The following is a 72,089-nucleotide window of genomic DNA, read 5'->3' on the forward strand; positions in this document are numbered from 1 at the left end:
TTTTGGAAACCGTGAAGTGTTATGTGAAAGTACAGTATTTTGTCAAGACAAAATAAAATCCGTTTTTAGTTTTATTAAAAAAAAGTGGCAGTAAACTATTTTTTTTCTATTGCAAAAATATATTTTTGTAATAAAACATTAATATTTATGTAATTTGTAAATGGGTTATTTTCTTGCTTGATGTGTGCGTTGCGTGACCACGTGCTCACATTGAACATTCCATGAAAAAACTTGAGATTACAAGCATTCTGAATATATCAGAGGTTTTTATATCCTTAATAGTTTTTTTTTTTTACATGGGCATCACCACTTATCAAGGCCCAGAGACCACTCGAGGATAAGGGTTAAGAGTGTACAGTAGTCAATTGGACAATATAGTAATCGTTAGTAATGGAAATTCGGTAAATTTGTTGACTTAAGTGGAACGGCTCATCAAGAACTTGTTTACGTTGGACTTGAAGACAATCAGATCGTAGTCAGCTGGAAAGCAGGAAAAGGGAAGACAGTTCCACAAGCGTGCACTTCTAAGAAAGAAGCTTTGTTCATGGAATCTACGTTTAGGTTTAGGCACAGATAAAGAGTGGGGGAAATTTTTGATAGTGTTTTCAGCTAGACGAGTGTTTCTTGTCAAAGTTTGGCGAGGGGGGAACATAGATTGAAGCTCAGTCGAGCACTTGCCATGAAAATAACAATAAAGCAGAGACAAACTTGCAGCATCTCTTCCGTGAGATAGAGGTTGCAGGGAAAAGAAGAGGACATCTCCTACGAGGCTACGAAGTCTATTTTGAACTCTATCAAGGCAGGACAAGTTCTTTCTAGCAGCTCCTGCCTTGGACGTACCTGGCTCTTATATAAATAGAGAATTGCATCAACAGTGAGATATCTACTGGATCGATAGAAGGATCCCACCATTTTTCCAGCGGCTTTAGTTCTCAAGATATTCAATGTCAAAATGTGCCCAAGACTTTTGGAATACATTTTATATTGAATTTGGATAAAAAGATTCTAGGTATATATCAATAACATTTATTAATATATTTACAACTCAAAGTTGTTATTTTTATAATGAGAATATCAATTGAAGCCACTGTGACGCACGTCCATTGAAATCTTTTTCCAAATGGATGCAAGGGACGTAACTCTCCTCGAAATATCTTTGCGACAATTTCATTTCTATATTTTTATAAAAATGTCTTTCATATTTATTTTTCTAAGTAAATCTGATTCCATCGCATATGAAAAAATTTCCCAAGGAAATAGTATCTTTACATTATGCAACAATTAAATAGAGTTTTAAGTATAAGAATTAGTTCCAGCAGTAGATACTTAAGCATAAGAATTGGAATATTATCCAAACTAGTTGCTTTGCTGAGATCAAGTTTTGATATATTTGACATCTTGGACAGATATATTGATATCATTTAAATAATAGATTATTTTCAGTTGTTGGGGAAAATTTTGAAATAGGTAGCATTAATCACAAAGGATGGAACTTGAAGTAATGTTCTTTGTTAAAATTTTAGCTTTGTCAGATGCTGAGGAAATCACCTCTGGTCCATTAATGGTTAGAATAAGTCTTACTTCTGTTTAGCAACATTTGTTATTATGGCAAACTCCGGAAAACTAAGCTTCAGCTAAGCAATTCTGTAGATTTAGCAGATTGGATCACTGCATTTCCTCAGTTTTAAAGATGGTTTTGATTTCAAGGTATCTATTCCATTGATAGTTGAAATAGTGCTTTCTGTGAGTAATGGAGGCAACAGACTCAAGAATTATCAGTACTAGCTGTTTGGTCTATTGATTGTTTTATACAATATAGATATGAATTTTTAAGAATTAAACCATTAGTATTTTATTCACTGAAGTTTTTAATTAAGAAATTTTTAATAAAATTAAAAAAAAAAAAAAAAAAAAAAGCATGCACAAGTAGAACTAAACACATTTGTCATAGAAATAATTATATAATTTCAAAAATAATAAAAGCGTGAAAAAACAAGTGAAGCATGCATGGTGCCCCATGAGTGCACAGTGAACGAGGCATAAAAAAAATTTACCAAGTTCAGCATTTGCCCCACCCCCATTTAACCCAAAATGTCCCCAGGGGACATCAAATCCTGGTGAAAATGAACAAATGGTGCAGTTTTAGGCCTTAACATATGTAAATTTGGGTTCTGCACCATGCAAAAAAAGATTAAGTCCTTCATTTGCCCCCTTCCCCACTTAGCCCCAAAAGTCCCCAAGACCTCAACATATTTAAATTTTGAGTTCAGCACCATGCAAAACTGCTAAATAGACATAAACAGAAAATTTTGGACAAATATGGTAAAATAATCTCAAAAATGGAGTGTTTTTATTAGCCCTAAAACAGCCCTTGATTTTTGGGTAAGACATATCAACTCTTGTTATAGATTTTTAAAAACTACAACCAGTTCAGTTCTCATACAACGGACCAAGAACTAATAGAATCAAACAGAAAAGTTGACTGAAAAAAAAAATCACTGAATACTTATGAAAATGGAGTAATTCCATACCCTCTATTTGACAATTGCATAATGTGGGAAATATCAACATATTAAGATAAGAAATAAAGCCAACCAGTAAACTGAGCATTTATTTACTTAATATCATAGTATAAGCATGCCTATAAAAAAAAAGAAGAAAAAGGCAAAGAGAGAATGTTCAACTGCCAACTGTATTTTACAAACGATGAACCTTACTTCATAGCAGAAGATAAATTTGAAAATTCACAGTCGCCATCACTGTTTGGGTAACTCTGAGTCTTTCTTCTGCTCCATTGACCTCACCCTTGAGACCCTGCCCACCTTTTTTTGTTGTTTTCTCTTCCTCGTCTTTTTGAAATCACTGCAGATATTCAGCTGAGGTCAGGCTCTCTCCATACTGCCTTTTGATGGCCTTTTATCTGTTGGTATCATTTTTTCCTTCAGACCTAGCCAGCATCCTTTATAGTCTTCTTCATTGGACTTGGAGTCATTGTAGATGTTTGAAGAAGCGAGGGTGAGTCATTTGTTGATCTGGAAGGTACAGGTTCTGATGAGGAAGGCACAAAATATAGAATAATGGCAAATTCACTAGTAAGAAATGGCGGGAGAGGCTGAAATATGTAGGAGGAAGCTTATTTCATGTTAAACACCTATTAGTTTATGTGCTGGAATCCTGTAAGAAATTCCATAACCCAGAGGTATGGAATTTCCAAAAGCACATGTTCATCTGACAAAGCATAAATTCCATATCAGAGCACTCCTAGACTCTTTTTAGTTTTCTTTCTTGTTTTTCATATAAAAGTCAAAGTAAATAACAAACTTAGAACAGTAGAGAGTACATAAGTATAAGGATGACTGAAAAGTGGAATTGTTGTGCTTTCCTCAGGATAGCTCTGGATTGTGTCGCTGAATGATCACTATAGATAGCAGAAGCAAGCCGAGTGGGCATGGAATTACCCCAGGTTACCCTATAGACAAACAAAATTATATAGAAATCAGTTAGTTACAACTTTTCAGAAAGTTTTATAAAGATCCAAGGCATCAATTTTTTTTTAATAAGCACAAAAGTGTCAATTTTAGCGACTTTAACCCGAAAGGCACCTCTTGGGGGAGGGGGGGGAGGGAGGAGGAGGCAACCAGAGTTTCCCAGAAAATCTGTTCTGTTACTTTTTTTATTCAAATCGGGTTTAATGTTTGTGCAAAATTTCAAAAGAATTCCAAGGCATAGTTATTCAGAAAAGTGCGGATAGATGCATGGACGAACAGACAAAGGTGATTAGAGGTTCACCCTTCTTTTGTCAGAGGGACCAATAAATCATTGTAGGATAAAAAGATGTTATCATTAGAAAGAGGAAAGATTATATTTACTTTATATACTAATTTCATAGATATAATTTGAAAAATAGCCAAGATATAAGTTTAATCTATGAAAATATCACTTTTTAAACCTATTTTTCCTGTCATAAACATGGCCTGTTTATGTTTGGCATTGCTTATAAAACTATATTTTTTAAAGAACATAATTAGAGTAGACCCCTCTCCTAAATAAAAAAAACTTTAGAGGTAAATTAACAAGCTCTTAAAGGGATTTATGAATGTCTTATTTAAATGATAAAATCAGAAACCAAAAAACTTGTCAAACATTTTATTGTAATTCAAGTCACATAATCTAGATGATAACAGTTACAATGGACATTAAAAAAAAGAAAATAAAGATAAAAATTATGAGAAAAAGACAACTGTCTATTTTCATGTCATTCAGATCTGAAGACTTTTAGACTTTTGTAAAAGTATTTTCACTTTTGTAAAAATAATAAAATAATAATAAAATGAATCATTTTTTGTTTTGTGAAGAAACTTTCTTCTGATTTGATGATTTTTTGGAGTTAGATTGCTTCTCGTTCGTTTTCTTCTTCTGTGCATGCTGCAACATGAGAGCAGCTTTTGGTTTTGTCATTGAATGGGGGCGGTTACTAATGCCCTTTCCTAGAGTTCTTGCTCTAAATGGTGGCATTTGAGAACCAGACCTTTCCATCCTGTTTCTTGCACTAGCAATGTTTGACAACTTTCGGGCATTTGCAAGAATGCTTTTCACATTTGCATGAAGAGCAGTATAAGCAATTTTTTTGGTGAGAAACCGAAGGGCATTTATTTGATTTTTTTGAACATCTTGATTTATGCCCATCCTGTTTTGTTGTATCATCATATTTCCTTGGGGTTGTCCAGGATTATTTGGAGGAAACATTCCAGAATTGTTAGCCATTCTGCGATCATCGTTTCTTGAATTCTGCATATTATTCCAGGGTCCATTATTTGGCATTCTGTTTGTATCCATCATATTGTTTGGATTCATCATATTGTTTGGATTCATCATATTGTTTTGATTCATCGGATTATTTGGATTCATCGGATTATTTGGGCGATCCATGGAAGAGAGTTGTGGTTCATTATTGAATTGCAATCTCCTATCATCATAATTTGGGCCTTGCGAATAAAATCTATTGCTATCAACACCGGAGACATCGTCATAATTCCTTCTGTTTGGGCCCATTTGATTATAGTTTTTATTATCTCGTTCACGTGTCGGTTCATCAAGATTGTCATCATAAGTACGATGCATTTGTCGCCTATCTCCATCATTAGTACGGAACTGTGAATTAAATTCCCTATCCTGGTCATTTGACATACGGTTAAAATTTTGCCCAGTGTAGTCCTGCCGTCTTTCATTGTGACCAAGTCTTGGATTCTTGTCAAAGTTAAATTCTTTATTATCAGACATTCCCCTCTCCATTTGACCACGAAGTCGAAGTTCTCGTTCAAGACTATCCATGGCTCCAAATTCTCTAGTATCAGATCTAGAAGTCTCTCTATCATAAGAACCAGGCATTCTGTCACGCCATGTTGTCTGGTTGGATTCCCCAATGTTAGTTTGGGATACTGATCTAAATTCTCTATCATCAGGCCGAGACATTTGACCAAACTCCAGATCATCTGATCTACGCATCTGTCTAATTTCATTATTATCAAGCCAACGTGATTGGCCATATTCTTTGTCATTAGGCTGGGACATCTGTCTGAATCCCCTGTCATCAGCCCAAGATATTTTTGTAGGTTCTCTGTCAAACGAATCCGACATTGGTCTAAAGTCAGAGTTAGATCTTGACACCTGTCTAAATTCTCTATCGTTAAAACCACCCATTTCTTTGTCTTGTGTGAATTTCTGATTAAATCTATCGTTGTCCGACATGGAATACTTGTCTTTAGAATGAGGCAAGTTGAAATCTTTTGATTTAGGAACTTTATCATCGTTCCAAACTGAAGACGATGGTTCCCAGTAATCACATTGGATTTGAGGAATATTGGACTTGTTGACAAGACGGTATTTACTTTGGCGACCACCATTTCTTTTCAAACAGTCCACCAGGTCAAGCGGGTCATAATAACGTTGAAGGATATAATAATTGCCCAACCGAGAATGTTTTCTCACGCTTAATTTCAAGTTTCTTTCTTTGGCAATGTTGGATAAAGATCTTGCACAATCATCAGACATTCCAGGACCAAATACTAATTCATCATCGACTTCGTTCCAGGAATGAGAGTCGACAAATTTCTTGATAGCAATTGCAAAACTCCGATTTGAAATGCCCCGTCCAAAACCTAAAGAATGACCACCAATACTTTCCATTTCATTTGCCAAATATTTCACATTAGTCCAATTTATCCATTTTTGACTACGGTCTTCTTCGTGAATCTGAAATAAACAAAATGTAAACAGAAAAGCGGATAAAAATATTTTTGATAGCAAAAATCAGGTGAATTCAGATTACAAAAAAAAATTATTATTCTTGCTTTTCTTTAAAACATTTTCTCGTATAATTCTTCAACATAATAGCAATCCCTCTCACAGATTATTTTTTCATTTAATATTTGATTTTGTCCATCTCCTCCTGAAAATATTTATTCTCAAAAAGATTGTTAGATTGGTGACTTAATGGAAGTAATTATGTCACAAGTTATTTCCCTTGACTTCTGTAAAAATAAACGTGTCAAACATTAAAATGAAAATTTCCACATTACTTATATTATCATAGGGTACTTGTTTAGTTTAAGCAAGACATTAAAAAAGGAAAATATTGAAATAAAAAGTTATATTGTACATACCCATTATGGAATTAAGTTCTCATAAAAAAATTCACTTAATTTGATCAAGTATTTTTTTTTTCTTTTTTTTTTTTTACACAGAAAAATCGAATTTTTATGAGATCAATTGTATCCTGCCATCTTGCCTATTTTGTGAGTAGGAGGGGAGAAGACAAGGGAGATAACTCCAATCACCACTTAAACTTTGTTCAAATTTGATGAAATTATTTTGAAACAGGGGAAGAAAAAATACCTAGATAAATATTTTAGCTTTTTCACTTATTTTACAGAGTTCTTTTTTAATCCCTTTTCCAATTTGTCTTTTGTTAATCACTTTTTGTTTAAAGGCCCCCCCCCCCTCCTCGTCCATGAAATAAGATGGTGGGATATGATCAATCTCATTATAATTTGATTTTTCTCTTAAAAAAAAAAAACAAAAAAAAAACTATTTATCAAATTAAGTGAAATATTTTTAGTCGCATGCAAGTGATTCTATAAGTCACTCCGTCGGTCGGTCTGTCCGTAACACTTTTGTGCTTGCCCTTTTTGGTTAGGATCAAAGGTCTGTTCTTAATAAATGCTGTTCTTAGCTTTTTAAGCTTTTCTTGGCCTTTTGTCCAAGATCAAAGTGTCTAGGAACAGGCTTTATCGGGAGCTATTGGGGCGTAGCACAAAGGAACCGCTAGTGAAACAGACGGGGATGTTGTTGGAGGAGGTCCGCTCCCAGTGGAGTTGGGCGCCGGGACGGGACTTGCTTACAAATTCGGAATTTCCCCTTACCTGGCGACTTGTCCGGAACGCACTGCCCCTTCTTGAGGAACTCAACCTTTACAATAAAGAAACCCGGGTCTACTGCCTGCGCTGCGACGAGGACATGAGAGAAACAGCTGGTCATGCCTTTTCCCGCTGCAGCAGGCTCAAGACCCTCCTAGGGTATGTCAATGAGGTAACGGCTCGCATCAATGCCAAGCGCTGGCTTGAACTCGAGGAGTCGCATTTTGTGGAGAACATCGATCCGCCGCTGCCTAGGGAGAAAAAAATGGTTTTTCTAGCGATACTAGCAGTAGCGAGGATAGTCATATGGATCACACGCCTCAAGCGAGTCCGCGAAGGGATATCTGTTCCGGATCGGGATCTGATCGTCTAAACATATGCTTAAAGTAAAGATCAGATGCGATTGGAAGAGGTTGCCTCGAGTGGTCTTTGACAAGAGGTGGGTGTATGACGCTAGCTTGTGCATCCGACGAGGTGCCAAGTTTGAATTCGTGTTACCACCATAGGCATGGCACATGCGGTACTGGGTCCTACGGAGCCCATCCCGCCAGGTTAGACAAATAAAAAGTAAAGAGACTCTTGACTGGTGGTACAAATGAGATCCTGTCCCCCGATTGTTTGTTTTTTGGCACTAGAGAAACTTCCGAGCCTACCCTACCACTACCCCCCTCCTATCTTTGTTTTTTCACCCCCTGATCAATTCCTACTCGAAGGTCGCCGCCTATCCCCTTTTTTTGTTTTAGACAATTATTTATTTTTCCTCCCTACATCTGATAAGAATTCTTCCCAATCCCCACTAGGGATCTTCCCGCTTGTTTTCGGTGCCCCAGAAAACAGTAGGTGATCTAACTTTCTAGATTAGCGCAGGGAGGGACCTTACTAACAATGCACTAATTTTATTTTTTGTATATTTTTTCTAGATTTCCCACTCCCCAACACGAACTGTTTCTCTTCCAAATTCAAGAACTTTTTATTTTCCAATGAATTGAACTTTTTTCACACACACACATTTTAATAATAATAAATAAAAAAAAAAAAAATAAAAAAACTATTTTACACACACACACAGAAATTGTAAATATATTCTTTTCTGCAAAAACGCTGGGGTTTTCGTTAGTTTAGAGTCCACAGAGTGAATGAGGTATTGTGGTAAATGTTGCCAGTCAAAAGTAAAGTCGCCAAAGACTCCATTTTCACTTTAGTAACAAAGACCCTGCAACACTCCCCATCCCACTTCTGGTATGGCCTTGCGCCTAAGTTTGTTTACAAATGTTAATTTTTTGCTTTTATTTTTTGAATTTCTCATTATTTAATTGTAAAATTTTTTCATTACGGAAATAAACTATATAAACAAGATCAAAGTGTAGTATCTGTTCCGGCAGATACTGCAAGCAAAGACCATATGTGGGGGCAATTCCACATATAAGACCTTGGTCAATGTAGGGGCAACCCTTCATACCAATTGTTACTATCCAGCTCCCCTACTCCCCGGGGAGTTGGTCCCCATTTCCCCTTCACTTCTCACATTAAAAATCGGCCTTGTGCCTAATTTGCTCGGTGGGGGGAGCAAATAAATACCCTTTTCTTGGCCTTTTGGCCAAGATCAAAGTGTAGTATCTGTTCTTACTAATTGCTGTACTTATTGTGATATAAAGTGGGGGATCACTTTTCTGTATTAATTTAATGTAAAATGATCACCCATTTTACAACCAGTCAGTCTCAAAGTCATTCTCCAGATCATTCAAGTTGTTTTTGAAGGATTCCAGTTATTTTTTAAGGTAATTCAATTCATCCTTAAGTTCATTAAAGTCATTCTAACTCATTTACTTTTTATTTATTTAAGTTATTTCAGCCCATTTTTCGGTCATTTTAGTTTATCTTTAAGAATTTCATGCCAATCCCACATTCACGCATTCATTCATTACACGAGAACACGCAACTAATGGCTATCGGCCTTGTTTTATGAGAACTTAATTCCATAACAGGTTCGTACAATATAATTTTTTCTTACCAATATTTTCAATTTTTAATGTCTTGATTAAACTAAACACCTATTATGGTAATGTCAACTGACTATGAAAACACTTTGGATATTTCAAGATTTCAGAGTATTCCTACTAAAATAGTCATTGTTTAAAAACCAAAACACTTCAAGTCCTTAAAATACCACCATTTTGTTAGGAAACCAATATCCTTTCAAATGCCTTAATAAACAATAGTCTATATGATATATTTTGAAGAGTTTTTAGGAAAGTAATGATAAAACTTAACGCTATAAAACGGCCATTTTGTATCAGATTTCTTTTTTTTTTTTTATCCCACAATGTTTAAAAGCTCATTACCACTCTTCTATGAGAAATTTCGTTATGAAATTTGGAAAATAATCAGAAGAAAAAAAAAATCACTTATTGTTAGGATACAAAATAAACTGATCCATTTGTTTTTTTGTTTTTTTTTTATTAAAAATAAAATTCTAACATGATGCATCTCAAACATTTTTTTCTAAATATTTTTATATGCAAATTAATTTTTTTTATATGTTAAAATGATAATTCTATGTTGATTTCTCTTTTGGTATCACCAGCTTTTAATAAGACTGATCATAAAAAAAAGAAAAAAAAAAAAGAAAAATCTGTTCTTAGTAAAAATAAACAATTTGACTAGTAGTAGTGCTCATAAGCTGGTCAGCAGCTGAAGCATGAAGCAGCAGCTGCTGTCCTCAGCTGTGTAAAGCAATGAGTTTTGTGAACTATGTTTATTTCGAAAAAAAAAAAAAAGTTCTTGTTTAAAGCTAATGCGGTTTGTGATTCTTTTATAAAATTTCCTTCAAAAAATATTGGTTTCAAATATACTTGACTCTCCAGCTTAAATTATAGTAACAAATGACTTTGTAGCCACCAATTAAAAAAAATAAATAAGATTCTACATTTTTATGCAATTATGTGTAAACACCCTGGAATAAAAAAAATAAATAAATAAAACTTAGTGGGAAGAAAAATGACAAAAATAATTTAGAATAGAGATGTGGGAGGGCCATTTTCACATATAAACTTAATGTATAATGGGTATCCTAAATTCTTTTAATATTTTTTCAATTTGAAAATTTATAATATATAAAATCACATTACCACTAAATCTAGGCCCCAATGACAAGTCTACCCCCTAAAAATGCCTTTCTTAAACATGTCATACCATTAAACCTTAAATCTGAGTGACAAGCCCTACCCTGAAAAACTCTTGTAACCCTACCACTAACCTTGTCTGAATGGCACTTACTTCGACAAATAAACCGTTTCAAAACTCTGCTACTAATCCTAAGTCTGAGCACCCCCACTCCCCCAAATCATGCAAACAGGTCTTAAAAACAACACAGTCATCTAAGAACCATGCACAGGGTTTGTCTCTCATAAAAAATAAATTAACTGCCATAAAACGACCTAGAAATAAATGGTGGATTATTTTACACTAAATTTCTATGTGAAATTAATCTACGTACTCTAAAATAATTGGTTTTGATTTTTATTTTTCCCCTTAATTACTTATAACTCCAATCACTAACCTGGTTAGAGTTTCAAGCCCCACTCTTACAAAGACCTTCTTAAAAACACATAATTGTCGTAAATAAAATAAACAACTCACAGGATTTTTTTCTCATAGAAAATTTTATATATATATATATACACATAATTTCTCAAATTTTTTAGTGTATTCATATATAATTGCCTAAAAAAGGGAAAATTGCATATTTTGGGGTGGCACGTGAAGGCAATTTATCAGGTGTCAATCTACAATGTTAGCAAAGAAATCTTGCCATAGATTTCAGTTCCTTGTACATAAAATGCATTAGAATTCAATTTTGAGTTCCCTTTTTTTTTGATTAATAGACACATGGAATTTTTACGCTATTGCAACATATATGCATTTACTGCAGATAAACTATTAATTTATTGAGATTCTCAGTGCGATATTCACAAAGGTACACTTATATGGCAAATTTCATTGCTTAGTTTTGCGTTTTAACAAGAACATAGCATTTTTACTGAAAAAGTGTCCAAAATGACAAAGAATGTATGGTTTTAAAGAGGGTAAAATATCTAAACATGTGAGGAAAAAAAAATAGTGATAACTTCCTTATTTTTAGTCAGATTTTAAAAATTAAACAGATTATTTCTTAGATTTCTATGTATGTCATTATTGAGATATTTTAAGCAACTTCAATTCTTTCATGTCTATTATTAGTTAATTTATTGTTCTTTACTCATAATCTATTAATGCAAAGTACTAAAAAGAATTTCTAAAAAAAAAAAATTGTTTCAAAAAATGATTTTCTGAAAAAATTCAAGTCACAAAAATTACTTTTAATTTTTTTTATAATTCAATCATTTTTTAGATGGACAACACTAGATAATCTAAACTAGTCTAATTATATAAAAGTTGAACTTAAGATATAGGAATCTAAAAGGTAAAGTTTCTTTTGTAAAATCATTGAAAAATAGGATTTTATTCTTTTATAACACCACCTCCATCTCCAGATATATTGCATCCTCAGGAAAGGCTCATTCACTGAAATGTTGGCTCTTTGATAATTAACAGTTTCTTTCATAAAAATGTGACAATTCACCATGTTGCAATTTAATGTGATCACATTGTTATATATTCAGTGTTAATTCAATAAAAGAATTGAAGAATTGTAATTGTTTACTGGATTCAAATTTCATTGTTTATTGGATTCAAGTTTCAGTGATTCGAAATCACAGACACAAAAACACCATTCAAATGAAAATGGTTGAGAATTAAAATAAAAAATAAAATGATGAACTCACATAAACGATGGGACATTTGCGGTAGAAATTATTGAAGAGGGCATCTCCGGCAGCATTTGTCGTGGCTGTGGTTATGGAAGAACCCAAACCAATTCCAACTGGTTTATTCTGCACAAAAACTGTCACCCTGAGAAAAAAAACAAACAATCAAAAGAATGGTTAGTTTTAAAAAGACTTTTCTATCTGATATCTTGGCAGTGAAAATGCTATTTCAAACTGTGATTTGACAGTCTCTTATAGATATGTGCTAGTTCAAACACTGACAAACACACATAACTTATCTAGCATTCAGACAAGGATTGAAATATATTTATTAAGTTCCAGAATTCCATCTTCTGTATCCCCCCCCCCCATCTTTCTAAGGGAGGTAAGTTTACTATCCACCACACTTCAACCAGTGAGGGCATACTAATCAAGTTAATTTTGAACAAAACCACAGTGCCCTTTACTTGGAAGCAGGATTTCCATGATAAAATGATCATCCTTGCTGCTATGGAAGGCAAGTAAACACATCTAGTCCAGGATTGATGTCTAGTACCTGTTCAGTGGCAGGAGGCCATTCTCCATAGCATTAATTACCCTTTGGAATCGGCAAAAGATTCATTTTTCAACTTTTTATTTCGGAAGAAGGTTTAGTCTATAGACCATCACCTGAAGTGCACCTCTCAGAGAGAGAATGTCAACAATACTGATTGGGTTAGTTTCCTAAACAAATCCAATCCATGATCAAAGTGTTGTATCAGTTCAGTTACAGTAGACCATTATGACATTTATTCCATTTGGAATCGGCAAAAGATTTATCTTTCACTTTCTCATTTCAAAGTAAAGAAATGTCAGTGGTAACAAAAAAACTGCTTTTAGTTTCTTCTTTTCAGAAAAGAAATGGCCAGTCACTTGAGGTAGTTAAGAAATGTTGATAGGACAAACCAGGCTGAACCTTTTGGGGAGTGAAATCCTCACTACACACTGGCACTATGCATAACCTTGCTGTTGTAAAAGGCTGGTAACCAAATCTATTCTAGGATCAAAGTATAGTATCAGTTTGGTTTATCTCCTTTTGAAAGCAATCAAAAAACAATATTGGCTTTCATGTTCTCCTTCCAGAGGAAGATGGGTTTATTGTTTGTTACCCAAGGCACCTTCTTCAATGACCAAATACTGATATTATCGATCAAATCAAAATAGCTGAACCAAAGTTCCTCATTTTTGAGAGCTGGAATCATACTATAAAATTATTATTTTTAGTTATCTACTCATGACGTTTTAAGAGTCAGATAAACAATTCCAGTCTAGAATTATAGTATAGTATCTGTTCAATCTCAGAAGGCTACCTTCCCCAGCATTACCTCATTCTTTTAAAGGTGGCAAAGGGCTCACTGCCTTTCCTCCCTTAGGAAGAAGGACTGGTTTATTGCTCGAGTTGTCCTAACCAGTGAGGGAATGCAGACGGTATGAACCAAGTTTTTACAGTTGGACAATAGTGTCCTTTTTGGAGAGTTTGATTCCCCACTAAAAAATGAATTTGTGCTTAGCTGTGGCACTGTGAGATGTTGGTTAACAAATCTAACCTTCAGGCTAAGATTGAAGTGTAATATCTGTTTGGTCTCACAAAGCTATCCTACCTCTTCCTTTTAGAGATTGCAAAAGGCTTACTGATTTAGTCTTCACCATTCAAAGAGAACTTAGTTTGCCTAAGGCACTTTCATTAGTGCTGCACGATATCTCCCTTTTTGATACAGGAATTTGTGATCCCTTGAACAAATGTATTTGCAATGCATGTCCACAAGGGAAAGAGATAGAGTACAAGGAATGATTCATGAATATTTGAGGACAAAAGGTCATGCTGATCTGAACTTTTTTTCTAACTTTGAAGTCAACAAAGCCAGAGGAAGAAGAAACAGCAAAACTAATCCTGGGGGCAGTACAAGCTAATGTCAAGGAAAAATGAACATGTAAGATTATGGGGTTAATCCAACAGCGTATAGGAATACTATGCGAGAATTTTTTGCGACAAAACTAGTTGGAGATCTACGGCATACAATAAGCTGGTTAGAGATCTTGTACACCGATGACAAATTGAAATTTTTATTCAATCGGCGTATGAAGGACTACAGAGTTCTGTGAACTTGTAAACATGAAAAAGAAGGAGAGACCATCATCTCCACTGAAACCAATTCTAAGTGCTTGTCTGACGTGATAGGAGGTACCAGATATGACCAAACCCTTAATACAATATAAGACTGAAACAACGTAGATTAAATTTGTCATCAAACCAGGAATAATGATCAATAAGACAATTTTTAGATTTTGCAGGAAAAAAAAAAAGTTCAAATCGTTATGCATTTAGGAGGAACAATCATTTGTGCGACTCGTTGAGAGCAGGAAGAAAGTGATGCCTGTTACTTCTGCCTGAAGTTTTAGCATTTGCAGCAGTGGTTTCAACCGATCGTAAGCTCAACAAACATTTGAATGTCTGCAAGTATAGACATTATTTTGGTAGACTCGCTTGGGTGAACAGACGTGATGTTGGAAGAACTGAAACATGTTATAACTTCAAGTCAATAAAAAATTATTGATGAAGCAATCCTATGCATCTTTTTGATATAACAAGTTTAACTTGTTTTCATTTGAAATAATTTTTTTTTATTACATGATAAACAAGTTTACTAAACTTGTTTTCAGTTGAAATCATTTTTTTATTTCTTAAATAATATACAAGAGTTAAAACAAAAATGTTATAATCAAAATTTTATGTACAATTTTACATGACTAATTTCGTTAAGGTAGCACAATTTTCCATTTTTAAAGCTGTTACACATTAGTAACAGAAAAAAAAATGATTTATATGACAAATAAGATGTACAGGGTGCAGATGATATTGGGTCAGAATTTTCAACTAATTTTATGCATTTTAGCAGAGAAATTTGTCTTCATGAAAACATTAAGATTTCCATTCTTTTTTCTTGAAGAAAAACTGATTATGGATAATTTTCAACATTATTATTTGTGGGAGAAACAATGAGTTCTCCTTAAAATCCATGCCAAAAAGAACACATAAGGATATTTTAGACTTCCTCAGTTTTTAACAGGAAGATTATAAAAAAGGTCAGAGAGGATTCGACTACAAGGCGTAATTAGAGGGAAAAATGCATGATCGAAGATGCTGAAGCTGAAGTTCATCAACAAAGTTGAGATCATTGACAATCAACCCAGAAAGGCAAAGTGTGCCATTGCAAAGGAAAGGGATGATGAGAAAAGAACAATATCTATCAAAACAGGAATAATTTCCATTTCTCAGGTAAAAATTAAATGCTTGCTTGCTGGAAACGGAATTCTATTGTCTTGAAAGAAAAAAAATTCTCACTTTTGGACAATGCAAGAAAAGTGACAGACATATGCAGTTTGAAATAAAAAAGTTTTGCCAAAACCAGAACAACATGTTGTACACTGTCTTAACCAAACACATGCTTAGAGTAATGCAGATGAAGCTTCCAATGACAACCATGGTCTTCAGTGTTGTCATGAAATTCCACCTTTCCCAGAAGGACGCAGATTGAACACCAATAGATACATCAGTGTTCTGAGTAAGGTAATGAAATCCTGAATCAATCAGGTGGCTGTAGGAAAGTGGTACATTTCAGTGCAAGACTTAGTGTCCCAGTTACACCACCCAGAAGAACCAGGTTAGGCTATCAAAAAACTGTTGATTACACTTCATCTGGCTCACTTGACTTTTATCCATTTGACGGTGGAAAGAGCCATGTTATAGCACAAAGAATGAGTTGAAGGCCAGGACCACCAGAACTTCTGGATGCCAAGGTTGGGAGACAGTGACAAAGATTGCAGTTGGTTCAGAGTCTACTCCAAGCCTCATCAAGTCAAAATGTAGGTTCATTAAGTGAACTTGGCATAAAGACACTTTCAGCCAAGTTTGATGAATACATCTCAAAAAATGAGATTTAGGTTTTCCTAAACAATAATCTTGTACAAATATCATCCGCACCCTTTAGATATGTCATTTGTGACAATAACGATATAAGGGGAAAACAACTACTGATTTCAATCTCCATTTCAAAAACTTATGGAAATCGCTTTTCTCAAATAAACTGAACAATTCTTTCCACTGTTGCAGTTTGGATATCAACATTGGCTCAAGCAAAAACTAAATGATACCAACATTTTGATGGCAGTTTAAACGACTTTCAAAGCAAATGCAATGAAGCAGCCCAATGTGAATATTCAAGTTACACAAAAGTTTGTTTAAATGTAAAACATTGTGGTATTTGATATAAGAAAATTGATATTACTTACTTGTGCATATTTCCAACCTCAGATTTAGCAGTGTCCAAAGTCATTTTACTGAAAAAGACACTGCTCCGTAAAATACGCATTGCATTCCTTACACGTTGCACAGAAGATTTCTTTGTTTCTTTGATGACAAGAGCAGAAAGGGGTCGCATAGGATCTGGTTCGATAATTGGGTCATAAGCAAAAGCATTCACTTTTGCAGCAGGTTTACCTACAGAACCACTGCAGATCTCCTCAGCACTTGAATTCTTTAATCGATTCAAGGCATTCAAATATGCTGCATGTCGTGCAGCTTTCTTAGCCGATGATGAACTTTCATTTGATGGCAATGATGTTCCAAAGGCAAGAAACACGTTTTCAACCAGAACATTAAATCGATACTGCCTCGTGTTAGAATCTGGTGGTATATAGTTCAATTCAAACGAAGCAGAAGCAAAGTTGGCCGCATCAACAAACAACCGAGCAGGATTACGGATAGGTTTATCATTTAGATACATTTTCATCTTTTGTATAACATAATACACTTGACTGCTTGGTTCTGACCGGTTATTGCCGCTCCGATTCATTTCCACATCTCGATTCGGTTTAAAGCTTAAAGTCCTTTCGTCATTATATTGATTTTGGTTTTGTTCATAATTCATGACGACAGGATTATAATGGCGATTTTGAGCCTCGGATAAATTAGAGTTAGGTTGAAAATCATTATTGTTATAAGCCCTGTCAAACATAGGTTTACAGTCATAATTCATTTTAGATTGAACTGTTACAGTTCTACGGGAATCATTTCCCCCTGAAAAACAGAAAAAAAATCTATAAAAATGGATGATAATTTTTTAAAACAAAAGAAAATAATGAAAAAGGAATTCATTTCAGTGAATCCTTCAAAGCAACAATATATATTGACAGTATGCATTCCTTTCAGAATCCAACTAATTGCCCTCGTCTATGAGGGGAGACATAATCAAAATTTTCAAAATGCGGAATAAGGAGACAGCAACTTTTGCATATATTAATTTATCTCTCTCTCTATATATATGTATATATATATATATATATATATATATATATATATATATGAATTATGCATGAAAAGAGAACTATTTTAATTATTTTTTCTACAATTCCAATGATCAACAAATGTGTTTACAAATTTGATGTCATTGGATACCAATGTTTTGAAATGACATCAACCACTTCATTAAATAATTACTTATAACTACACTTATCTTTTTTTCAAGACCATAAAAAATGTCTAAAAAAAAAAAAAAAAGAAAGAAAGAAAATAATATATATATATATATATTATTTTCTTTCTTTCTTTTTTTTTTTTTTTTATATATATAAAATTATATTCTGGCATTAGTGTTATCATGTGAAATAATATATTTAACCATTATTCATCATTACAGAGGGATAAATTCACAAATTTAATCCTACGCTCACCAGGCCTTACATTGCTGTATCAGCTTGGCATCGGTGAACATGAGTTATGTGCAAGAATGGTAGTATTAGTGAATAAATCTCACTTAGGTGAATCATGTAAGGTTAAATACTCAGAAAGAATATCTTGTATCACATATCACCTTTCGACGATTTGATGAATACTGGCAACAAATTATGAGGATTATTTTCATAAAAAAAAGTCATTTTGGTTAAATAGTGAATATTGTACCATTGCAAAGATTTCAGATTTAAAGTATAGCCACTGATACAGAGTTTAAATCTGTATAACATTCCTATATTTTGTGAAATTGTTTTGCAAACAGATTTTCTAAATTTTATTTTTCAAATTTCAGAAATTACCTGCACCAATAGTGCAGAACTTTAGTCATTCATGGTAACTGAAAAATAGCTTTTTCATCCAGAGTTCAATACAATATGAGATGTTGAAAAAAGTCACAGACTTGTTGTGTTCTCAAATGTTTCTACTATTGAGATTGCTAAAATGTTTCTAGCGTTTTAATAGAAACAAAAAAGAGATACACTAATAAGTGTGTCAATGTGGACTCAGTTGAATTCCTCAAAAGTAGTAGCGATCACGTTGCATTTAAAGTCATCGAAAAAATTACTACAGTTATTGCGCCACCTAACAGTGTGATAACTTTGGGTGAGAAGATAATGGATGATGAACGTGTTGATGTCCAAATCAAAGAACTACTTATTATGGCTTTGACCATCTATTGCAATTACAACCTCAATAAGGAAACTTACATAAAACGAAAATTCTGAAGAGTGTTGATTGTCTAATATTCCTGCAATGGCAAAGAGTCTTAAACTTTTAGACCAGCATAACTCTCAAGATTCAACCTACCTGTTCTGTATCAAGATATATAGTTTCCTGTTTTTGAAAGCTCTTTCAACTGTCAGGTTGTTTGAAATGTGTTTGGGGGATGAAAACTTGGGTGATAATATTAAAATGAAGTTGAAGTATAGTTTTGATGAATCAGGAAGCCATATGATATACAATCAGACAACATGGATACAAATAACATGATCTTAACAGCTTTTTCACATTGAGCATCAATGCTGGTGATACATTCGTTTGGAAAGAGGATTCTCCAAAAGGCCTTTAATGATACAGTTGTGTAAAGAAAGTTGCAACACTTTGGCGGCTGAAGGTTTGTTGAATACAAATATTGACATGCTGGTCAAAGATGAATTTCTTATTGGGGATAAGATAGTGATGGTCAATGAAGGACACACACTGTTTAACGGAAAAGCTGCTGAAATTCATCGGAGACGTACTTTCTGAGATTTGTACACCAAATCAAAGGACTGAAAAAAAATTATGCCAATGTCTAGGCAATGCATAACCTTCTTGATTATTTTGTGGATAAAAATGGAAAGATCACAAGGCAAGCTTATGATCACGACACACTGCAAAGGCAAGGACTAAAATGTTAAATCATCACAAATTACAACAAATTCCTTATAGACAAAAGCACTCTTCAATCACCATTGGTAGATTCCATACACATCAAATGAGATCAACTACATCTTGCTTGAACAACAATAGGCAATATTGCATGTCTCTTGCTTTATACAGAAGCTGTGATCAATGAATTAGATGTTGAATGGAAAGATACATTTATTAAGTAGGGTCAACATCCATCATATTGAGAGTGATTTCTTTTAAGTATCTGATTAATATAATTGTTTTTTTTTTTGTTTTTTTTACAGTGATCACCACTTATCAAGGCCAGGAAGCCACTCAGGGATAAGGGTTATTGCAAGTACGTTATGTTAGTGTGGAGATTTGATGAAGTGTTTACTTAAGGGGGCGGTTCATTAGGAATTTGTTAACATTGGACTTGAAGACATCCAAGTTGTAGTCCGGTGGGAACAGAGTTCCACAGGCGTGCAGTTCTAAGAAAGAAGCTTTGTTCATGGAATCCGCGTTTTGATTTAGGCACAGATATAGAGTGGGGGAAATTTTTCACAGTGGATTCAGCTAGACGGGTGTTTTTCGTGAAAGACTGGCGAGGGGGGACCAGAGATTAAAGTTCAGACGAGCACCTGCCATGGAAATAACGATAAAACAAGGATAGGCTCGCAACGTCTCTTCTGTGGGAGAGAGGTTGCAGGGTAGAGAAAAGGGGCATCCCCCACTAAGCCACGAAGTCTATTTTGTACTCTGTCAAGGCAGGATAGGCTGTTTTTGGCAGCTCCTGCCCAGATATGGCAACAGTATTCCATCCTTGGACGTACTTGGCTTTTATATAGATAGAGAATTGCATCAGTAGTGAGATATCTTCTGGAGCGGTAGAAGGATCCCACCATCTTTCCAGCGACCTTGGCAACAGACTTGATGTACATGTTCCATTTCAGATCAGGAGTAAAGGTTAACCCAGAAGCTTGTCAAAACACGGGGCCTCACCCAGACGAGAGCCATCCATCACAATTGATGCCAGATGGGGATCAGAGCGTTGATGATGTAAGGATAGGAGTTTGGTTTTGGATGCATTAAAGGTAACCAGCCACATCTTCCCCCACTGAACCACGCGCTCGAGATCAGAGGAGAGAGAATCAGAGAGAGCTTTGTCATTTACAGCCTTTGATGTGTTGCCGTAGATGGTCGTGTCATCAGCATAGATATCAACGAATGATTTAAGTATGTGTTTAGGGAGGTCATTGATGTAGATCAGGAAGAGAGTTGGGCCCAGGATGGACCCCTGAGGGACTCCAGCATTTATATTGCATTTATATTGTTTAGTTTTGTCTTGATTTGTATTTGTTTATTGTTCACACCTTTTCTTGGGTCAGTTCTGTTCACAAGGTACTTGGACATACATAGGAGTTGATTGAGCTGAGTAATGCAAGAGGTATTGATGCTCTTGAAAGAACAGATATGAAAGGCTGCCATAAAGTTCTAATTTCAATTATGTAATTTATAGTAGTATCTCTAAAACTTAATTTTTAACCTCTTTGATAACATCTTTTTGCATTCAAAATAGTTTCAATGCATTCCTTAAACTTGTGATGGAAAATTGCATGCCTAATTTGTCCACTTCCTAAAGATGACACATTTTAACGAAAAAGTAGAAAAAAAAACAATCAAGAGCTCAGGCTGCATATATACATATAAGTGAACGTGTCTGTCTGTGTACATTTCCCTACGCAATAACTCTCTCAATTTTTAGTCTACAGACTCAAAATTTGATATACAGGGTACTGAGATTTGGGAAAATCGATGTGATCGGTTTTCGGCCAGAAATTTGGCTGTTAAGGGGTCAAAGTTCAATGATTTGACCTTTGAGAATTCTACCAAACTCCTCCAACAATTTTGGGTCTAAACACTTGACATTTTAGATATTGGTTCCATGGACATGGATCTAACTTAATAACTTGATTTGAGCCCAAAACAATAAATATTAAAGGGTCATAATAGGGTTCAAAGTTTAAAAAATTACCGTTTTTTTTTTTTTTGCTCAGCATACACCTTCAAACACCCGGGCAACGCCGGGCCAAAATGCTAGTATATATATAAAAGTGAAAGTGTCTGTCTGTGTGTGTCTGTGCACATTTCCCTACGCAATAACTCTGTCAATTTTCAGTCTACAGACTCGAAATTTGATATACAAGGTACTGAGATTTTGGAAAATCGATATGACCGGATTTCGGCCAGAAATTTGGCGATTAAGGAGTCAAAGTTCAACGATTTGACTTTTGAGAACTCTACCAAACTCCTCCAACAATTTTTGGTCTAAATACTTGAAATTTTAGATATAGGTTACTTGGACATGGATCTAACTTAATAACTTGATTTGAGCCCAAAAGAATAAACTTAAAGGGGTCATAATAGGGGTCAAAGTTTAAAAAATTGACCACTTTTTTTTTTTGCTCAACTCCAAATACCCGGGCAATGCCGGGCTGAAATATATATATATATATATATATATATAGATACACACAGACACAGTATAAATGTTAGAACAAATTACCTTAATACTTGTTGTACAAGTCAAAAATATGCCTGATAATAACTTTAAAATTTGATATAAGACCAAACCTTTCAATTCTTATCGAGCCGTCAACTAAAATTCAGTTCAATACTAGTATATAAAAATAAATTAAGTTACATAGAATTTTCTACGTTCCATCCTTATGAGGATTTGTTAGGCTATCATCTCACTACCCAGCTCTATTCACATATTCAGCATGCAGTATATACTGAAGATTTAACAACAGGTCCCTTCAGTCTTTGACAGACTATGGATATTCACGAAGGGGTGCCTGCACGTGAAAAATTTTTGTGGCAGGAGGTGCAAAATCTCCAACCACATCTCTCCTGAGTTGACATTGTTAAATACCAGTGACAAGTGAAATGTATCTACAGGACAACTGAAAACAAATGCTGAGATATTGCTTAACTTTGGTGATCTGACGAAAACTGGTGTGCCAACACAATTATGCCATATATACTGAAAATAGATGCACAAAATTCAATGTAGATACATGATATATATATATATATATATATATATATATATATATATATATATATATATATATATACATATATATATATGATAAAAATAAACAAAACGATATAATCCTAGTTCATTCCAAGAGTATGTTATTTAAAAACAATTGTTTCTGCCCATTCTATTAAATATACATATTTGTGATGTACAAAATTTGCCAAACATTCACAAAATGGCTTCATGAATGCATACCACACACTGTGGTAAGTAATTAAAAGGATCTCTGCTGAATTTATTCATTAGTAGCTGTAACTGTTTTAAAAAATTTGGTTATATTTTGAAAAGCAAAAATTGATTACCAAAGTTTAGATCCATCCCACTACCAGGGTTACCCTTGTAATTGTTACCAGGGTTGAAGTCAGGGTTGCCCATGTAATTTCCACCAGGGTTGAAGTCAGAGTTACCCATGTAATTACCACCAGTGTTGAAGTCAGGGTTACCTTTGTAATTACCACCAGTGTTGAAGTCAGGGTTACCTTTGTAATTACCACCAGTGTTGAAGTCAGGGTTACCTTTGTAATTACCACCAGTGTTGAAGTCAGGGTTACCTTTGTAATTACCACCAGTGTTGAAGTCAGGGTTACCTTTGTAATTACCACCAGTGTTGAAGTCAGGGTTACCTTTGTAATTACCACCAGTGTTGAAGTCAGGGTTACCTTTGTAATTACCACCAGTGTTGAAGTCAGGGTTACCTTTGTAATTACCACCAGTGTTGAAGTCAAGGTTACCTTTGTAATTACCACCAGTGTTGAAGTCAAGGTTACCTTTGTAATTACCACCAGTGTTGAAGTCAAGGTTACCTTTGTAATTACCACCAGTGTTGAAGTCAGGATTATTTCTTCTGTTTTGTCGATACATCTTTAGAATTAAAGGATGTAAAATATCTGAAAAGAAAATATAATTCCACTTTTTAATAAAGTAATCTAAACATTTCTAAAGAGTAAATCTTAAATTTACTAAGTTTCTTTGGGCATCTCTTAGCTTAATAATCCCATTACAACATTCAATTAAATAAATTACATATACATATTTCTAACAGACAAGGAGTGTATAAATAGTTTTAAGCAGGGTTGTGGAGTCGGAGTCGGATTTCTAAGAGTAGTTGGAGTCGGAATTTTTTTTTATCCGACTGACTCCTTAAGTCCAATGAATTTATTGTTTTTTTACATGGTTTTCCTGTTTGGTTTTATCAGGGTTTTTTTTAAAATTACATTTTCACCCCAAACAAGGCACATTGCCACTTTGATGTAGGAAGTTACTACCAAGGACCTAAGTTTCAGGGGTACTATGTAGGGAGTTTAGCAGCAAGATGTCTGTTTACATTACACTTGAACTTCTGCATGTCAATACAGTTGGGGAAGCAGGACCCGGAAGAGAATTCCAAAGTCTAGCATTTCTGGGGGGAAAAGCTGTTAAAGTAGAAGGCTTTCTTACATCTGGGGATCTCTACTGTGTAGGGGTGGCATTTCGCTGCTTGTCGGCTTTGTCAGGGGTATTTTCATCGAGGGGGGACAAGAGCTTGTAGTTCGTCAGAGCATCCACAATTAAAACACTTGTAAAACAAGCAGAGGGATGCAACATTTTGTCGATGGGACAGGGACTGAAGCTTAGATAACAGTTCAGGACGTATCAAGTTGGCGACTCTCTTTTGAACACTGTCCATGAGCGAGAGACTAGTAGCAGATGCACCAGCCCAAATGTGACAGCAGTACTCCATACATGGGCGAATGGGGTCTTTGTAGAAGTTAAGGATATTTTCAGGCATAAGTAACTTTCTAGCACGGTAAAGAGAGCCCACCTTCTTCGCAGCACCCTTCGCAATGATCTCAATGTATTTATTCCAACTCATGTTCCCTGTGAACGTTAAGCCGAGGAGTTTGAACAAAGTACTTTCAAGTGATGTATCTTTAGCCATAGCTATTGGTGGTTGATTAGGTTTCATGTAATTATTAAAGGAAACAAGCTTTGTCTTGGCAGCTTTGAACGTTACCATCCATTTCTGACCTCATTCCACTACAGACTAAAGGTCTTCCTCTAGAGTTTCCGCCATTGCCTTAGATATGTGCTCATTAGTTTTTCCCACGTGCCTGCTATAGAGCGTGGTGTCATCGGCAAATATATCCATGTCAGAAACAATTTTATCATGTAAGGATCTATCCCTGAGGTACACCTGCATTTATCTCATATTGTTTGGACATACACCCATCGAAGACAAACTGGATTCTTCTCTCATTTAAGTCAGATTTAATTATATTAAGCATTCGTCCAGTAATACCATAGATTTTATTTTTATGAGAAGACCATCGTGCCATACCCTGTCAAAAGCCTTAGATATATATAGGGCTACTGCCCTCTCCTCTCCTGAATTATCCAGTGCTTGGTATATACGTTCAGAGATTACAGTTAAAATATCTGCAGTAGAACGGGCTAGCCTAAATCCATATTGATGGTCAAACAGAAGTTTAGCAGCTGTAAGCTACATTAAAGCTTGATTAATTAAAGACTCAAATATTTTGTCGAAAAGCAAGAGGAGGTTAATTGGGCAATAATTTAATGGGTCAGTCCGTTCACCAGAGATTTTGTAAACTGATGCAACAGAAGCAGTATTCCAGCTGTCAGGAAAGCAAGATTCGTTAAGACATTTGTTAAAGAGTTTAGAGAGAACTGGAGCAACCTCAGAGGAGCATTTTTTTCATAGTGCAGTCGGGATGAGATCAGGTCCATATGCTTTTGAGGTGTCTAGGTGTTTTATGATATCATGTACTTGATAATGTGTGATTTTCAGATCATCTAGTGTGGTTTCTGTCCACAGAAGAAAATCAGGGAGGGAATGGTTTGCTGGGTCCAAGGTAGAGTTTGAGGGAAAATAACAGACAAACATGTTAGCTTTCTCAGTTGCTGTGCAAACAACCTCATGATTGTTGGATAGTGGAGGAATTATTGATTGCCCATTATTTACTACACTATTGTAGATTTTCCAGATGAGTTCACAATTACTGCACTTCTATGCGTTTCCTTATGGTTTCAGTATATTCACTCTTAGCTGTTGCTACTTCTTTCTTACAATTACTTCTAGCTTCTATATATTTTGTCTGTTTGTACAGGACTTATGCTGGATAAATCTACGGTATGTGGACTCTGAGCAATGGCAACTGTACAAGTAGAAGTAAACCATTGGGGAGAGTAGAGTTTGCTATAGAACTTCTGTGTAGGAACATGTGCTTCAATTGCTGCTTGGAACCATTCAGTAGTCTCATGTGCGCACTATTCTGCAGGAAGAGAAAAGATATTTCCCCATAGGCCATCTCTGATGTGATCTCTAATGGCATCCCAGTCAGCCTTATTTTAGTACGTTGTCATTTTGAGCAATGGCTCTTCAATTTGGGGTCGAGAGTTCACAGCATGATCAGCATTCCTAAGTGGGCAATCAGCATTTGTTACACGATCCTCAGGATCTCTTGTAATAAATAGATCCAGAAGTGAGACTTGCTGATCCTGGCGATCTGGGAGACAGGTTGGGAATGTTACTGTCTATGTCAAGGAATAGGATATAGCATAGTTATGGATGATGCTACTAGCTGTCAGTGTAAGTAGAGAAGTCAAGCAAATTTCTGTGGTGGGCGTTAGAGTTGCTGAATACATGTATTTGGGTGCTCTAGTGCGAAGGGAGAGTGCTACATTTATGCTGTCAGAGACATGATTGATTATAGTGCAGTCCTGGGTTGTTGGAGAGCAATAAAGAAAATACAAGTAGCTAACGCTATGTTGTAAATTTAGTTTAAAGCACATGAAGACCTGGTCACCTGATTCTTGTTTAGATTCCCTAGACATAGGAAGGGTGTTACAAATATAGACCCCAAGTCCGTTTCTGTTTAAGACCTTACGACAAAGTGGAAGATAACCAGGCATGTTAAAGATGTTAGAGGGGATGGAGGAGTGCAAGTTATTTTCACTTAGTGCTGAGATATCCAGGGAGTTTGCTAGGAGAAATGATTCTACATCATCTAAGTTAGTTCTAAGTTCACGGATATTTGTAAATGCAAGGCTCAAGGGAGGAGGCGTGAGTGTGTTGTGTCTGGTTTCAACATTTTTTTGGATTGAGCTGTCATTTCATTCTATTTTGTAGTTTCAGATCTAGACTGAGGTTCTAGGCAAAACGGATGTACATAGCCACCATCATGTAACATGAATAGACCATCAACCGGTTCCTCATCCACAGAAATGTGGCCTTGAGAATGCCCACTAGAGAATGGCCACCTCTGCTCCTGGCTAATAGGCAAAGAAGGAGTAGAGAGTACAGATAGGCAGAGTTAGTTTAGGTTTGATCAAGTCACCAGCTCTAGGGAGGTTGTTGTCTAGGAATGAGGAGGCCTTCCTCCCCGTTTGGTGCCAAGACATATGAGGTCAGTGGCACAGGTTTACAAATCGGAGTTTTCCTTATCCTAGATGGATGACCTAACCAGATCTACTGGTCCATCAGCACCGAGAGGGTTTTCCCTGCACCTGGTTTCAAAGCCAGGTATTTCTATGCTCCGCATAGATAGTTAGAATTCATAGAGTTAGTATCAAAGAATTAGTATCTGCTTTGAAGTTACACTTCTCAGAATAGGATTAAGATTGATTATGTTTTAAAGGAAGTATGTATGAGTATGGGGTGTAGATTAAAGGTTAATATCTACTAGGGTTAAGAAAAGATCAAATATGGTTTGTGGATTAGTGACTATTTGGAAAATTATAGTATAAGGCTTACAGTACGTTTTGATATGTGTTTTAGGGGTTAGTTTTCAAGTATAAATAATCACCAGTACTTTATCCCATCTAATGAAAGAAAGATATAGTTGCAAGTTAATATAGATCACTTATAATCTGGGCACAAACTGTGGCTATTAGTTATCTATTTTATAGATATTCTATAGAGTATAAATATAGGTTAAGCTAATGCATCTCTTAACAATAGAAATCTGTAGATGTTTAGTATTTATCGATTTTGAAAAGGTTAGCCTCCTAAAGTTTAGGACGGAAGCTAAACCCTCCTCCCAAGGCGCATGCAAATTATGTGATTTTATATCAGCTTGGGGAAAAGAGCAAGTGGCTTTTTGTTGAGTTGAAACAGGAGAGATGGTATAACTTACAAGAATACAGCATTAATCTACAATATAGATATACTGGGGTTTGGGCAGGATTTAAGAGTATAAGTATTTTTAATGTTTATCATGCAAAACAGACAGGAAGGCGTCTTGGAGACATTTGGAAATAACATTTGTGCCAGTTATTTTAGTAACATGCATCAGTAACAATATACATGTGGCCAGTATAGGCCTTATATTTAAACAATACACTAAGTCATAGAATGATAAATTATGATTTCCAAAAACAGGGAAGCAGTATAAGTAAATAAGAGCAGGAAAACAGGTTTGGTGAATAAGTAATAACTAAGCAGTGGTTTGCACAATTTACCAGTTTTTGTATGGTTTTGCTTTTATTTTTGGAGATATCTCATATTTTGTACTGTAATGCTTCCACTTCATCAAGATATTTCGGTCTGTCGGATCACTGCCAATACTGTCTGAACAGCTGTTTTCGTTTTGGTTGTGACGTCACACAAGATCAATGAAAGTACTGTCTTTGAGTGGGATCACTGTGGATTATATTGGATAACAATCAGATTGTAATATGAAAGTTATCAAGGTACTGAATCAAATGGAATTTGGCAATTGGATTAGTCCGGGATTGATCCGGAATTACAATCTTATCTCCTCCACCCAAAAAATAACGGGCATAAATCAATATGGGACAATATCGTAGTAATTGTTAGTAGTGAAAATTTGGTAAATTTGATTACTTAAGGGGATGACTCATCAAGAATTTGTTTATGTTGGACTTGAATATGATCAAATTGTAGTCAGTTGGTAAGCAGGTGAATGGAAGAGTTCCACAGGCATGCAGTTCTAAGAAAGAAGCTTTGTTTATGGAATCTACGTTTAGGTTTAGGCACAGATAAAGAGTGGGGGAAATTATTGATAGTGGTTTCAACTAAATAAGTGTTTTTCATGAAAGTTTGGCGAGGGGGGACCAAAGATTGGAGCTCAGACAGGCACCTGCCATGAAAATAGTGATAGAGTAGAGACAGGCTCGTAACGTCTCTTCTGTGGGAAAGAGGTTGCAGGGAAGAGAAAAGGGCACCCCCACCAGGTTACGAAGTCTATTTTCAACTTTGTTGAAGTATGGTAAGAGTTTTCCAGGAGCTCCTGCCCAGATGTGGCAATAGTACTCCATCTTTGGATGTACCTTACTCTTACTGAAGTAGAGAATTGCATCAGCAGTGAGATATCTACTGGAGCGCTAGAAGGATCCCACCATTTATCCAGCCCAGAATCTTGTCAAAACATGGACCCTCCCCAAGACGAGAGCCATTCATTTCAATTGATGCCAGATAGGAGATCAGAGCGTTGATGATATAAAGATAGAAGCTTGGTTTTAGATGCATTAAAATTAACCAGCTACTTCTTTCCCCATTGCACCACATGCTCCAGATCAGAGGAGAAAGAATCAGAGATCACTTGGTCATTTACGGTCTTTGATGTTTTGACATAGATGGTAATGTCATCAGCATAAATGTCTTCGAATGATCTTAGGATGTAATTTGGAAGATCATTGATGTACATCAGGAAGAGAGTTAGGCCCAAGATGGGCCCCTGAGAGACTCCGGCATTAATACTGTGAGTTTCACTACTCTTATGAACCAATCAGAGAGAAATGGTTTAATACTTGAGAAAACATTTCCAGCTATACCGTAGCTGGAGATCTTGTGAAGTAGGCCTTTATGTCATATTCTATCAAAGGTCGTCAAGAGCAATCGCCCTAGAAAGGAAGCCTCCATTGAGAGATGCGTTAATTCTATGAGATATAATCTTTACCACATCTGCTGTAGATCTAGCAGAACGGAACCATATTGCATATTACTAAGAAGGTTATTTTTGCTGAGACGGTTAACTACTTCTCCATTTAACACGGATTCCATTAACTTACTTATGATGCACAGGAGACTTATTGGTCTGTACTGAGAGAAAGATGACCGATCACCTGAATTCTTTAATACAGGGAATACTGGTGAGGTTTTCCAGGTTGTTGGGAAGCAATTCGCTTTAAGACAATGCTTAAACAGCTTTGTAAGTATAGGAGCTAGTTCTGGTTGAAGCTTTTTCAGCACTATAATTGGAATGCCATCAGTGTCAGTTGCTTTACTGGAATTAAGATTTTTGATTAGCTTGGCAACATCAGACACAGATATTTGTATGTCGCATAGTGTATTTTCTGATAAAAGAGGAAATACGAGGGGTTGACGACCTTAGTCGCATCGGATATAATTAGTTTCAAAATTCTTGGCAAAGAGTTTGGCTTTGTCTGATGCTGATGAGATTACCTCAGGTCCATTGATGATGGTTGGGATAGAGCACATGCTTTTGTTCAGGATCCTGTTTGCTATTTGCCAAAACTGGTGGTAACCAAGCCGCTGCTTAGCTACTTTGGACTTAACGGACTGAGCATACAACCCTCTCACATTCTTTATTACTCTTTCACAGTGATTGCTGGCAGTCCTAGAATCAGCTTTATTCTCAGTACAGCTTCATGTTTTTCCTTTGATCTTCTTTCCATTAAGGCAGTATTATCTTTTAAAAAATTTCTTCTCTGTATATGTCTTTACTCCCCTCTTCTGAAGAGAAGCATTTGGCTTCAAAATGCCATAGCCTAAAGATGTTTCCCTATCCCAAAACATTGTAGTCTCTTTATAACTGAAAGCATAATAAAATTTAATTGTAATTTTTTATCCCTTTTTTATTTTAACTTAATCTATAAACTTAGTTCGTGTTTTTAAATTTATTTAAATTGTATTTTAAACCACATTTCCAAACTCTAATTCTTATCTGAATTCATTTTAACTGGTGAGTCTACTCCCCATGTTATACAATAAAATTTGATAATGAAATTTTGTAAGATGGATTTGCATTTAAAAAAAAAGCTTTAAAACTATTTAAAATTTTAACCATTCCTTAATCTGCCTTTAAAATAGATATTACTAAAAAATTAATTTATTTTATTGTATTAGTTCATTCCATTTCTATATTCTGTGCTATCTACCCACTTGAAACTATTTTCCCATATTTTTCTCGCATGCCATTTGTTCGTAATATATTAGTAATAGTTAGCAATATATGTTTATACACAATAGAAAAAGTGGAAATACACATCTCTTTTCTAGCATTCATCACCTTTGGTAAATAAGTTTGTATGTATAAATTATTAATACAGAAATCGAAAATTATACCGTTTAAATTAAATAAAAGGAAGTATTAAAATCAAAGTACACATTTGGCTCTTAAGGCAGATCCTTCCTCCCTCCCCCTCTCTTACTGCTCTCAAATAAGCGCTAATCTTTGCACCCCAATTCATTCCACGTGGAGATACTAGTCTTTTAACTAGACCAACATGGGTCGCTCGAAGAACACCAAGTTAAGTGCATCTATATATTTGTGTTGTGTGGAACCTCTTTATGTAGATCTGATCCCACCATTTCTTTGGTTTTCTTTGCTTTATATTCTCTTACATATTCAAATAATTATTAACATCCTATTCATTTATCTTAAAACAAATTAGTTGCTAGAGCAGATTGGTTTTCTCACAGTATTTGAAAGATAAAATTTCTTTTAAATGTTAGAGGGGAGTCTATTTCCAATCTTGCACTTATTTATGAAGAATAGAGAAAAACTTTGAAGTAAGATACTCAATATCTTCATCCATGCGGGGGTGCAGAAATATCTGGCGTAGAAACCAGGCGCATTGTTAACCCTCTCGGTGTGATGGACTCGTAGATCTTGTCAGATCATCCATCTAGGAGAAAGAAAACTCTGATAACAACACTGGAAGAGGGAGGCCTCCTCAGTCATGGTTGACAACCTTCCTAGAGCTGGTGAGAAACAAATTCCTGGCTTGCAAATGTAACTTGCTTAAGGAGTAGATAGGCTCTTCCTATCACCAGCTTTTACATTTCTTTGCCTGTTAGCCAGGCCAGAGGTACAATACCAGGGACTCACCAGAGTCACCCTGTGCTTAGACCAGTTTCCTGACTAGGACATTGAACGCCGTTCCCCTATTCCCTATTTTAAATTTCTCTCTTTCTTACAGAAACTGAGAAAATTTTCTTGCATGGCACTTGTGCTCACTAGACTTGTTTGGGCCGGTCTTGTCTGAGAGGTTGAGGGTAACTGATTGACAGTTGTCTTGCTGCTGTTTCCGACTGACAGTACGGGAGCCATAACTCTTTGGTAACACTTATACTGGCTGCTCTATCATCAGATGTATAATATCAGGGAATCTGTAGTGCCATGTTGCACATGGAAAGAGACCCTGCTGCTATATCTGGTGGGTTTTTATGAGACCACACATTCTAGACTGGACTCGGCTAATAGACCATTGTGTGTGTATACTTGATGTCAAAACAGGTCCACTTTGCTCAGCACTCTTCCCCTAACCTAACATTAAACAAAAACGTAATTAAATGACAACCCAAACAAATATCACGATAAAACCAGACAACCACCCAAACAAAACCAATTCGCCTCCGCCCTTGAGGTTCGCTTTCACAAATATCTGTGGGCTTAGAGGTAATATAGATGATGTAGAGTCTTACCTTTTAGTAAACTCCCCGGAAATCTTAGAATTAAGTGAAATAAACTTACACTCTTCAATCCCCTCCAACTACTTTAACATGACAGGATACTTCCCTCTTTGTCATAAGGACTTGGATAGATGTATACACGGCTATATTCGTAGCACCCTCCCTTAAACTAGACAGAAAAATCTTGAATCAAATGATCAGGCTTTTATGCGCTTTTGACTAACATTTCATTACTGCGTTAGTTACTTATATTTTCTCTGCCGTTTTTTGTCAAGTAAGGATTGTACCCTAATCGATCATGTCTCTGATAGCATAGATGCAGCACTCTCCTTGGATAGTAACACCCAAATACATGCATTTGGTGACTTTAATGTCCGCCATAAAAATTGGCTTGGTTTCTCAGGTTACACAGATGCAGCTGGATGCTCCACATAGTTTCTCTATAGCCCATTCACTCACATAGACAGTAATGTTTCCAACTGGCCTACCATATCGTAAACCTCAGCAAGCTTCATTTTTAGACCTATTCCTCACCACAGTACCTGAGGATTGTGTGACTAATGCCCACAGTCCACTTGGAAACACAGACCACCTAGTAGTATCAGTTGACATCACATTTAAATCCCAACCTCAAAGTGAGGAATTGTTGCTCAAAACCACAAGGTACTGCAACAGGGCTTACTGGAAAACCATTAAACAACACATCCGAGATGCCCCATGGGCCGATATCTTCTCTCTTGCTGCTAAACAGTGTGCCAATGAGAAAACTGAATGGTGCAAAGTGGGCATTGAAGCACATGTTCCCACGCAGAAGTATTATAGCAAGCCCCACTCACCCCATGGTTCACTACAGATTGTGCAGCTGCTATGGCACACAGACAGCATGCATTCCGCCAGTTTGTACGTCATAAGTTAAATACAAATTGGCAAAAATTCATAGATGCTAGAAATCATTGTAAGAGAGAAATAGCCAATAAAGCATGCTGGGAATCAATCAATCAGGGAATGCATAGAATTGCCAAAGATAGGAACTCGTCATTTTGGAAAAATCTATACTAGTGTAGTGAATAAAGGACAATCAGTAATTCCTCCACTGAGCAACAACCAGAAGGTTGCATGCATGGTAACGGAGAAGGCGGAACTGCTGTCCTACCAATTGCCTCTAACTCCACCTTAGTGCCAACAAACAACTCCCTCCCAAATTTCCCTATGCTGACTAAAGTCACATTAAATGATGTTAAAATCACCCCTTCTCATGTCCGCGATAACATAAAAAACTTAGACATCTCTGCATTACTAATTAAGAAATTAGTAACTGAGCTAGCCCCCCATACTTTCCAAACTCTACAATAAATGCCTTGCTGAATCTTGCTTCCCTAATAGCTGGAAGATGGCCTCTTTGGTACCAATATACAAGAATTCTGATGAAAGAACAGACCTTCTCAATTATCGCCCCATTTATCTCTTCCCCCTCTTCACTAAAATCTTTGAGATCTTAATTAATCAAGCACTTGTTTACCACTCTGCAAAAGCAAATCTTCTCTCTGACAAACAGTATGAATTTAGGCAATGTCGTTCTATTGCATATATTTTAACATTCATCTGTGAATGCATTTACCATGTACTGAATAAAGCAGGTGAAGCCACAGCTGTAGACCTTGATATATCTAAGGCCTTTAACAAAGTCTGGCACAAAGGGCTGCTAACGAAAATGAAATCGTATGTTATAACTGGACGTATACTAAATATTATTAGACCCATTTTAGACAATAGAAGCATACAGGTTGTCATTGATGGACATACATCCAAGCAGCATAACATTAATGCGGGAGTGTCTCAGAGGTTGACCCTTGGGCCATTATTATTCCTGATATTTAAAAACGACCTCCCTGATAATATTGTGTCCGAGATGGATATATTTGCTGATGATACAATGTTCCATTGCATGCATTAGGGAAGAACAGATGTACATAAATCTTAGACAATGACAGAATAATTAGAAAATAACCTCCAGACCATAGTTGAATGGGGACGCAAATGGATGGTAACATTTAATGCTAGTAAAACTAAGCTGCTCTCCTTTAACAATTACAAGATGCCTCTCGAACCGCTTATATCGATGAAAAATAACACCCTACATGAGAATTCTACCTTCAATCTCCTTTTTTGGGACTATTTTACCATATTTTACTTTGTGGGGCAATATGAACTGGATCAAATACAAAGAGGACACTGCAAAGACTGCTGCAAAGATGGTGGGCTCCCTCTATCAAGCTAGAAGACTACTCACACCTGAGAATATCCCATACCTCTACAAGGCCACCATTCGTTCATGCATGGAGTATTGTTGCCACATCTGGGCTGGTGCATCTACCACTAGCCTCTCCATCTTGGATAGGTTCCAAAAAAGATTTGTCAATCTAATCGGTCCCACTTTATCAACCAAACTCCAGTTCTTGTCCCATCGTCACAATGTTGCATCTCTGTGCATGTTTTAATGGAATGTTCTGATGAACTCGTTGCACTTGTACCCCATACATATCCTTGACAAACCCATTTAGCAATAAGATCTCACCCCTTCACTGTTGAGGTCCCTAGATGCCAAAAAGCTTTCTATTCTAATAGTCTCTTCTCTTGAACAGCTAGACTTTGGAATTCCCTTCCTACTACCTGCTTTCCTGGTCGTACTGATATGCAGAAGCTTAAATGTAACATAAACCGACATCTTGCTAATCTTTCCTAGACATGGTCCCAAAAAGCAGCCTTCTTCGTCCAAGTGGTGATATGCCTTGTTAGGAGTTAACGTGAGTAAAATAAATAAATAAAGCTGGTTGAGTGTATATGTGAGTATATTTATCATATAAGTGAATGTTAGACATAAAAAATGATGTACATCAAAAGTAATTATAAAATGCTGAATAGATGTGAGAGGCTGGTATATGGATCTGCAGAATAGATTTCCACATGGGGTCAAGGAGTCTGAGTCGGAGTCTAAGATATCAAAGGAGTTGGACTTTCACCATCCGACTCCGCAACCCTGGTTTTAAGCATGAGAAAAACTAAAATGGATAAGGGATTTTTGATAATTTCATTTCCACCTCCAGAATGGTGCAGAAGAGCTTTTGTACCAATGTAGAAGAACTCTTGTTTAGGACTTAAGAGACTCCTCAACTGCATCTATGAAATCATCCACTGACAAAATGGTGACCAGTCAAAGCTTCTTTAATTTTACTGAAAGTTAGAGGGGGCTAGGTCTGGTGAATAAAATGGATGGGGAATAAGTTTGAATCAGCAATTGTGAATTGTTACTATGGCAGCCACTGAGGTGTAGGCTGGTTCACTATCTTGATGGAAGAGAATTCCTCTTGTAACCATTTCTGGCTTTTTTCTTTGATTATCTCTCATAGGTACTTCAGCTGTCCAGACACTCTGTGATCCTTCTAAAGTTATTTGATTGATATGAAACTCGAGGAATCCAAGAAAATAGATGCTATGACCTAGCCAGTTGAAAGAACGCCCTTGGCCTTCCTTGGGATGAGAAATAACGTGTTTCCACAGCTTTGATTGCTCTTTGGTTACTGGTTGGTAGTGATAAACTCAGCTGCCATTGATAGTGATAAATCGAGCAAAAAATGATCAGCATCAAACAGTTTAAGATTGCTCTTGAACATGGTGCATCTGGTGTGTTTTCTGTTCAGGTGGCAAAAAACCAGGGACTCACTTTCCAGAAAACTTTGAGAAACCCTGTTTTCTAGTTAAAATTTGTCTGTTCATTCACTGGATATCCAAAGGGTCAATCTAACATGATATTCGATGATCTTGCATGATCATCTGCAGAACAATGTCAAGGTTATCCTTAGTTTGTGCTGTTAAGTCATATTTTACACTGTCTATGCCATGCTTGAATTCTCTAATCCAACATGTGACTGTCACATATAAAGAGGCACTTTATGCTAATGTCCTCAACACGTCATCATGAATTCCTGAAGAAGTAACGTCTTTTCAAACGCAGATACTTTATGCCTGTACAAATTTTGTTTTCTCCATTTTTAACCGAATGCTTGATCTTTACTTATTCAAAAATCATCAAAAAATATAAAAAGCATGTTAAAATCTGAAAATTTGGCAAGAATAGAAACAAAAAAGGTTTGGCCATGCATGATGCTTATAACTTTTCATATACCTCTTGTAATAAAATGCAAAATAACCATTTCAATATGTATAAATAGCTATTCATTTGTGAACAAAATAAAGGGGGAGGTAATTCAGTATATATTCAAATAAACATGAGCATTAGATGTGTGTAATAGGAAGAATAGTATTCTATATAACAAAGGTGACAACTAAAAAGTATGCAACATGGGTTTTACAGAGACTTATCTATGCAGAGTTTAGATAAAAAGCAATTCAGATATTATTATTATGGGATTTGTACACAACTGGCCAACTAGTAGATGGTCTGCAGCAAAAAAGAAAACTGATTTTCATCAAACGAAAATAGAATCATGTCATCTTTTCTAGGGCAACAATTTTATCGTTCCACCCTGTAAATATGAAATTCTTATGCCATAATTTATTATTTGTAGGTTTCTATAAACTATTTTCAATGCTGGTGTTTTTTAACTTAATGCCCAAAGGTGAGCTTAATATAGAGTTTCAAGTTATCTTTTACAAGAAAAAAAAAAAATCCAAGTTAAAAACTAATGCATCCCCAAAAAAGGGACATATTTATTTGAAAGTAGCTGAGTGATCTTAGTTACTAAATTGAGTAATATAATCTAGTTAAGTCGCTTTAATGAACAGTTGCTCAAGGTTATAGCTGGAAATATGTTTTAGCTTTAGGCTTCCAGTGTATCTTTCAACGTCTCTCTCAGGCTGCTATATTCAGCTGTATTTATGGCTTACACCAGACAATCATATTCTTGTTATTAGCCTGTAACTAAAATTCAGTTCAATACTAGTATATAAAAATACATTGTTACATAGATTTTTCTACGTTCTATCCTTATGAGGATTCGTTAGGCTATCATCTCACTACCCAGCTCTATTCACATATTCAGCATGCAGTATATATTGAAGATTTAATAACAGATTCCTTCAGTCTTTGACAGACTTTGAATATCCACGAAGGGGTGCCTGCACATGAAAAATTTTTGTGGCAGGAGGTGCACAATCTCCAACCACATCTCTCCTGAGTCAACATTGTTAAAGTGAAGTGTATTTACGGGATGACTGGAAACAAATGCTGAAATAAGCGGAGAGCACATACAGTGCCTAGAATTCCCAAATGGTTATCCTTAGTTGGTGCTGTTAGGTCATATTTAATTAACACTGTCTATGCCATGCTTGAATTCAAGGCCCAGATGTATTCATATTTATTACATTAACGACTTTAGTGAATGAAGCTTTTGATCTATCATTAAATTATGTTTCCATTCAATGTTTCATTATATAAATCAGAGTTTTATTGATTTACTATTAAAAGAAAAATTAAGCTTTGAATCATTATGTAGATTCAATGTGTTGGCTGTTAAAATAAATTTTATGTGAACTATCAAAATTGCACTTCTGTGCAAGTTGTATATGTTTTTTTTCGATAGGTAATGAGATTTTACTCAATGTTTAAGCCTGGCTTGATCTACTAGTTATTTCTATTATGATTAATTTGCATTTATCACAAGATGACATTTTATTTGTTCAAGGTTTAATATCTAAAAAAAAAAAAAATTTGAATAAAATAGAAATAATTGTCGTAATTAAACGAAACTTTCTGTGCAATATAACGAGATTATACTGTTTCACTTAAAAAAAAAAAAAAAATTCAGTGTGTTTTTTAAAAAAAGGTTTTAAACTTTGGACTTTACAGGTAAATTTGCAAATAATTGTTCTTTTTTTGTTGTTTTAAATAAGCTTATTTTATTTATTGATCTTTTATCTTCAATTTGTGATATATAAATTTGAGGTGAGAAAATTAATTATGTTCATTTTAATAGACATTTCAAAGTGGGGGGGGTATTAAAAAAAAAAAATCCTTGTCTAGAATATTATATTCGGTTTATTGGAAAGAGCATAAAATTTCACATAGAACCTGAAAATATCGTAAAAATTGAATCAACAGAAAAATTTTGATAGATTTTTAAATTGGAAAAATTGAAAAAAGTTTAACTTGTAAAATTCAATTGATTTCATTACATAAACAAAATGGCTGCATGAACATGCGCAGGCACTTTGTAAACACTGTTTTTTAAAAAATAAAAAATAAGATTTCTATTTTTGAAACAACTTTAATAGTTTATTTTGGAAGTATATTCCATAAAGAAAATAAACAACCCACTTTAAAAAGAGAAATTATGAGCTTTTATATCTTATTTGCAGTTTTGTGTTAGGGGTGTCAAAAATTCTCCCAAAATTCTGACACACCTAGCGTGTCACAAAAAAAAAAAAAAAAATGTGCGCTTGCATGTACAGAAATGGTCACCACTGATAACATAGAATTACATGGTTTAATACCTAGAAAACTACTTGTTTGTGCCAAAAAATGCACGCTGTTGCATATATAGAAAGGAATTATATGTATGTGTATTTTTTATTTTTTAATTTCTCTGTGTCTTTATTGAAATATGAAAGCAGAAAAAAAAAAAATAAACAAAAAAACTTTTAGCCAATAAATAAACAAAAAAATGCCCCCCCCCTCACCAGGTGGCCAGAAAATGGGTGCTCATTTTAAATTAAATTTACATAGAAAAGTGATCACCCATTTTTTGAGAAAGTAATTTCTTCATATCATGAAGAAATTTGCGACGGAAACAGTTAACATTAGTTTTTAACACACCGAAATCTAAAAAAATATATTTAAGAAAAAAAAAAACGATATTGAAATTTGACGATAGTAGAATATAGATGTTTTTTTTGTTGACAGATTCCATTTAACGTAATTGCCCGTGGCGTTAATATATATCAGCGATTTGTTGTCGACTTCTTGCATTTTGGATTTTTTTGAGATCTAATCAATTTTTTTGAATTTTGAAATAAAGTAAGGTACTTGTGCATAATTTGAACCAGATGTAACTCAGCGTCTGATCGACTTTGCTCGGAACATGACATCATGCGCTCGGGTTTGATTGTAATGTGAAGTAAGACATCATGCACTGCAAAGTAGCAGACAAACTTTTTGAAACAAAAATTGGAAGGAAATTAAATTCATTAAGCAGCAGCACACACCTATAACAGATCTTGTCTGAAATCTGTGTAAACAAAACAAAAAAAAAAAAATGACTATCTCCAGTTTGGAAAGCTATTTGATGACGACAGAACAGGCGGTCTCATATTGTGAAAAAAAAAAAGCCAAAAAAACTGTTTCCTGAGGCGAGAAGTAAAGTTTCTTTTCTACCTACGTTGCTCATAATTTTATAGAAATAATTACACATTTTAAATTTAAATCAATGTATTCAAACGGTCATTTGGAAAAGAAATATGTAAAATAAAGTGGGGCATGTTACCGCATTATTTTTTTTTTTTAAACCCATATTTTCTAGTTAAATTTGAGTTAAAAATATCTTTTTGTGGTAATATCCCTTCAGAGCGTATTGTGGTTATATGAGAAAATAAAGCTGTGTACACATTATAAATGTTTCTTTTCTGTTTCTTATGTTATACATTAGTACATTAGGGGTCATTTCGAGTTAAAAGTTTATTTATTGTACCCATCTGAACTAGAGGAAATCATGATTAAAATGTGTATGTCTCGTGTAAATAACTAACGATGAATATGTAATATGGCTAACGTTCTGGAGACCAGACAGGTGATCAAAAAGTCAGATCGAGTGTACCGGAAAACGAAATGAGACCAAATTGACAACTCGGAAATTCTAAAAGAAACGTTTGAATAAAAATAAATTATTAAAGCAAAAACAGTCGTGTTCTCGTCGAGTAAGTTTGTTTTTTTTAATTCAAGAAAATAAAAGGTACTCATTTTTGTTTATCACTACAAATGCTAATCTGGACTGGCACCAATTTTCTTGTTAATAATTACCTATAACTATAATCTCTGCCCCCCCCCCAAAAAAAAACGGGCAAACAAAAAATGTCCATCCAAAAAGAAAAAAAAACACAAAAGAAAATATCCCTCTCCAGAAAAAAAATAAATAATAAATAAAACATAACAAAATAATCCGAAAAGCGCAAAGTTCAAGCAAAAAAAAAAAAAGGCCACACACGCCAAACTTCTTTCCTTTTCGGATTAATAAATGCTCCCTCGAATGAACTGCGTACAACATCGGAGCCAATTCGTGTACATCAACCAAAATAACGTGCTTAAATTATTTATTTTAAAAACATTAACCATTAAGTTTTTTTATTTTAGAATTTCTGAGTTGTCAATTTGGTCTCATTTCATTTTCCAGTACGCTCGATCTGACTTTTTGATCGCCTGGTCTTTAGAACATCTTCTGAACGTTGGCCAAATTACATATTCATCGTTAGTTATTTACACGAGACATGTACATTTTGGTACTCTTGCATAATTTGACCCGAATTCTCGTGAATTCCCGTCAAGCATGGATCGGACTAGACCGGCAATTATCAGTATCAGCCGAGCATCGTAACAGACGCAGACTAATGAAAAAAAAAAAAAAAAAAAACGAAAAAATACAAATGTAAATAATCAAAAATAACAAAAAAAAAAAAAACTACCTTGAAAAATGAAAATATGTTTATTTCATTTTAGTATTTCATTTTTTTTTGTTTTTTTGCAAAATATTAACAGAAAGTTTGTTTGTTTGGTGGTAGTGCACTTACTGATCCGCGCTATTTTTTAAAATCGGATTTCCAAGTTTAATTAAAAGTTTTATGTTTTTTTTTATTCAATTGTAAGGTTAAAGTATAGAATAGGTACAAAACACCTTCCCCATGTTAAGAATGGCTTTTTAAATAATAACATTATTTCAGCACGGATCAATAAGTGCATGATTACTCAGATGGGTGCAGTAAATACACTTAACTCGAAATGACCCCTAATGTACTAATGCATAACATAAGACACAGAAAAGAAACATTTATAATGCGTACACAGCTTTATTTTCTCATATAACCACAATACGCTCTGAAGGGATTTTACCCTTTTTGTTTATTAAATTGTTAGGTGAAAGTACAGAGTAATTACAATACACCCGCCAGCCCGGTAACATCAGTGTATAAGTACTGAATTCTGAATTACTAATTCTTTGCTTAGCCCCCCACCCCACTTTCCATCACCTTTCCGATCCCTTTTCCCGCTTCAGCTTAGTGTCTAATCGATAATAATCTGATTAAAATACAGTATAACTCCTATAATTTGAACATCCGCTTCATTCAAATTAGAGGATGCTGTTCAAGTTTTGTGATAAAAAAAATGTGCTGCAGTTAACTTTAATTTTCTAAGAATTAAGAAATAGTAAATGAAATTCATTGCTATATGATACTTCAAGTATATATTGAGTTTACGATATATTGCAAGAAAGAATTGTTAAATATTATTACCAGGAACAAAAACATTGAAAATGAATCTACTCTTACTTGTTAGGTATTTATTACCTAAGTTATCATCTACAGAAATGATACATGTATGTAATATACAGTCTTTTTTATTTATTCATTGAATGAGTCTCATTGCAGTTTCTATTTTCATCGATTGAGCTCTCGGGCACTGCCATTGTATTCCGTAAGCGGTCATGAAAATCTACAATTTCTTGGTTCTGTAGCTTCTTTATGATTATATCTCTTTGGAGTGACATTGCTTGCAAAACATAGTTGTCACTAAAGTAAGGACTTTTTTCTAGAAATTTTATAACCGTCTCCATAGACTTTTCTGCATCATCCCATGATATTGCTTCATCAGAGTGTTCTTTGTTATTTACATTAGGGTCAAGAGAATGGGAGCTGTCACTATTTTCATCACCATTATGTTTAGGAGTTCCAGAAGCATTAGCGCATACCATCACTGTTAGTCTTTCTTTATTTAATTTGAATCCTTTTATTTTCTGCTCTTCGGATCCGGCTAATGTTTTTGTGGGTAAGAACTTCCAATTTATTCCACTTTCATCAGCATTGTAAACATCCTCTGGTGTTAAATCATAATTGGCAATTATCGTCTTGAATTTGTCACAATAATTTGATGCTGCGTGTGTATCAGCAGACCGTTGTTTGCCTGACATTGTTAATTTTCTTATACCATGTCTACTCTTAAAGCTTCTAAGCCAGCCTTCACTGAATTTCATATCTTCTGCGATATTCAACTCTTCCTTAAGAGATTTTGCTTTAGCAATTAACATGGGCCCAGATATTGCTACACCTTCATTCCGTTTTGCTACAAACCACTCATGCAATATTCGATCGAATTCAACTTGCTTTGGTCTGCGAAGAGTCCTTCTTTTAATATGTCTTTTATTTGAAGAGAAATATTTCAATATTTCCTCCTTTTTCTTTTTGATGTAAAACAGTGTACTTCTTCCAATCTTATAATCTCTCAATATAACGCTATTTTCAACTCCAGCATCTAATTTTTCTATAATTTGACATTTTTCGAGTAAAGTCAGTGTCACTTGTTTTCTTTTAGAGTTGCAAGCCATTATGATGGGTTGTTTTACACTATTTTAAATATAGCAATCTGAAAAAAAAAAATTTACAGTTAGTGTAAATTAATTATCAATAGCTAATCTACATTAATTACATAGTATCAATATTAACATTTCTGCGCAACATCTAATCCATGTAAACAGTTTTACTGCAACTCCACATGAAATATACTAATACAATTTCAATGACGAGACAGTTCAAGTTTAGAGAAAGTCCAGGTTTAGAAGAAGTCCAAATGAGAGGAAGTTCAAATTAAAGGAGTTTTACTGTACTTTTTTTTTTATTTAAAGTACACGCAAATTAGTTCAAATTGTGAAATTATTCAAAATTGAAGAATTAAAGCACAGGTGCAAATGATTTGTTTTTGTTATTAATAATTACACAACACTTTAAATTTAAATCAATGTATTCAAACGGTCAAGTTTTACGATATCTTTTTGTTTATTAAATTGTTAGGTAAAAGTAAATAATAATAATAATACACCAGCCAGTCCGGTAACATAAGTGCATAAGTACCAATAAAGTGATTTTTAATATCGTATTCAGTTAAATCCATAACAAGCTGCACTTGAATTAATGGTTTGTTTTATTAATGCTACACCGTAATCACGTGATTAAAATTTTAGCAGACGAAACATTGAGAGTCAAAAGAATAAGGAGAATTAAAAAAATTTTTTTTTTAAAAAGTGCTTGTTTTGTTTCGAACTTTTTCGTTCGACCAAAAAAAAAAAAACGTAAATATCCAGATACGCTATAACAGAACACCGACCACTCTCTAATTTGTTTTTTTTTTTTTTTTTTATAGGTTTATAGTAGGCACCGCCAAAACTGGGGGGAGGAGCTAAGTACTTTTTGACGGACCGTCTTTTTAAAAATCTACCAAAAATCAGGTAATTATCCGATCAATACGAAATTTTCAGCGATTATTAAGAGAAGAATGAACTTTATAACAGTATACTTATTTTTCATAAACGATATTTATATATATATTTTTTTTGCTTACTTGTTTTGAGGGGGTTCCAAATATGCTTAAAATAATCATCTGAAACTGAACAAAACATATTGTGTTGTTGTAAGGGACAGGATTATAGATTTAAAAAAAAAAAAATTGTTTGCATACCTTATTTTGACGTCTGAATATCAGAACCTCGATTGTGTTTAATTATTCCGCTTTTGAGTTTTGAAGTGTGAAATTCGGTGAATATGTTAAAATAATTCATTTAAGTTAAGCAAAACAAAAAAAAATTTTTTTTTTAATATTTATACGAAAAAAGTCATTTTAAAATCTTTGATAAATAAATTGACAATTTTTTTTAGCGAACCGAATAATGCATGACTATTATTAAACAGAGCATGCTTTGAAGAATTGATACAAAAAAATAAATAAATATTGTGCCCTTTGTGTTAAAAATAGCATCATTTTTTTGATCCCGTTTGAAAACGTTTGCCGCCTTTCGACTACGGTGGACCAAACGCGCTGAAATAATTTTTTTTTTTTTATTCTGCTTTAAATTGCCCCCCCCCCCATTTTGTGGAGCCTGGCCCCCACACACATACACATTAAAAACCAAACTCATACAAATGGTTACCCATCTGGTACTGGCCAGCCTCAGCGTTAATAATACATTGAAATTTTCGTCACTGAAAAATAAGTTTTTTTTTGGCCTGTTTGGTCTTCCATAGTTTGCTTTTTATCAAATACAAACGTAAACATTGTCTAGATCTACGCGAAGTAACTGGTTGCCTATATGAGTAAGTGGAATTATTTGAAATCCAGGTACTTATAATATTTTTGCATATTCTCATAGAAAATCATCATAAATCTTAGTTAGACAACAAATAAATAAATTAATTATTTCAAAACCCTTTTTCTTTTTTTTTTTTTTTAAATATTTATGTACGTTTTTTATGCAAGACAAAATTGTCAATTGTTAACTTTTTGGGAAAATTTAACATTTAAAATTTAATTAAAAATAGTAGAAAAAGTTTTACATCATTCTGTTTTCTATATGATAAAATTCAGGGTTTTATCTTTCTGGAAAAAAAAGTTACTCAGAAATAATGGATTTTAATAAATGCAATTTCGTTTTAAAAAACAACAACTTGATTTTTCGGCCATTTTTGGCGGTGTCTAGTTTATAGGTAATTGAGGTCGCTGACAACGAATCTGATAGTCAAACTTGGAGTAAATTTACCGTTTGCACGGTTTTAACCCTTGAACCCACGAACTACTTTCCACCATTTTGCAGCTTCTGTTTACACTACGCGCACGCTGCAGCATAAACGACGGCTTGCTTCACCTAGCAAACTGCCTTCTCACATGGCGTATCAATCAAAATATTACGGACTGACATTTTTTAATGACTTAAAATTAAAGAAAAGTACAACAAATTGGGGGACCTTTTTTGGGGGGTGGGGGTGGGGGGGTTCTCTCACATAGTTTTTAATGCGCTTTACAAAAACATAAGCACCAAACATTGTTTTGCGTTCTTTTTTTTTTTGCAGGAGGGGGATTCAATTATAAAACTTATGTGGCTTAATAAGTACTTCTGCAGTTTAGTTAACCGTTTTTCCGTAAGTAACGCACCAACATTTACCAATTAGAAAACCATTTAACATTTTTCGACTGTTTACGCGCCCCCAATGTTAAATTGGTAAATGTCGGTGCGTTACTTTTTGAAAATTTGAAAATTCTATGTTCCAGGAAAAAAAAAACAATTAAATTACCTCAACTTGGAGTGCTTTCCTTTTCTTGTTTTATTTCTTTTTCAGCTAATTTTAAATTTTCCACCCAAAAAGTGCTATAATGCATTTTTGAAAATTAAAAAATTCTATGTTCTGGAAAATAAATAAATAAATAAATTACCCCCCCCCCCCAACTTGGTGTGCTTTTCCCTTCTTGCTTTATTTCTTTTTCATCTAATTTCAAATTTTCCGCGGAAGACTTGTACGCCATGTGAGAAGGCAGTTTGGCGCACGCGCGTAGCGTAAACGGAAGCTGCAAAATGGTGGGGAGTAGTTTAGGCACCGCCAAAAGTGGGGCGGGGGGCAGGTAAGTACTTTTTGACGGACCGTCTTTTTAAAAATCTACCAAAAATCAGGTAATTATCCAATCAATACGAAATTTTCAGCGATTATTAAGAGAAGAATGAACTTTATAACAGTGTACTTATTTTTCATAAACGATATTTATATATATATATTTTTTTGCTTACAAAACCCCCCTTGTTTTGAAGTGGGAACAAATATGCTTAAAATAATCATCTGAAACTAAACAAAACATATTCCGTTGTTGTAAGGGACAGGATTATAGATTAAAAAAAAAAACACTTGTTTACATACCTTATTTTGACGTCTGAATATCAGAACTTTGATTGTGTTTAATTATTCCACTTTTGACTTTTGGAGTGTGAAATTCGGTGAATATGTTAAGTAAAATAATTGGTAAATTTATACAAATACCGTGACAGCGAATTAGTAGAAAAAAATGTACCCTAACCCTAACCCTAACCCAGCACACCGAAACGTAACAGAATACTACGTAAAAGATTTTACTAATTCGCTGTCACGGTGTTTGTATAATAATACCAAATAATTAATTTAAGCTAAGCAAAAAAAAAAAAAAAAAATTTTTTTTTAAATATTTATACGAAAAAAGCCATTTTAAAATCTTTGATAAATAAATTAATAATTTTTTTTTAGCGAGCCGAATAATGCATGACCATTATTAAACAGGGAATTCTTTGAAGAATCGATACAAAAAAAACAAAATCGATAAATATTGTGCCCTTTGTGTTAAAAAATATCATCAGTTTTTCGATCCCATTTGATAACGTTTGCCGCCTTTCGACTACGGTGGACCATACGCGCTGAAATAATTTTGTTGAATCTCCATGACTGCCAAAACCGGTGCAAGCGTGAATCCAGTACAATTTATGTTGGTCAACATTCACATAGAAACGAGATGTTTCTCTTTTCATTGCGAGACAAAATTATGGATTGTAAACAAAAATTTATTTTTATTATTACACGTGTTTATTTTTATTTTACCGAAACTATAGTGGACATTTGTTCGTCCGTCTGCAATAAACGAAACTTTATAGTGAAAAATTAATTTTAAACTAGAAACAGTACTTTATTTTATACTGCGAAAAATACGCACCGTAAAAAAATGGTTAAACCTTAGGTGAAAGTGCAGAATAGTTGAACACCCCCCCCATGTTAAGAATGGCATTCTAAATAAAGTTATTATTTTAGTATGGCCCGTACACTTGCAGTGTCAAAATTACACAAAAGGAAGCTTAGAATAAATTCTTGTCAAATTGCCGATGTTGTCCAACGGAGCACTTGTTTTTCTAAAGTTGATTTAAATTGGTTTTCGGGTGTGTTATGACTGAATATCACACTTAAAATTGGGAAGTATGCGTGAATCTCTTGAAAAACCTGTCAGAAAGAAGCCCCCCCCCCCCCATTTTGGGGAGCCTGAGCCCCCCACACGCGTACACATTAAAAAGCAAACTCATCAAAATGGTCACTCATCTGGTACTGGCTAGCCTCAGGGTTGCTTATGTAGTTTAGTTTAATTTTTATTCTGCTTTGAATTCCCCCCCCCCATTTGGGGGAGCCTGACCCCCCCACACACATAAAAACCAAACTCATCAAAATGGTCACCCCTGGTACTGGCCAGCCTCGGGGTTGCTTATGTAGTCAAAAAACCCTACAGTTCTTCCTCGTTCAATGAAGGAGAAATCTTTCTAGACTGGGTCAATTTTAATTTTTATTCTGCTTTACCCCCCCCCCCCCATTTTTTACACATTAAAAACCAAACTCATACAAATGGTCACCCATCTTTTGTACTGGCCAGCCTCAGCGTTAATAATACATTGAAATTTTCGTCACTGAAAAATAAGTTTGTTTTGGCCTGTTTGGTCTTCCATAGTTTGCTTTTTATTAAACACAAACGTAAATATTGTCGATCTGGACTCTAGATTGATGCGAAGTAATTGGTTGCCTATATGAATAAGTGGAATTATTTGAAATCCAGGCACTTATAATATTTTTGCATATATTCATAGAAAATCACCTTAAATCTTAGTTAGACTACAAATAAACAACTTAATTCTTTCAAAAACCTTTTTTTAAAAATATTTATATATGCTTTTTGTGCAAGACAAAAAATGTCAATTGTTAACTTTTTGGGAAATTTTAACATTTAAAATTTAATTAAAAATAGTAGAAAAAGTTTTACATTATTCAGCTTTCTATATGACAAAATTCAGGGTTTTATCTTTCTGGAAAAAAAAAGTTACTCAGAAATCATGGTTTTTAATAAATGTAATTTCGTTTTAAAAAACAACAACAACTTCATTTTTCGGCCATTTTTGGCGGTGCCTAGAGTAGTTCGTGGGTAGGGGTTAATATTATGCAAACGGTAAATTTGCCCCAAATTTGACTATCAGATTCGTTGTCAGCGACCTCAATTACCTACAAAAAAAAAAAAAAAAAAAATTAGAGTGGTCGCCGGTCGGTGTTCTGTTGTAGCGTATCTGGATATTTACCGTTTCTTGGGGTCTTTTTTTTTTTTTTGTTTTGTTTTGTTTATTAAAATTATTATGTTTACTTCATTTTTTTTTTTTTTTTTTTTTTTTTTGAGCAGCGACTAGCGTTTGCCGTTTGTCACGCTTTCATAATCGGCGAAGCTCGGTTGTTAACGTCGTGCTCGTGCTCCGAGCAACGCCGATCGGACGTTGGATTACGTCTGGTTCAAATTATGCAATTCATTTTTTTGTTTACACAATTTTCAGACAATGGCTGTTACAGGTGTGTGCTAATGATGTTTATTTTCATCTAATTTTAGTTTCGAAAAGTTCGTCTGTTACTTTGCAGTGATTTGATTGGCTGATCGACATCTTACGTCACATTACAATCAAATCACGGCTGTGGCCGTGATCAAACCCGAGCGCATGACGTCATGTTCCGAGCAAAGCCGATCGGACGCTGAGTTACGACAGTTACGTCTAGTTCAAATTATGCACAAGTACCTCATTTAAAATATTAAAATCGTGAAACTTTGCTGTGCGTAATAAAAGAAAGCGTAAAACTTTAAATAAAATAAATGTTACATATTTTATTTCTTTTAAGCTATAAAACTTTTTAAACTTTAATAAATAGTAATATCATAATAAAACTTTAATAATTCGTATTATTGTGATTTGAAGGTGTAATATACTGATGTGACCCTTCTAGATTTGCCGAACTTACTTTCGACTTTGCCAGATGTAAGTGAAAGAAGACTGCCCGTAAAACAACGCATACTCCGCAAGGTTTACCGATAGGACGAGCATTTTTGCAATAATATACTTCTTAAGGTATTTTTTTAAAAATAATAGCGTATTTTTTTAATTTACAAATTCAATTCGTAATTTAGTTTTCGCTATTTTCACCTTTAAGATTTAAATCACATCTTTACTAAGAAGAATGCTAAATAAATTGATCGGAAATAGAAATAAATCCACTCACCGAATTCTTATGAATAACTGTGATCCACTAAAAATGCTGTGATTCACTAAAAACTTAAGATGAGAATGAAAAAATATGGCGACTTGTGGCTGCCTTCTGCGACTAAACCGGAAGTGATGCAGAGAGCCTCGTTTCTGACTTTTTTTACTCTGGCAAAATATCACAACTACCGTAAAGCGGCCTGTATACTAAAAATTACGTCATATACGCTGTAAGCCACTATATCATCACCGAGGTAGTTAATAAATTAGACCTTATTAGAAAACTTTTTAAAAATGCATTATAAAAGAGAAAAACTTTATTCAGCTTTAGCAGGCCGCCCGGCGTTGCACGACGGTCGTAAAATACGCATATTAATTAATCCGAATTCATTTCTGTTAAAACGTACGTACGTTTTTAACAGACAGTACTGTATGTACTGTAGACTGTACTACAGTCTACAGTACATACATATGTATGTATGATTTTAAAGAAAAATATGACAATAAAAAAGGAAAAATTTGTCCCAGAATTCTAGCGATTCGAGCTGTTTTAATTCTAGCAAGCAAAGATTAGTTTTGACTAGTACTTCATCTGATTTACCTGCTGTTTCAAATGTGCAAACACTTGTACCTCCCCGACGTAACTACCCCCGACAAGCTACTAAGTCTCATCCCTTTACAGTAGAGATCCCTAGGTGCAAGAAAGCCTTTTACTCCAATAGTTTCTTCCCCAGAACTGCGGGTCTTTGGAACTCCCTTCCGGGATTCTGCTTTCCCAACTGCAATGATATGGCATATCATTGATATGCAGAAGTTCAAGTGTAATGTTAACAAACATCTTTCTACTCATCTCCCTTCATAATGACCCCGCTAATTAAGTCTCTAATAGTAGCCCCCTGCTTCAAAGTGGCACTGTGCCTTGTTTGGGGTAAAAATTGAATTTAAAAAAAAAAAAGAAAAAAAGTGGTTTCAGTTTTGGATATAAAAAAAAAAAAATGTCTGAACCATTAAAAGTTTTCACCTTTATGTTTAAATTTGTTAATACGTTTAAAAAATATAATTTTGATTCTGCTACAGCTGTCACTCGTTCTACTACGGACATTTATTCTAGACCTAAAAGAAAAATCAGAATAATCTTTGGTACTCATATAGAGTATTTTTTATTTGATGGGTTATTTTGCCATAGATTGAAATATGGCCACATCTAAATGTTGATGGAGAATTTTTTTGACAGGAGAGTTCCAGAATTTATTTTAAATAAAAAATAAACAATGGCTTATTACATTTAGAATACCTTCGAAAGGTCACTTTGATTAATGTTTGCATTTTTTTTTTTTTTTTTGTGAGCGAACTTTACTGGTTTTTGTGTGAGATATTCGCTCACAGCAGTTTTGCCCTGGCAGAATGAAAGAAAACAATCAGAAATTACAATAGGCTCATCATATAACTTCAATGGAAATTTTATTAAAGTAATAAGTTCCAAATTGTAAAAGATGTGTCATCTTTAGCTATCTGCCAAACTGGGCTGGTAATACCTGGAAAGGGTAATAGTTCATATTTTATTTTCGCGTAATGCTGGATGCAATACTCTGCTGGGGAAGAAGCTGCAACAGGTCGATGAGTTAAGTGGCCTTCCAAAGATGGATGTTGCTTGACCGGCAGTCCTCATGGAATTCACCATGGATAACCGTCCGAATGGCGGTCAAATGACAAGTCAAAATATAGATCTTAATTTCGTCTCTGAGAGACATTATATATCGTAATGATGAAAGTCTTGAAAGTCAATTTATTCACAGAGCACAACACCACAACAGTATGCGATTAATTTCGCGAACATAAGAGCATTAAGTGTTTGCAAATGATAACATTTCGTCTCACTTTTAAGGCATTAAAACGTCTCAATGAGTCAAAGTGGTTTTGAGGGTACAAGTCTCGAGTGAGTTTATGTCCATCTTAATGTGTTGTCTGGTGTAACTGGCGGGCTGAAAAGATAAATTTGGTGCCAAGAGTACCCTCGGCAGTTAGTAAGAACAACCAATCTGATAGGTCCAAACAAAATCGTGGGCGGTCAAACTGACCACTGAGATAGGTGTATCAGAATTTTTGACATCCCTAACACGAAACTGCGAATAAAATATAAAAAACTCGTAATTTCTCTTTTAAAAGTGGGTTGTTTATTTTCTTTATGGATTATACTTCCAAAATAAACTATTAAAGTTGTGTTAAAAGTAATAGAAATTTTTTTTTTAAACAGTAATGAATTTTACGAACTCAATATTTTTCAATTTTTAAACTTTAAAAATCTATCAAAATATTTCTATTGGTTCTATTTTTACGATATTTTCAGGGTCAATGTGAAATTTTATGCTCTTTCCAATAAACCGAATATAATATTTTAGACAAACGTTTTTTTTTTTAATTCACGCCCTCCCCCCATTTTTAAGTGTCTATTAAAAAGTAAATAATTAATTTACTCACCAAAGTGCTATATATCACAAATTGAAGAAAAAAGGTCAATAAATAATATATTCAAATTTAAAAGAAAAAAAAGTAGTGTTTTTTTAGAAATTTACCTGTAAAGTTCGAAGTTTAAAACCTTTTTTTTTTTTAACCACGTTGTTGGGTTTTTTTTTCTTTTTTTTTTTTTTAATGAAACATTGGTCCTTGCTCCTTTAATTGTAAAAAAAAAAAAAAAATTAGGGCTTGAATTACATTTTTCCAGTAGTTATAAGCTTGGAAAGACAGGGGGTCGAATAATTCACGCCTCCCATTTTGAAATGTCTATTAAAAAGTAAATTTACTCACCAAAGTGTTATATATCACAAATTGAAGAGAAAAGGTCAATAAATAATATATTCAAATTTAAAACAAAAAAAAAGTAGTGTTTTTTTTTAGAAATTTACCTATAAAGTCCGAAGTTTAAAACCTTTAAAAAAAAACAAAAAAAAACACGTTGTTTGTTTTTTATTGTTTCTGTTTTTAATGAAACCTTGGTCCTTGCTCCTTTAATTGAAAAAAAAAAATTAGGGCTTGAATTACATTTTTCGAGGAGGTATAAGCTTGGAAAGATGGGGGAGAATTATTCACTATTTTTCACGAAATTTCTGACACACCTACTACTGAGAAGCCTGCTTATTTCTGCAGAATTTTTTACATTTGGTAATAGTTGAATATTTTGATATCTTCAGAATTTATTTGAAATGGATTATCTCATTTAAAACAGAAAGGCTCAGCAAAAAAGAAAAGTTTGTAAAATTTAGTTTGGAATGGATTTAAGATTTTTTTGAGATGTGAATTTTGGTCTTTTTTTTTTTTTTTTTTTTTTTTTTTTTTTTTTTTTTTTTTTTTAAGTTTGCCAGACAATCTTTTTGGGGCCTTCTCATTGGCTGTTTTGGGTCATGTGATATAAACAAAGACGAAAGGAGGTTTCTTGTTTAGTAAAATTAACAAATATAATCAAATCGGAAATATTTCCAAACCGTTTGGTTCGGTTTTTTTTCTGATCTCCGGATAAACTTTTCACTCTTTTAAAAAAAAAGTGTCTTCGTTAAAATCTTTATTAAAATATCATAACAAGTCGAGATTATTGATCTCAAAATTGGGTACAAATGCACTTATTGATCCATGCTGAAATAATAACGTTATTATTTAAAAAACCATTCTTAACATGGGGAGGGGAAGGTGTTTTGTACCTAGTCTGTACTTTAACCTTACAATTGAATTAAAAAAACATAATAAAACTTTAATTAAACTTGGAAATACGATGTAAAAAATAGCGCGGATCAGTAAGTGCATTATTACCACCCAAAATTGATACATTTGAGCCTTGATATCCTTTTGTGAAGAAAAAACTTTCTCCCAGGAAGTTGGCCTGGGTAAAGAATTAAATATTTTGACAGTCAAAATATTAAAAAGAATTGCAATATTTGTTTTAAAATATTTTGGAAGAGATCCAAAATGTTAGAAATATTTTCAGTAAACTTTGGAGGTTCCCCAGAAGAAACTATCTTTCGAATAGAAATCCGAAAGTTTGTAGTCTGTGTGTCTAAATTGTTTAAAAGAATATTAATTATTTATCATAAAAAATAAAATAAATAATAATAATAATAATAATAAAAGAATATAAGAGAATGAAACAAGAAGATTATTTCAGAGTATTCTCTATAAAGAAAGTTAACGAAAGGTTTCCTGAGCTCAAATGATTTTTAATTCGTAATATAAATTCAAAGAAAAAGAATATTAAAACCCATATTTAGCTATTTAGGATGTGTTTTTCAGCATTTTTCCCTTTCCGATTCTGTTTTTCTTAAACTTTCCTCAATCTGGCAAGATTTCAGAAAGAAGGGGAAAAAAAACTGTTTTCAATAGACTTTTCATCGAATTTCAAGAAAAGAAAATAAGAACTATTTTATAAAAAAAATAATTTGCATCCTTCTTTGTAAAGCTAAAAATAAACATCTTTATGCTTAAAAAAAAAAAAGAAAAAAAAAGGTACTCATGCAGAGAGTGATCCGTACTGAAATAATAACGTTATTTAAAAAGCCATTCTTAACATGGGGAGGGTGTTTTGTACCTACAATTGAATAAAAAAACATATCATAAAACTTTAATTAAACGTAGAAATACGATTTAAAAAAAATAGCGCGGACCACTCTGCATTAGCACAAAAAAAAAAGAAAGAAAAAGTCGTCTGCTTCTTAAAAGAAAAGAAAAAAAAACGAAGCAAAGAAAATTCACAAACATTTGCAGCATTGATCCAAAACTGTTTTTTTTTTCTGTAAAAAGCTCAAACTGTGAATAGTTTTTTTTATGTTAAATATTTATTATTATTATTATTGCATATGGACATGTGCATTGCCTTATTTTTTTTGTCTTTTAAAATAAATTTCTTGTTCAATTTATGCACGAATTATGTAATTATTTAAGCAATTATTTTTTTAAATTCTAATTCAGAGAAACCATAAACGGACTTGTTTATTGCAGTAAAAAAAATGGTTTTCTCAATGTCTGCCAGAAACTTTCGACAGATGCGACGAATTTTCACGAGATGGGTATCGTTTTGAAGCTCGACCCTTCGGACGACAAATCTTGATAAATTGGCCAAAAACATTAATTCCTTCACCCTCAACTGGACACTTTTCTACAAAGAGGGGTTGTTTTTTTCACTAATATTTTCGAAAGTCATCCCCTCTTTTTGATCAACTAACCTTTGCCACTTCCGGTTTTGCGATGGACGCAACGGTAAAGACGTCAGGTTTTTTTTTTTTTTTTTTTCCCCACATTCTTTTCTTCCTTCGCGGTACAGGTTCAAGCCTGCCTGCCTACCACCACTTTTTTTGCTCAACACACACCTCCAAACACCCGACCAATGACCACCCATGCTAGTCTATTATATAAGTCTCAGTTGTCTGTGTGTATATGTTAATGTGCTTTTATATCCACTAAAAACTTTTGTCATTCATATCAAACTGGCATAAACATAGTACCATTAGGAAGAGCCATCCCTCTGGTCACATAATATCGAGAAATTAGAAAAAAAAATCATCAATTATTCAATGTAAAAATGTTTTATTTGAAGGGGGAGTCTAGTAAAAATTTTGGTTTCGCCACTGTTAATCACGCATGTGTGAGCGGTTGTTTCGCTGTTTTATTTTAATAAGATAGATTTGCCATGCGAGAACATCCATGTCATCTTGGTCCAATCGTTAGAGTGTTTGCTTACGAACTTAACTTTTGAAAGTTCGCGCTCACATGTGGCATTTTTTTTCTTTTAATAACTTTTTCTGTCTCCTATCTTTTAAAATTTTCAACTTTCTTACATGTGCCAACCATGCAGCATTTTTTTCTTTTAATAACATAAGATAGCATCTAAGTCTCTCTCTTTTGTTTTTAATTATAATATTAACAGAAAAAATCGAGCATGAAAAATAATATCGTTAAGATTAAACATGGAACAGTAAAAGGACTAGTTGTTAAAACTGGAAAAGGGAAAAGACAAGATATTTTAGTAAAAAATATAAATTTATAACTCAAAATATTGCAGCATTAATTCTTTTTTTAATTCAGTTTAACATTATATAATTAATTCTTAATACTGCAATATTTTAAGTTATAAATTTATTATATTTTTTACTAGAAGATCTTGTCTTTTTCTTTTCCAGTTTTAACAACTAGTCCTTTTACTTTTCCATGTTTAATCTTAACTATATTACTTTTCATGCCCACATTTTTCTATTAATCAATGATTTTTCCAGCCTTCTAGTAAATTCACTTGTTCTTTATTTAATTTCAGTCTTATTTTTTGCCCCCATAGATATTACACATATGTAATAACAATGTACAGCACTTGTCTGCTTTCAATAAAATCACCCCAATTATCTCCCTTTCATGCTTTCATTCTGTTTAACTTGTTACTTCTCTTTTTGTGACAGCGCTGAATTGGTAGCAACAGTAATCGCTGAAGTGACGTGGTTGCTATGGAAACCAATCAGAAAATTTGTCACTGACGGTCTTATGATTTTTGACGATTTTGAAAAGTAAATTCATCATAACTTTTGTTTTACTGAACAAAAATTTAAACTTTTTTTCACAATATAGCTGAGAAGGGTATCTATAAACTGTAATAATTGCTTGAAATTTGGTTGCAAACTGAGTGAGCAGTGAAACTTTAAGGCAGTTCTAAATGACTTAAACTGCAACTTAACCACATATTCACACACTACTGTGTTTGAATAATATACAAAGTTTCCATAAATTAAAATATCGTATTTAACCATACTTTATGACCGGGCATGACCCTGCTAGTCTATTATATAAAAGATAGATATCTTTCAGTGTGGTAGTGTGTTTGTATGTCTCGATAAATCTTTTGAAATCCAAATCAGATAAAAATGATTCTGGTACTGTCTTAAAGGACAAGGACTAAGATGCATAATATCTTAAATTTAGAACAAAATATTCATTTTTCTACCTTAACGACCACAGAATCTGATAGGGGGTGGGGTCATGTAAAATCGTCTGTTTTTAAATGATTTCAACATTTACACATGCGTGAACCGTTTCACCTCTCGGATATGCTAAGTACATAAATTTATGTCATAGTATGACTTGTCTTGGCCAATTGGGTTAGAGAGAGGTCTCAGAAATTAGTTTTTGTGTTTGCAATAACCTTATAGTGGAAATTTTGTTTTTATCTGTAACATATTTTTGAAAACGTTTATTTCAGTGAGCTTTTGCATTTAAACAGGGTTTAAAGATTTTTTATTTTCTGATATCATCGTTTTCTTGAAAAGTGAATTTGGGATGCTGAAAACGTAAACACCTTTTTTGTCCTTATGCACTTATGAACGTTGTGCGGTTTGCAAAGCACTGAACATAACTTTGTTTTTTTTTTTTACTATGTGTAAAACCTTTTTAATGATTTTATGAATATTTCTTTATAAGTGAATTTAGGACACTGAAATCGTACAATCTAGATTTTTTTTTTTTAAATGTGTTCAAACACAACTACATTTCTTCCCTTTGTCTTATTTGGCCCGGGCAATGCCAGGTACCCTTAATAGGATAGAATAAAGTTCAGGTTCAATATATTTTGTGTCTGTTTAAATGCATTTTAAAAAGTTTTCTAATAGTTCTTTCTTAGAAGCTCTCATTCATCATCAGCAGTTTATCAGACAGATCATGCTTGATTACCATGTGCATGACGTCATTTTTCAATGAACAGGCCTGCTTTACGGAGATCATGCCCAAATGTATAAAAACCCAGATTTTTCCTTTGATAAGAAGTTTGACTCAAAATCCACAACAAAGCTAACATCTGCTTTCCTCCAGTTTCTCTCACCCCTGTGTCAGGCGATGGGAAAGCTTGAATAATATGCTCACACACAATAATAAGTATACACTCTGACACTAACATATACATTGCATTTAATTCTTTCACATTATTGTTTGCTCGTGGAAAACAAATGTATAAATTTTTTAATTTTAATACTCTTAATATTTCTAACTTTACAATGAAAATAAAAGAACATTTATTATTAACTAACCAGGTTGCCCGGGTGTTTGTAGGTGTGTGTTGAGCAAAAAAAAAAAAAAAAAAAGTGGTAGTAGGCAGGCAGGCTCGAACCCGTGATGCGAAGTCGGAAAAGAAAGTGAAAGAAAATCTGACGTCTTACCGCTACTCCATGACGCGACCAGAAGTTCGAAACATTGAAATTGAGTGGAGCCCATCCAACTGATATGATTTGCAAAAATGGCGACACAAAAAAAAAAAAAATGACCCTTCTTGTAGAAAAGTGCCCAGTTGAGGGTGAAGGAATTAATGTTTTTAGCCAATTTTTTGATATTTGTCGTCCGAAGGGTCGAGCTTTAAAACAATACCGATCACATGAAAATCCATTACCTCTGTCAAAAGTTTTAGGCAGACATACAAACATACATACATGCATACATTTAAACAGACAGGTAAGATTTATATAATAGACTAGTGGGGGTACCCGGCGTTGCCTGGGTATGTGTGTGTGTGTGTTGGGGGGGGTAGATGAAAAAAAATTTTTTGGTAGGTAGGTAGGTAGGATAAAACCAGAAGCCTTGAGGTGAAGGTGGAAAATAAAGTGTGAAAAAAAACCTGACACGTTACCCACTCAAGCAATGAGAGTAACAGAAAGACGTTTGAATTTATTTAAGCATTAAAAACTGAATTGACAGGTGCGCATATTCAATGAGGTTAAATAGAAATAAAACAGTTAACTTTTACTGCGAGGCAGTTTTCTTTTGGGTTTGTTTACCCAACTTTGGCTGGTTTTGTTTCCCCAAGATGTTGCGCGGGGAGGGGGGGACCAGCTCCCCATAAAGAGGGGATTGTCCAAATTGAATAGCAATTGTCTAATATAAGGGGTTTCCCCGTATTAATCAAAAGCTGATTGCTTTCTGGACGTTCCCGGCACGAAGGCCGAGAACAATGCCTTCGCTTTAGATTAGTTTCGCTTTTATATGAAAAAGCCGAATCAACACGAGAGGGGCCGAAATAGAATTTTCTAAAAGTCAGTGTAAATAAATCTAGACGCAAATCGTACATATTATGATCTAAGAGGTATATAACTAGTTCTAAGACATAGTAGTCTCACGATCTGATCCATATGACAGAATAAAAAATAAAAAGCATCACTTTTCGAACGACCCTCATATAATAAACTTTTTCAACCACTGATTGCCATGGATAATAGTACCCTAGACTAAGAATACGTCATTGAAACTCGTTACTCAACATTTACAAGCAATACAAATTGGAACATATACATAGAAGATATTACCAAGTCTGCTACAAAGAAAGGGGGGGGGTCGCCCTTTAACGTACTAAAAACTTCTTACACCTGCCAGTATCCTGTATCTCTACAAAACCACTAATTGTCAATGCATGGGGTATTGTTGTCACTTCTGGGCTGGTGCATCAACCACTAGTCTCTGATTCTAATAGATTCCACACCGTCAACTAAGCTCCAACCCCTGTCTCAACATAAAAACACCCGACTAGTTCAACGATCTAACTCCTTTACTGTGGCGAGATCTTCAGTTGCAGGAAGGCTTTCTACTCTAATAACTTCTTTCCTAAAATTGGGAACCTTTGGAATTCCTTCCCTATTCCTCAGACTGCACCAATAGGCAAACATTTCAATGTAATGTGAACAAGTATTATGCTGCATAATTTCCCACTTAGGATGCCCCTATAAATATAGTCCCTCATTCACACTAATCCTTTCTGTTTCAGTGGTAATTTGCCTTTGCTAAGAGTGAATAAAAGTTATAAATCACCATTCATTTGAAACCATTTGGGATATTTTAAGTGAAGTAATACTCATTTATTTACCTTCCTGCAAGAACAGAGTTGGATACAAGTTTTTTTTTGTTTTGTTTTTTTATGTGGGGAAAATCCAGCTATTCCTAAAAAAAAGTACCTCAAATAGGGACAAAAAAAAAAAAAAAAAAAAAAGGCTCAGTCAAGAAGGATTTTTCCTTCATTGATCAAGGAAATAAAAATTTTAAAACAGATATTACACTTTGCTCCCAAACAAAAGGCCAAAACTCAGTAGGGTAAACCACAAAGTAAATTTGGAATTGTGATCATTGTTGCAGTGAAAGCGCAAAAAAAAAAAAAAAAAAAATCAACATTTGAACGAATGGGTCAAAATTTGGTTAGTTAAGAATAGAGACGGGATAACTACCGACCTTCATCTGAAAGGCACTTGATGGTCTTGTATCTAATTTGTTAATCTAATCTAATATATAAATTTCACTATGTCTGTGTGTGTGTCTCCGTTTTTCAAATTGCATCTCCTCCTAGATGGATGGTCGCTGAACGGTGTGCAGTAGCTCAAAAGATTGCATTTTTGGTGCATAATTTTAAAAGAGGTATTTACTTGGTTAATACAATTGCCGAGTATTTAAAAAAAAAAAAAGGGGTTCAAACTCGAAAGAAATGGCAACTGGGTGAGTGTAGCAGAATGGCGTCATTCTGCGCATGTGTACGTCATGGAAAAAAGACATCTATTTATTTATATAATTCCCAAAGATTTTGAACCATTTGTCCCTTTGGTTCAGTGCAAAGCGTGACTGATTACTAACACCAGTGTTGCGGTTTTGAGTTCCACTATTTCCTTTTTGTTTCTTTTTGTTTAAAATTCCGATATTCATATTCTAAATATAAATGATAATATATTATATATCGGCTTATTTGTTACATTCCAAAAATCACGTAAATAGAGAAGTAATGGCATTTAATATTGGATTCACTTCTAAACTAATTAACAAATCATTATGAATTTTAATTATGTGTATATGTTCATATATTTCTATTATTGGATTAACTCCTAAACTAATTAACCGATCATTATGAATTTTAAGGATGTGTATATGATTATGTATTTCTATGCCTTGGATCTACTCCTAAACTAATTTACCGGTCATTAAGAATTTTTAGTATGTGTATATATCTGTAAGTCTTGGATCCACTCCTGAACTAATTAGCTGATCATTATGAATTATATGTATCGTATATGTTTGTATATTTGTATGAATGTCATATTTCAAAAATCACATACAAAGATCACTTACTATTTATTTGTGTACAAGAAATTCTATCCAAGTAATAAGGTACTTGTACAGTATAGTACTCATATTAAAAACTTATGTAAAATCGAGTAGTTTCATCTATATATCAGAAATAAGGTCATTGTACATTATCCGACCCAGGAAATAAGGTACTTGTGCAGTACAGTACTTATAAAAACAAAGAAAATCCTACCTGTGACGTGCATAAAAGTTATTAAAACTGAGAATCACGTTATATATTCAAGTAGTATGACTTTTAAATAAGATGCTTCTTTACTGTAGCACCCAGATGAAAAACAAATTCTTACTCTAGACATACAGAAAATTTAGTACGACAGAAAATTTTCATAAAAATATCGAGTTCTTTCATTTTTAAATTAGAAAAAAGGTACTTGTACAGTATAGTACCCATATGAAAAACAAAGAAAATCTTACCTGTCACATGCATCAGTTATTCAAACCGAAAATCATGTAATATATTTGAGTAGTATGACATTTATATAAGAAATCATATGCTTCTTCACTAGAGCACTCTGATGTAAGAACAAACTCTGACATACAGAAAAGTTAGCACAACAGAAAATTATGCAAATTATTTAAAATATGTATTGTACATTACACACCCTAGGTAAGGAAATATTTTTCCATATACGTGCTGTAAATTTCCTGTCCTAGGGAAGGTACAATTATTTCATACATATGTTATGCAATACCCGTCCTAGGGTAGGTAAAATATACTTTTGCTCAAGATGGCAAATGATACATAGACATCAAAAATTCCTCTATCCTAAGAATAACATATGTTCAAAATCAACTTCAGTTTTATCATTGTCTTATACAGTCCCAAGCAACGCCGGATGACCTTGCTAGTTTAATATATTTTGCGAGCTAGCAGGTGATGCCAGCCTTACCCGGTTTTAAAATATGCTTGAATATATCTTAATTCATGAAGATTTCGTATTTATTAGAGCCAGTTCTCTGTTGAATATTATACTGTACCTAATATATAGTACTGCTTTCAAAAGTTAAAAAAAAAAAAAAATCACTCCGGTACCATCAGCTAAAATCTAAACCAAAACATTTAGTGCACCAGCTGCATTCCCTACTGTTTGAGCTATTGACAGATTTAAAATTAAAACAGTTCCAAGCTATAAATGAGTTTATGCATGCACAAAAGTAATACAAATATGTCGGCAAGTTGAAATGAACATTTTGCATTTCAACTTGCCAACATATTTCTGTACGTGTTATTCATCCATTCAAAGATTTTACTTGTTATAAACCATCCTTGGTGTATGATTACTATTTTCTGTTAATTTTAATGTTATGTGACCAGTAGTGTAAGAGTTTATCGGTTAAATATTTTCACACAGACACACACACATATATCTACTGTTTTATTTATATGTGCCACAATGGGTAAGAGACGTTTCAGGAAAGCCCTGAGCTCTCCACATTTTGGGCCCTTATGCCAAACTTCCCCTGTACCAGATGTGTACTTGCTTTCATGGGAAGGCAAACATACATACTTTTAAAGGTTTATGATTGTGTCACATATATAGGTGAGAAAAGAGGGATTCAAATCTCTAAGTACATGCAATATTTTCCCATCTATTATATTTCCTTTTCCTCTTACGTTACTACTTATTAAAGCCAAATGCCACTAAAGGATAAATGTTGATGAGGCAAATAGATTCTCAGTTAAAAAAAAAAATGAATATTATTAGAAGACTGGGGAGAATCTGATGGTTTATGACCTAAGTATTTCTTAACATTGCATTTGAATATGGCCATGTTGTAATTTGTAGGGAAGCACTCCTGTTATAATGTGTTCCACCTGTGAAAAGTTCTCTGAAAGAAACTCTGTTCATGGAAATTCTGTTTGAAAGGAAAGTTCTTTGCAGTGGTGCTAATAAGAGTACAATGCGATTAAGTCGATAAAAATTAGGAAATATGTTAGATAATTATAACCGATGTTTCTAATTTCCGGCATAGTGCTACCAGAAGCAGTGACAAGACAAATCAGTTCCTTCACTTTTATTGTTCTTCAGTATTTCTATTGTGAAGCAATTTAATGAAATAAAATATGAGAAAAGGACATTACTGAAAAGTATACAATAAAAATTAAAATTACACCGATAAATAAAATTTTGATATAAGTCTTTATTTGTACTTTTAATAAAATAAGTTATTTTATTCAAAACTTTATACGAAATATCTTGTTTATGAAATTATAAAAATAAAATGTTTTTTTCATTGAAAAAAATAATTTTTTTATTTAAATTTATATGATAAGTATATATTTATTAAAGTATAAAATTATTGAAATCAAAATAACAAAATTTCAAACAAAATATGTATCTGACACATATTCCCAAAATAATTTTAAAATATTTTCAAATGTTTTCAATAATTCTGTAAAAATAAAAACTAATTTCAGTAATTCTTAATTAAAATAAGACTGAAAAAACTTTCTAATTATTATTAAATTAAAAAGGAACGATCGGAAAAACATTAAAAAAAAAAAAAAAAAAAAAGCAGGTAAATGCACAGGAGAGGTATAGTGAAAGAAAAAGGCAAAGAAACTGATTTGCCTTGTCAGCACTTCCAGTAGTGCTACGCTGGAAGTTAGGAAGTATGTTAGCTAACGATAACCGAAACATCTTTTTGTGATAAAGAAGAGATCTTCTCTCACTCCATTGCAAAGAAGGCTCCAAAGGGAAAATAAAAAAAAAACAAAGTGTTCATTAAACATCCGACAGACTGAGGTTGTTCAGAGTTAAACAAAACGTATCAAACACCTGGGGAATGGTTGAAGCAAACAGCATGATGCACAACCCTCAACTTCTTTCTTTTCCTCTCATGTAATTCGCCTTGCGACCCGTGGTCTGTCAACTCGGCACTTTGACATCTACAAAAGGGCTCTCTTTCTTTCTGATTACGTTAGTCACCTTTCACAACCTTGACTTTACTGGATGCTTCTCCTTCACTAAGATACTCTTTTTCTTTCTCTGATTATGTCAATCCCCCATCCCATCACCACAAATTTACAACTCTGCTTGGTTGAATGTTTACAAAATTTCCTCAACCCTGACCTATTTGCTAGCTTAATGAAAACAAAAAAAAAAAGAATATAATTTAGCAAATCTCTTCAGTAATATTTTGGGTCTATAACGGAACGGTGTTTAGTCCTGTTCCTTTTTTCTCATGTTTGGTGGGGGGGGGGGGCACCAATCTCTGTTTGTCACAAGGAGAGACCCAAGATTGATTGGAAGCAATGCAGAGAAAAGCAGAAAGCACATACAGCACCTGGAATTCACAAATGGTCACCCATTTTAACACAAACCAAGCTCAATGTTGCTTAACTTTGGTGATTTGATGGGGAACCAGTGTGTCAACGTGATTATGCTATCACAAATGTACTATTTTAATGGTTTATCAATTTTATTAAGTAAACCATAACCATTTTTTTTTACAAAAGAGAAACTTGTCTCAGACACAATGCGCAGAAGACAAGTGAAAACAATGGCCAGAAGTGAAGTCAAGATGAAGAAGAAGGCATGGCATACCCATATAAGTGAATGTGTTTAATGCGGTTTTGATGATTAGTTTTGCTTTTTAGCATAACTGGTGTTTTTTTTTGTTTTTTTTCTGAACAAAAAGAAAAACCGCCACATTATTTTTATACATTTCCATTTAACAAATTTTTTCTGAATATTTTTTGCTTTCCATAAAAGCTCCATGGGCCGGATTAAAGACTTTGGTAGGCCGGATCTGGCCTGCGGGCTATAATCTGGAGACTCTTGCTCTAAGACAAAAAAAAGTGCCCTAGACCTCCCCAGATGTGGCAGCAGTATTCCATGTTAGAATATATTCAACTCTTACAAAGGTAGAGGAATGCCTCTGGAGTCAGATTACTTTCTGGAGCGATAATGATACAAGCGTGTTCCCAGCAACCATGGACTTAATTTTTTCATTTTAGATCCGAGTGAAAATCAGTACTAAGCATTTCTCAAAGAATAAACCATTCATTTAAACCGAAACAAAATAAAAGATCCAAACTTTGGTGGCGAAAGGAAAGAAACTTGTTTAGAGGTGTTAAAACTAAAAAAACACCTCACACCCATGCTTTTAATTAGGAGCGGGGGGGGGGGGGATAAGCCAGGTTTGAATCACTAATGCTTGTTTAAATGCTGCCATAGACAATTATGTCATTTGCATAGATGTCAGAAAATGATTTATACCAGGAAAAGAGCTAGGCACAGAATAGATCCTTGAGGCATGCCAGCATTAACATGATGCTTTGTAGACTTCTGGCTATTAACTACTTTTATAAACTTATCAGAGAGATATGACTTGATGGTTGCAAGATATTGCATCACTTGCAAGTTGCAAGAAAGATCCTATTGAGAAATTTAGTAATCTTATGCAATATTAGTCAGCTGTTCATCTTGCAAGATAAAATCCATTGCTTGCCATAGATTGCTTTTGCTGAGGCGATTGACCTGGTCTTCTACCTGATCATGGCTGACCAAACAAGAGCATGCTACCATCATGGATTAAATAAAAGGTTCCGTTTTAAATTCTGTTCAAATTGAGTTCAACAAGATACACCTGAAGGTCAGAAGTTACATCAACTGAAACGTTACCAAGATGAGAACACTAGTCTGAATAGTTCAAATTATAAGAAACAATAGAATGTTCCTATAAATTTGATTCCTTAAACAGGCATATTTAAATATAAAGCCAGTTTTTAATGCGGGGAGAGTCCAGCACTCTGAAAAGGATCACTCTAGATTGGAACAGAAATACAAATTGCCTTAGTCGAGAAGGATTTCCAATTCACTGATTAAGGATGGAAAAAAAAAGCACAGGATTAATACTCTGACGGACGATGGAGGCAAATTTTTCCTTTCCTTACAAAGAGATGAATTTGAATAGATTGGCTGTAAATGTCTTTGAAGATGCTGAGTAAAGTTTACCGTTATTGTTAAATTATCGTTATAAGTAATTGACTGCACTAGATTTAATTACAATTCATAAATCATTTTATGATTGAAGGGATTTAATTTTGAAAAATCCTTAAACACAGGAAATCCTTAAAATTCCTAAATTTTGTTGATCAATAAAATCAGAAAAAAAAAAAAAAAATGAGTAAATTTAAATTAATTTGTTAAAATAGACATTATAAAAGATAATTACCATAAAAATATTTTTTTGGAAAGAGTTATCAGAAAATGGATGGGACCCCCTCCTCCTACCCTAGAGTTAAAGCAAATAAGTTCTTAGTAATTAGAAAAGGGCCTCATGAATGTTTTATTTAAATGATAAAATCAAAAACCAAAAAACTTGTCAAGCATTTTATTGTAATTCAAGTTACATAATCTACATGATGACATTGTAACAATGGACATCAAAAAAAGAAAATAAAGATAAAAATTATGAGAAAAATACAACTGTATATTTTTATGTCATTCAGATCTGAAGACATTTCTTAGATTTTTGTTTCATAGAATAATAAAATGAATCACTTCTTGTTTTGTGAAGAAACTTTTTAATTTGATGATATTTTGGAATTAGTTTGCTTCTCGTTCCTTTTCATCTTTTGTGCATACTGCAATATGAGAGCAGCTTTTTGCTTTGTCATTGAAAGGAGATGGTTACTAACGCCCTTTCCTCGAATTTTCACTCTAAATGGTGGCATTTGAGAACCAGATTTTTCCATCCTGCTTCTTGCACTAGCAATGTTTGACAACCTTCGGGCATTTGCAAGAATGTTTTTCACATCTGCATGAAGGGCAGTATGAGCAATTTTTTTGGTGAGAAATTGAAGGGCATTTATTTGATTTTTGTTGAGATCTTGTCTTAAAGCCATCATATTCTGTTGTATCATCATATTTCTTTGGGGTAGCATTGGTTTATTTAGAGGAAACATTCCAGAATTATTAGCCATTCTGCGATCATCATTTCTTGAATTCTGCATATTATTCCAGGGTCCATTATTTGGCATTCTGTTTGGATTCATCATATTGTTTGGATTCATCATATTATTTGGATTCATCGAATTATTTGGATTCATCGGATTATTTGGATTCATCGGATTATTTGGACGATCCATGGAAGAGAGTTGTGGTTCATCGTTGAATCGCAATCTCCTATCATCATAATTTGGGCCTTGCGAATAAAATCTATTGCTATCAACACCGGAGACATCGTCAGAATTCCTTCTGTTTGGGCCCATTTGATTATAGTTTTTGTTATCTCGTTCACGTGTTGGTTCATCAAGATTGTCATCATAAGTATGATGCATTTGTCGCCCATCATCATTAGTACGGAACTGTGAATTAAATTCCCTATCCTGGTCATTTGACATGCAGTTAAAATTTTGCCCAGTGTAGTCCTGCCGTCTTTCATTGTGACCAAGTCTTGGATTCTTGTCAAAGTTAAATTCTTTATTATCAGACATTCCCCTCTCCATTTGACCACGAAGTCGAAGTTCTCGTTCAAGACTATCCATGGCTCCAAATTCTCTAGTATCAGATCTAGAAGTCTCTCTATCATAAGAACCAGGCATTCTGTCACGCCAGGTTGTCTGGTTGGATTCCTCAATGTTAGTTTGGGATACTGATCTAAATTCTCTATCATCAGGCCGAGACATTTGACCAAACTCCAGATCATCTGATCTACGCATCTGTCTAATTTCATTATTATCAAGCCAACGTGATTGGCCATATTCTTTGTCATTAGGCTGGGACATCTGTCTGAATCCCCTGTCATCAGCCCAAGACATTTTTGTAGGTTCTCTGTCAAACAAATCTGACATTGGTCTAAAGTCAGAGTTAGATCTTGACACCTGTCTAAATTCTCTATCGTTAAAACCACCCATTTCTTTGTCTTGTGTGAATTTCTGATTAAATCTATCGCTGTCCGACATGGAGTACTTGTCTTTAGAATGAGGCAAGTTGAAATCTTTTGATTTAGGAACTTTGTCATCGTTCCTAAATGAAAATGATGATTCCCAGTAATCACATTGGATTTCAGGAATCTCCGACTTGTCAGCAAGACGGTATCTACCTTGGCGACCACCATTTCTTTTCAAACAGTCCACCAGGTCAAGCGGGTCATAATAACGTTGAAGGATATAATAATTGCCCAACCGATGTTTTATCACGCTTAATTTCAAGTTTCTTTCTTTGGCAATGTTGGATAAAGATCTTGCACAATCATCAGACATTCCAGGACCAAATACCAATTCATCATCGACTTCGTTCCAGGAATGAGAATCGACAAGTTTCGTGATAGCAATTGCAAAACTCTGATTTGAAATGCCCTGACCAAAACCTAAAGAATGACCACCAATACTTTCCATTTCATTTGCCAAATATTTCACAACAGCCCAATTTATCCATTTTTTACGATTGTCTTCCTCATAAGTCTGAAAGACAAAATATAAACAGAAAAGCGGATGACAATATTTTTGATAGTAAAAATTAGGTGAATTCAGATTACAAAAAAATAACCAAAATATAATTATTTTTGCTTTTCTTTAATAAAAGCATTTTCTATTATAATTCTTCAACATAATAGCAATCCCTTTCACAGATTATTTTTTCATTTAATATTTGATTTTGTCAGTCTCCTCCTGAAAATATTTATTCTATAAAAAAAGACTTGTTAGATTGGTGACTTAATAGAATTATGTCACAAGTTATTTCCCTTGACCTCTGTAAAAATAAATGTGTCAAACATTAAAATGAAAATTTCCACATTACTTATATTATCATAGGGTACTTGTTTAGTTTAACCAAGACATTAAAAAATAAAAATATTGAAATAAAAAGTTATATTATATTGTACATACCCGTTATGGAATTAAATTCTCATAAAAAAATTCACTTAATTTGATCAAGTATTCTTGTTTTGTTTTTTTTTACAGAGGAAAATCAAATTATAATGAGATCAATCGTATCCCGCCATCTTGCCTATTTCATGGAGGAGGAGGGGGCGCCAAGGGAAATAACTTCAATCATCGCTTAAAGTTTGTCAAAATTTGACAAGATTATTTTGAGACATGAGCATAAATAAATACCTAGATAAATATTTTAGTTTTTTTCACTTATTTTACAGAGTTTCTATGTCCTTTTTAATCCCTTTTTCATTTTGTTAATTACTTTTTTTTTAAAGGCACCCCATCCTCGTCTGCAAAATAAGCAGGACTGCAAGATACAATTAATCTCATTAAAATTTTATTTTCCTCTGTAAAAAACTATTTGATCAAATTAAGAGAAATTATTTTATAAGAACTTAATTCCATAATGGGTTCGTACAATACAATTTGTTTTCAATATTTTCTATTTTTACTGTCTTGATTAAACCAAACAAGTACCTATTATATTAATGCCAACTTACTATGAAAACACTTTGGATATTTCAAGATTTTAAGGTATTCCTACTAAAATAGTTATTGTTTAAAAACCAAAACACTTCAAGTCCTCAAAATACTGCCATTTTGTTCAGAAATGAATACCTTTTCACATGCTTTAATAAATAATAATCTATATGATATATTTGAAGAGTTTTTAGGAAAGTAATGATAAAAACGTTAACGCTATAAAACGGCCATTTTGTATCAGATTTCTTTTTTTACTCCTGTGCTAAAAAGCTCATTACCACTCTTCTATGAGAAATTTCATGAAATTTGAAAAAAAATTAAAAAATCACTTATTGTTGGGATACAAAATAAACTGGTCCATTTTTTTTTTTTTTATCTTAAAAAAACTTTAACATGCATCTCAAACATTTTTTCTAAATATTTTTTTATATGCAAACAAAGTTAATTTTTTTTAGGCATTAATATGATAATTCTGTGCTGATTTCTCTTTTGGTACCAGCAACTTTTAACAAGACTGATCACAAAAAAAAAAAAAAAAAAAAAAAAAAAAGAAAGAAAAATCTGTTCTTAGTAAAAATAAACAATTTGACTAGTAGTAGTGCTAATAAGCTGGTCAGCAGCTGAAACATGAAGCAGCAGCTGCTGTCCTCAGCTGTGTAAAGCAATGAGTTTTGTGAACTATGTTTATTTCGAAAAAAAAAATAAATAAAAGTTCTTGTTTAAAGCTAATGCGGTTTGTGATTCTTTTATAAAATTTCCTTCAAGAAATATTGGTTTCAAATATACTTGACTCTCCAGCTTAAATTATAGTAACAAATGACTTTGTAGCCACCAATTAAAAAAAATAAATAAGATTCTACATTTTTATGCAATTATGTGAAAAAAAAAAATATATATATATAAAACTTAGTGGGGGAAAAAAAATGACAAATTCATGATTATTTTATATTAAACTATATATATATTAGGTTGGTGCAAAAAATAATGTCATTTTTTGACGTTCAACTTCAACAGATCATAACTCCTTTCATAATAAACTTTATTAATTAAATGAAGAACTATTAGAATCAACATATTTTTGCCAATGAGAAACAGTTTTTTATTTATCCCATTAGCATAGAAATCCGGAGTTCTGGAACTGATGAAGTCTTTGAAGGCTGACTTTTTTTTTTTTTTTACAAAGGCATCACCACATTATCAAGGCCCAGAGGCCACTCAAGGATAAGGGTTAAAGAGTGTACAGTAGAAGTTGGTCAATATAGTAATCATTAGTAATGAAAATTTGGTAAATTTAATAACTTATATGGAACGGCTCATCAAGAACTTATTTACCTTAGACTTGAACACAACCATATTGTAGTCAGCCGGAAAGCAGGAAAACGGAAGACAATTCCACAGGCGTGCAGTTCTAAGAAAGAAGCTTTGTTCATGGAATCTATGTTTAGGTTTAGGCACAGATAAAGAGTGGGGGAAATTATTGATAGTGTTTACAGCTAGACGAGTGTTTCTTGTGAAAGTTTGGCGAGGGGGGACCATAGATTGAAGCTCAGTTGAACACTTTCCATGAAAATAACGATACATCAGAGACAAACTCGCAACATCTCTTCTGTGAGATAGAGGTTGTAAGGAGGAGAAAAGGACATCTCCTACGAGGCTACGAAGTCTATTTTGAACTCTATCAAGGCAGGACAAGTCCTTTCTAGCAGCTCCTGCCCAGATGTGGCAACAGTATTCCATCCTTGGACGTACCTGGCTCTTATATAGATAGAGAATAGCATCAGCAGTGAGATATCTACTGGATCGATAGAAAGATCCCACCATTTTTCCAGCGGCCTTGGCAACAGATTTGATATACGTGTTCCATTTAAGATCAGGAGTAATGGTCAAGCCCAGAAGCTTGTCAAAACTTGAGGCCTCCTGAAGACGAGAGCCATTCATTTCAATTGATGACAAATGTGGATTAAAATGTTGATGATGTAAAGAGAGAAGCTTGGTTTTAGATGCATTAAAAGTAACCAGCCACTCCTTTCCCCATTGTACTACATGCTCAAGATCAGAGGAGAGAGAATTGGAGAGTACTTGGTCGTTTACTGTCTTAGATGTGGTACCATAAATGGTAGTGTCGTCAGCATAAATGTCTACAAATGATGTAAGGATATGATTTGGAAGATCATTAATGTAGATCAGGAAAAGAGTTGGGCCCAGGATGGACCCCTGAGGGACACCGGCATTAATACTGTGAGCTTCTGATTTTTGCCCCTCAACTACTACTCTTATGAACCTATCAGAAAGAAATGATTTAATAATTGAGAAGACTTTTCCAGCTATACCATAGCTAGCGATCTTATGAAGTAAACCTTTATGCCATACCCTATCAAAGGCTTTAGATATGTCAAGAGCAATTGCCCTAGAAAGATTGCCACCGTCGAGAGATTTGCTAATCCTATGCGATATAACTGTAAGGACATCTGCTGTAGATCTAGCAGAACGGAAACCATATTGAGTGTCACTAAGAAGGTTATTTTTGTTGAGATGTTTTATTACTTCTGTATTTAACACAGATTCTAGCAACTTACTCATGACGCACAGGAGACTTATTGGCCTGTACTGAGAGGGGGATGAGCGATCACCTGAATTCTTAAATACAGGGCATACTGATGAGATTTTCCAGGGAGATGGGAAACTATTCTCCTTAAGACAACGTTTAAACAGTTTTGTAAGTATGGGCGCTAGTTCAGGTTGAAGTTTTTTGAGTACTATAATTGGAATACCATCAGGGCCAGTTGCTTTACTGGAATCAAGGTTTTTGATTAGCTTGGCAACATCACGTACAGATATACGTATATCACATAGCGTGTTTTCTGATACAGGAGGAAATATTGGGGGTTGGCGGTCTTGGTCGCAAAGGGTAGAATTAGCTGCAAAGTTCTTGACAAAGAGTTTGGCTTTGTCTGATGCTGACGAGATTACCTCAGGTCCATTGATAATAGTTGGGATGGAGCACACGCTTCTGTTCAGGATTCTGTTTGCTATTTGCCAAAACTGGTGGGAACCAAGCCGCTGCTCAGCTACTTTGGACTTAACAGATTGAGCATACAACTCTCTTGCGTTCCTTATTACTTTCTTACAATGGTTGCTGGCAGTCCTGAAAACGGCTTTAGCTTCCATACATCTATTACGTTTGAAGCAGTGGAAAAAGTGATTTCTGTGCGCAATGGCAGCAGCACATTCTGGAGAGAACCATGGCTGGCTGTTAGGTTTTTGCTGAAACTTT

At 34.1% G+C, this 72,089-nt stretch overlaps 2 protein-coding genes and 1 pseudogene across 2 annotated transcripts in view; 1 reads left to right on the forward strand and 2 right to left on the reverse strand.

Annotated features, from left to right (window-relative positions):
• Positions 1 to 4,131: 4,131 nt before the first annotated feature.
• LOC145277677 (uncharacterized) lies at positions 4,132 to 49,487 on the reverse strand. Its single transcript, XM_080129356.1, has 5 exons — positions 49,337 to 49,487; positions 22,830 to 23,414; positions 16,550 to 17,336; positions 12,239 to 12,365; positions 4,132 to 6,252 (listed from the first exon to the last, which is right to left on the reverse strand). Exons 2-5 carry the CDS (start codon positions 23,386 to 23,388, stop codon positions 4,336 to 4,338), a joined length of 3,390 nt encoding a protein of 1,129 aa, XP_079985482.1. The 5' UTR covers positions 23,389 to 23,414; positions 49,337 to 49,487; the 3' UTR covers positions 4,132 to 4,335.
• Positions 8,992 to 9,118, forward strand: LOC145284080 (U2 spliceosomal RNA; annotated as a pseudogene).
• A 16,282-nt stretch (positions 49,488 to 65,769) lies between the features above and the next one.
• The window catches only part of LOC145277685 (uncharacterized), a 78,188-nt gene continuing 71,868 nt past the window's right edge, over positions 65,770 to 72,089 (reverse strand). The window contains exon 5 of the mRNA XM_080129370.1: positions 65,770 to 67,858. Within this exon, the coding sequence (XP_079985496.1) occupies positions 65,978 to 67,858 (1,881 nt within the window). The 3' untranslated portion in view covers positions 65,770 to 65,977. The remainder of the gene's footprint in view (positions 67,859 to 72,089) is intronic.

The sequence above is a fragment of the Euprymna scolopes genome, chromosome 1 (assembly GCF_053919585.1).
Source record: "Euprymna scolopes isolate OS-2025 chromosome 1, ASM5391958v1, whole genome shotgun sequence".
In the NCBI taxonomy this organism is placed as follows: Eukaryota; Metazoa; Mollusca; class Cephalopoda; order Sepiida; family Sepiolidae; genus Euprymna; species Euprymna scolopes.

Excerpts from the sequence above, each read along its gene's own strand:
- LOC145277677 (XM_080129356.1), bottom strand. The coding sequence starts at position 23,388 with ATGTATCGACAAAACAGAAGAAATAATCCTGACTTCAACACTGGTGGT. Across the intron at positions 17,337-22,829 it reads TGGGATGGATCTAAACTTTG|GGGGAAATGATTCCCGTAGA; the intron begins GTAATCAATTTT and ends TCTGTTTTTCAG. Across the intron at positions 6,253-12,238 it reads GCAAATGTCCCATCGTTTAT|ATTCACGAAGAAGACCGTAG; the intron begins GTGAGTTCATCA and ends TGTTTATTTCAG.